This window comes from Carettochelys insculpta, chromosome 9 (genome assembly GCF_033958435.1).
Source record: "Carettochelys insculpta isolate YL-2023 chromosome 9, ASM3395843v1, whole genome shotgun sequence".
Lineage (NCBI taxonomy): Eukaryota > Metazoa > Chordata > Testudines > Carettochelyidae > Carettochelys > Carettochelys insculpta.
The window spans coordinates 60468823-60538792 of record NC_134145.1 but is presented as its reverse complement, the minus strand read 5'-3'; the positions used below and the strand labels follow the sequence as shown (position 1 = coordinate 60538792).

General features: G+C 55.1%; 1 protein-coding gene across 1 annotated transcript; it reads right to left on the bottom strand.

Annotated features, from left to right (window-relative positions):
• Positions 1-14981: 14981 nt before the first annotated feature.
• On the bottom strand, positions 14982-60783 carry BRINP2 (BMP/retinoic acid inducible neural specific 2). Its single transcript, XM_075002929.1, has 8 exons — positions 60602-60783; positions 39872-40218; positions 27752-27942; positions 26234-26424; positions 23465-23570; positions 21244-21480; positions 18232-18454; positions 14982-17095 (listed from the first exon to the last, which is right to left on the bottom strand). The coding sequence occupies exons 2-8, from the start codon at positions 40141-40143 to the stop codon at positions 15979-15981; spliced, it is 2337 nt and encodes a 778-aa protein (XP_074859030.1). The 5' UTR covers positions 40144-40218; positions 60602-60783; the 3' UTR covers positions 14982-15978.
• Between the last annotated feature and the right edge of the window lie 9187 nt (positions 60784-69970).

Below are 69970 nucleotides of genomic sequence, written 5' to 3'. Positions count from 1 at the left end.
TCGAGGAGGATGGCTTTCTGACCTTATTAACCAATGACAGTTGAGCATGACTGAGACATCACATAAAGCAGCCTCATTTTGACAGCCCCTTGTGTCACAGGCGCTGAACTGAACCACGGTCTCTTTTTCAGTGTGGTTGTGTTTTACTTTTGGTGGTAATAATAAAAGAAGAATTTGTGGCTTCCAGTTGGCCGACAAGCAGTCTGCACAAAATGCACCAGGCTAACGATCCAGCCAGCATGTATGAATCATTAGGACTTCCTTGAGAGTGGGAGAAAAGTTGGAACCCTAAAGGCGCCGGTTATGTTTGTTTAATATTTAAGGTATGTATATTTAACACAAATGGGCATTACGGTAATATCTCAGTCCTCCTCTCCCATGACTGACTCCTCTGGTCTCTGCTTGCTGGAGACTTGGAGTTGGTTATGTGCAAAAACTTGTGCCTGGAGTGTCTGTGTTTTACTGGTGGAAGTGATTTGTCTAAGCGCTGGAAAGGGAAGTCTTCCCTTGACCAGATACATTGGGGCAGCCACCTGCTGCACCTCCCCTCTAACCTGCTCTTTGCCCAAGCTTGCAAAAATACCATGGAAATGTAACAGCCTAGACGGGAAATCTGCTCAACTTCCTTTGACCTGCAGGAGCTTGTGAAACCACGTGGGCCCATGGTCTGGGCATCCCTTTGTCCTCCCCGCAACCCAAGTTGCAGTGGTGGGGGCTAGAGCTCCGTTTCCCTTTGAAACACCACACTCCAGGACGTCTTCCTCCTTTGCCCCCACCACGCACCCACCCTTGTTCCTTCCTGTCCCCTGCTTCCCGCTTTGCAAGGGGCCTATGCAGCAATCTCTTACACCTTCCTGGCCTCTCTTGACAGCCTCAGTGTAGGCCAGTCACTGAGTTGGCTTGGCCCTGCAAGCACACCCAACCCTCATGGAGCAAATGTTAATCGGCTGTGAGCTTGCAGGGAACGGTTGTATGAGGTTCCCCGACTCTAGGGAGTGCTGTGTGGGTAGATCAGAGCCCCTGGCTGCTTTCAGAGACAGGAAAGATTAAAAAAAGAAAAACCCACTGCTGGGGGGAAAAAAAAAATTGTCTGCAAATGTGCTGATCTAGCTTACAACAACCTGAACAGCAGAAAGCTCCTGCCTGCCAATTAACAAGGAACCAGGACTAATTTGCCACCTGTGCTGCACTTTGGAGTCTTATCAGGGAAAGAAAAAAAAGGAAACCGCAAAAGCAACCAGAGCCAGGGCTGAGCCATGTGCTTGATGGGGGCAAAGGAAATAAAATCAGCTCTAGACTAAGACCTCCTGCTTTGCTGTCTGAGTGGTCTGGTGCTACAGCTATGCCTGGACTTGACAGCTCCCTTTCCAGCAGAGCAGCAGCTCTGCTCCTTGGCTGCCCAGGTGTGTGTGATTCCTGCAAATCAGAGGAGGGGGCTCAAGGTATATACAAGGGAGCATCAAAGGGATGTTACCAGAGTCCTGTGTATTTCGTCCCAGGCTGTTTCACAGTGGTGCAGCGGGAATTGATACGATGATCTCTCTCTCAGTGTGGCCGCCCTCCCATCGTAGCTGAGTGCTTCACAATACCCAGTGTTTTTAGCCCCATTAAACAGATGAGAAATGGAGGCTCCACTCACACAGGCAGCTTAAGGTGGAGCAGATTGAGCCCAATCTCTGCCAGAGCAGAAACGCAACTGCCCTTTCCAAGGCCTAAGCTTGTGCCTGAGCTGCTCCGTCCTTCCTCTCTCTGATTGATGCTGGGTTGCTGGTATTTGAGGGGGACTGATTACAAACAGCAGCAGCATAATTCAGACCTAATTCTAGAAGCAGCATTCACCCCCCTAAAGGGGGTTGGGTCCAGGGTTCTGCTTAGGCCCCGATTTCATTAAAAGCAGGAGCAGCTGTCCCTAGCTCTGTCTACACGTGCACGCTACTTCGGAGTAGCGGCACTAACTTCGAAATAGCACCCGTCACGGCTACACGTGTTGGGCGCTATTTCGATGTTAACATCGACGTTAGGCGGTGAGACGTTGAAGCCGCTAACCCCATGAGGGGATGGGAATAGCTCCCTACTTCGACGTTGAACGTTGAAGTAGGGACCGTGTAGTCGTTGCGCGTCCTGCAACATCGAAATTGTGGGGTTCTCCATGGCGGCCATCAGCTGGGGGGTTGAGAGACGCTGTCTCTCCAGCCCGTGCGGGGCTCTATGGTCACCGTGGGCAGCAGCCCTTAGCCCAGGGCTTCTGGCTGCTGCTGCGGCAGCTGGGGATTCATGCTGCATGCACAGGGTCTGCAACTCGTTGTCGGCTCTGTGGATCTTGTGCTGTTTAGTGCAAGTGTGTCTGGGAGGGGCCCTTTAAGGGAGCGGCTGGCTGTTGAGTCCGCCCTGTGACCCTGTCTGCAGCTGTGCCTGGCACCCTTATTTCGATGTGTGCTACTTTGGCGTGTAGACGTTCCCTCGCTGCACCTATTTCGATGTGGTGCTGCGCAACGTCGATGTTGAACATCGATGTTGCCAGCCCTAGAGGACGTGTAGATGTTATTCATCGAAATAGCCTATTTCGATGTCTCCACATTGAAATAGGCTACTTCGAAGTAGGCTTCACGTGTAGATGTAGCCCCTGAAATCAAGGTACGGGCCATTAGCGTGTGGCCAGTACAAGGAAGATAATACATTGAAGCATCTTAGTAAAGCTAGTCGTGAACAAGCAGCCCTGGGCCACAAGGAAGAGATCAGAACAGGTTTTTTTCAGAAACTTGTTTGCCATTTATTGAACATTCTCAGCAATAACATTCAAACACTGAGAAACCTGCCAGACAGGAGAATGTCTTCGTTGAGAAAACACCTGACGGGCTGAGGCGCATGCGGGTTCCATATGGTGAGATTTAAACACAGCTGCTCAAAATGTTGGCTGGCAAAGCCTGGAGCCAGGCAGAACGCAGCCCCATTTCAGCCTTGTCATGAACTTGAAATCCAGGCTGGGAAGGCTAAGAGCTTGATAAGGTTCCCCTCTTTGGGCTTACACAGCCCCAGTGCCAAGATTGTCTGGGCCAGTTTGGGGGTTCCCAGGAACTTTGCAGGAGATTTTGTGACTTCACTTAGTAGCAAGACTTCCTTGATTTTTATATTGCTGGTTACCAGGGCCACTGACTTGTTTCATATAGTCAAGGAGTGCTTGACCCTACTCCATGCCCTGCCTGCATACACACCCTGTGTGTTCCTCACCTCCTCCCCGGAGCATGCTCCTATCCTCACGCCTCCCGTTTCCTCTCCTCCCAGAGCATCAAGGCCACGAATTAGCTGTCGCCAATGTTCCCGAAGCACTGGGAGGGCAGGGGGAGGAGTTGGTAAGCATAGGACTGTCAGAATGCGAGAGGCCCCTGGGAGGAGGCCAAGGAAGAGAACTTGGCACTAAAGTTTTCCCTGTGAATGCTCCAGTTCCAGAGCACACTGGAGTTGGGGTCTCTGGGTGTGCTAATACAGAATGAGCCCTGTCCAATAAATATAGCGCAAACCTAGCAACTCTCCAAGAAGATACCTGAAAAGGAGCCAAATGGCTCCAAGCTTCAGTCTATAGCTTCACCTTCTTTGTAGCGAAATATTTGCCTGGGCACAGGAGGAAGGCTGTTGTCTGATATGTGCTTTGAGGACTATGAACATTAACACACTAACCCTATAACCTCCCCTGTTGGGAATCCTGCTTTACAAACAGGGAAACTGAGGCCCAGAAGATGGAAAAATACTCAGGGTAGCGCCAATTAGCAGACACTCCTTTCCAGTCCTGGTTCTCACCCACAGGAGTCTCATGGAGGGTGTCATGATGGCATGAAACCTAGCCGTTCTGGCTCAGTTTCCTTTGCGAGGGGTGTGTGTGTGTGTGTGTGTGTGTGTGTGTGTGTGTGTGTGTGTGTGTGTTTTCCACCTCAGAGCTTGAAGAAAAATACACGGGCTGAATGGAAATGAATGAAGTGCAACCCCTGGGGTGCAAATAGGTTGAGTTTCACACTGCTTCATGTGAAGAATGTGTAAATTGGCCCATCTGCACTGTTTCAGCACTCTCTGGGCCAGGTGGAACCAATGCAATTTTTCTGCTTGGCTTGTGGGTACTCACAAGCCATGTAGACCTGAAGTGTGATGTTTGCCTACAGATTTCAGACCAGGCAAAATTCCAGGATTGAGTTGCTGGGCTGAGCCCCTGCTTAGCTGCAAGGTGCAGCTGGTGAAGCTGGATACGGAGTGGAGGGAATTTAATAGGACAGTGAAGATAGAAGGAAGGTTGATGTTAGGGGAGCTTGTTCACACTGCAAGCCAGGCTCACTTGGTTCAGAAATTAGGTGTGTAGAGAGGGGAACATATTGTCATGGCTCAATAAATAGTAGAGACGAGAGTGAGGATGGAAAGGACATCGGTTCTCCAGAAGTTCAAGGAGTAAATATTTTAGGAATCCTAGAGCACTAGATGTGGAAGGGACATCAAGAGGTCATCGAGTCCAGTCCCCTGCCCTCATGGCAGGACCAAGCACTGTTTCCAGACCATCCCAGATAGATGTCTATCTAACCTGCTCTTAAATATCTCCAGGGATGGAGATTCCACAACAGAATTAACCAAAGCTCCCCTCTAGAACACCCTGGATTAGATAAAACAGTAAAATGAGTTTACTAGCTACAAAGAGAGAAATTTGAAGTGCGTAGACATAATGAGGCATGAAAGTCTGAAATGGTTACAAGAAAACCAAAGCTAAGCTGTTTGCTCATGGCAAACAAACAAAGCATCTCACACCATGCACCAGCCAATTACTGACCAAACTCTTGGGTGTGGACCCCCTCCCTTAGGTGCAGAAAGAGAGGGGGAGGATCCTTTGATGGGTTTTCCCTCCTTTTTATACATTCAGTCCCCCACTCAGTAAACATTTCTAGCCCATCACCGGAAGCTTAAATCAAGGGATCCTCCCCCTCTCTCTGCACCTGGGGGAGGGGGTCCATACCCAAGAGTTTGGTCTTGGTGCACAGAGTGAGAACTTTGCCTGTTTGCCATATGTTCCTGTGTTTTGGAGAGAAGTTTGCTAGCTTCTATTTGGGCAGGGCTATGGGGTTTCTTTCAGCACATTTGTTAACAGTACCATACAGGGACCCTTGTAACGTCACGTACAATGTTGCTGCATGTATTTTAACAGCAAGTTATGCATTTTCAAATGATCCCTTTCTAGGAATACTTTGTACAAAGAGGATTTACAATAGTGTATGGAGGATATAGTCTGTCACACCTCCCTTGGGAGGAATTAAGTACAGAGCAAGGGTTATGCACGTAGGGCTCTGAAGATGAGACCAGTGAGCATTAGTTAGTTCTGGAGAAAGCAGCTGTCGCAGTGGTGCCGGCATTGTGATAGTTGATGTTTTTCCTCAAGCCGCAGGTCCTGCGGTCTGGTGATTCAGGTGAGAATCTCTGCTTTCCTTTAATAAAGTAAAGGTAAGTTGCGAGCTCTCTTGGTTGCAGAGAGAAGCTTGAAAATGTCAAGCCCCAAATCAGGAGGCAAATAAAAAGGAGCCTACTTGTCCTGTTTCAAAAATACCTTGTGAATGTCAAGACAATCTAATGATTTTTTTTTTTGCCTTTGGTGGCCTATCCCTTCATTTTCAATGTGTTGTAGTGACCCAACCTGCTGTCCTTCAGCTGGGTAAAGCCCCTTTCAATGGGTTTCCTAAATATCTAGACTATTGGGCAGATTCTGCTAGCTTTGTGCGATTTGAAAAGTACTTTACTTCATGTGTACTCCCACGGGAATCGTTGTGATCTGTGGTGTAAGGCGCCAGCCAGCACAAGCAAGGAAATACAATCCAACCCTTCGTTATTAATTGCTTTGTTATTCTGATTCGCTCTAATTTGGGCTCGTCAATCACCTAACAAAAATCACCAGCAGAACTGTGTTCCCTGACAAATCTGGGTCTTGAATTTGATTCACTACCAGTCATGTCGGTTGGTGGGACCTAGATAGCAAGATTGGAACTGGTTCTTATTTTATCCAAATCAAGTATCCCAGATGCAGCAACCACTTTTTCTTCTTGCAGAAGCTACCACACTATACTTTGATTGGCAAATCACAGAGGCAGATCCCACAGTCAGCCAGCCCTGTGCATAATGAATGGACAGTGGCTCCAGGTCACGTCCAGGGTTACTGTATCTCTGTTTCTTGAGCAGCCACGATTCTCCCACGCGGTGCCTGTCCTTGAGTGTATTTTACAGACAATACACTGTACCTACTGCAAGGCTGGAAGAGACAGACAATAGCAGTCCAGCTGTGATGGGAAAAGTCCGCTACAGGGGTTCTCAAATGTTTCTGCTGGGCCCCACTTTAAAATATTTCAGGCTGTGATGCTCCCCAAAATTGAGAACCCCTCATACCATGCCACCATCACCTCTGTGCTGCTGCTGGCAGTGGCCCTGCCTTCAGAGCTGGGTGCCTTGCCAGCAGCACCCACTCTTGCAACTAATTTTATGTCCCATCCTTTATATTTATATCCAAATGAATTATTTGCCTGGAGCCTGGCCTATGACAGTCAGAGCGATGAGCATGCTTGTGAGATTTCCAGACTATCCTGCGTCCAGCCAGCCTGTTCCACAAGATCATCCTCCTAAGACCTTTGAGCTCCCACAGCTGGCTGGGGTTTGGGTAGGACATACCAAAAGAACAGCATAGCATTTCGGCACTTCCCATCTTGTTCCTCTCTGGATGCAAGACATGAAACCGTCCCATCCATCGGATGAACCAGGGAGGCGGCCCCGGGCGCTCTGGTTCCCATGCATGTGGACTAGCCAGGCACAGCGGGCTGGGAGGGCACTGTGACTGGGCAGAGCAGTCGGCTAGGCCAGGCAGGCTCCCGCCATCTGTGTGGTGAGTTGGGGGGCGGTAACCCCTGCTGCTGCTGTGCCAGGCCTCCATGATCAGGGAGAGTGGGGCGGGCAGGCAGAGCAGGGCTGGCGCTTGAAGGGTGGAGTGTGGGTAGGGCCTGTGGCGGAGAGGTGCCCCGGGGTCTGTGGCCAGAGCCCTGCGGGGGGGGAAGGCCCCAGGCCCTGTGCCCCCTGCCCCTTGGGATGGCCCTGGCGAGACGTGTGGATGTGGCTGCATATTAAAACAAATCCACCGCTTGTGTTAAGTGTGCCGGGGCTTTGGGAGTTTTAACTTGGTTCTTATTGCCCCGTCTCAACCCCAGGGGATGCTGCCCCCCAGTGTCGCCTCTGCCCCTCTCCGTTTCAGAGTTCAGGGCCACCGTGCAGCTTTGCCCTGCGAGAGCCCACTCCCATCAGGGATCTCAGCACGGGTCACAGGTGCGCATGTCCCCTGAGGAGCTGTGGGGTGCAGCAGCCCCACACTGGGTCAGAAGGGGGTAAGGCGGGTGCAGCCAGTTCTGCCCCTGTACAGCTGGAGGGGGGCGTTACGGGGTGCAACGAATGCCGTAGCGGCTTGGAGAGGGGCTGAGGTTCTGAGCCTGGGAGGAGGCTGGGGCGAAGCCCTGAGACAGGGCAAGGCAGGAAGTGGTCCAAGGGGGCAGAGCGGAAGGACCATGATCTGGGTGCTTGGGCAAAGGGTGTGCTGGGGGCAGTGGCTCTGGGCTCCCAGAAGGGGCGGAGCCAGGGCAGCCAGCCCTCAGCACCACCTGGACCATGGTGACCCCTGCAGCCAACCCTCAGCGATGCCTGGTGCGCCATTTAAATGGCTCTGGGCGCACTGGTCCCTAGAATCGCAGGGCCCCGGGACAACTTCCCCTTCTGTCCCCCTCTCAGCAGGCCTGGCTGTGACTGCTTGTGGTCCCTTCCAGTGCTGGCCGTCTATGGGTCTCTTCCCCTTTCTCACCCTGGCTGTGGCTGCAAAGAGCTGCGGCTTGGGAAGCAGCTGATTCCTCCCACCAGCTGCCTGCAGGGTTCTTGTTCTTTGACTGTCGGTAAATTAAAAGTCAACAACCTTCCCCTCACCCACCTGCACTAGGCTGCTGCGCCGGGGGAGCACCTGTCCGTCTTACTGGCAGCAAACAGCCACTGAAGCTAACTGAGCAGCAGGTGCGTTAAACCTGGGGTTGCGGTGCTACTAGGGGAACCTAGTCAGTAGCTAGAGACCAGAGCCTGGCTGGCTGTTTTCCCTGAGAAGCTTTTCCCAGTGGCTCCAGGGCTTGTGCAGTCAATACAGTTCAGAGTCTGACTTAGCGCCCTGGGGAAAGCCAGGGCATGTTTGCCCTGAAATAACTATCCACAGGCGGTGCTCCCAGTCAAACCACAAGATCCGCTCTGAGCTGTGACTGGCATTCATCTGCACAGAGCTTGTGCTCCATTGGGAACCAACTCATATGACTGATGGACTGGTATCTGATGAATTAGTTTCCTTAAGCTGCTGCGCTAATAAGCCATAACCTGTTGTTTTATTTATGTTGCAATAGAACAAACCGTGAGAGTCCTGATTTGAACACCTGCGCCATCGCACAATAATACCACCTAGGGCTCATGGAGGGCTTTGGGACGGGGTGGTCAGCATCATGAACCCATTTTACAGATGGGGAAACTGAAGCACAGAGGCTGTGGTGTCTTGCTCAAGCTTACCCACAAGCTCAGTGGCAGAGCTAGGATACTGAGCTAAATGGACCATTAGTTTGACCCAATGCTCTGTTTGCTCTTTGCAGGGTGGTGCCCAATACCTTGAATTTCTCCCAGCTCTCTGCCCTGTAGTGTCCAGCCCCCGTTTTGAGCATGGGCAGAAGTGATTACCTTTGCTGCTTCTTTAAAGAGACAGTAAATGAAGCACTGAATAGGGAAAGTAGAACAAATCTATTTAGCACTCACAGGTACGAGTGACACCGGGTTTAAGGAATAAAGAGAAAATGGGTTACAAGCCAACCAAAGGACAAATATGCTCCAAAAACTAAGTCTGATTGAGCAAACTTATTCAAAGACAAATCCCTCACCAAGTCTCTGGCTGACCAGACTCTCCCAGTGAAGGGTGCCAAAATGGCTTTTGTCCTCTCCTGAGGTCTCCCCCAAGTTGACTGACCCCGCTCCAAAAGGCAAGAAGGGGTCCTGGCGAGACCGTCTCCCTTCCCCAGGGAGCCTGATAAATGCTCCCCTTTTCCCATTTGCCGCCTTGAGGGCTTTGTTCACCTGGCCTGGCAAAATGTGCTTCTCTTTGCCTTTGGCCATGCAGGGGAGTGACGCCCCAGCGAGCAGGATCACATGGCATTGGCTGGAACAGGCCTGGCTTAGGCCCTGCTTGCCAAAGGCCTTTTAAAAGCAAATTTCCGCCTCATACGTACATCTCCTTGCAGATACGCCATGCTGCATTTTTCGGGACCTGGGTGCTACTAATTTGTGCCGTGTTGGGCGTAGTGAGGACACCAGCTTGTGGCCACAAGTTGTGGCCCATGCCCCACTCCTGCAGCCCTCCACCCTGGGAGAGGGCCAAGGCTGTGGAGCTAGCAACTCAGGCAGTTAGGCGCCAGCAAGGGCCCAGCTGGGGCTGTATAAATAGAGGCTCCAGGAGAAGAGAGAAGGCTCTTGTACCAGCTGTGAAGCAGGAGGAACCTGGCTACCAGGGAAGCTACAGAGGCTTCCTGAGGCAGAGCAGGGCTGGGGGAGTTCTGGTCAGGCTCCAAGTATCCAGCCTAGGAGCAGTGCACTGTTTGGAACCTGCCATTTGACAGGCTCACGTCTGCCTAGTCGCAAGAACCATCCTTAGGCGTCCACTTGCCTGTTCTGCAGTGGAGGCAATGCCACCAATGGCCGTCTTTGCCAGATGACGCCTGGCAGTGGACCACTGAGGCAAGTTGGGTATTAGGATGTGGGGTTCTCTGGGAGGGGAGGCCGCCTGAGAGAGCGGTAGGGCCGTACCCCGCGGGAAGGGTGCCGTGGTCTGGGAGGACGCAGGTCCTGATGGAAGTTGGTGGAGAACAGAAGGCCGGCGAGCGCTCCGGAGGCTGAAGATTTATTCCCTAGTGACCAGCAGGAGGCCCCATGGCAATGAATCGTGCCCCCTCGCAACCCCCAGTGGGCTCCGTCTGTCCCAGAGCATCTCGCTGATTTTTGTCCCTGACTTTTCATTTCCTTTCTGTGTGTTCAATCATCCCATTTCCTTTTCGGGAGGCGAGGGGCAGGAAGAAACCTGGGCAGAAGGAGGCAGATGACTAGTGAAGAGAAGCCCGAGTGACAGACTGAGGGGCTCTATAAACACAATTGACAGGCGGCGAGATTGGTAGATTAGACAGGGACTATAAATAGGCTGGTTTATCTCCACTGTTTATATTTTCTCTCACTTATCGCGCTAGCGATCTAACACGCAGACAGATAGGGAGAACAGACAGACAATAGAAGCGGGATAGATTACGTGGCGTTACCCTAGCTTTGGCAGCGTTAAAAAGGCCAAATTCCTTTGACGGGCGAGGATTAGGAGGTGGCGTGTGGATTTGTATGGGGATTTCTTTCGTACTCTCCCGTGGGTCCCGGCCTCCAGAAGAGGGATGCTGAGGTTTTCAGGGAACTTCAGGCCCACCCACCCCTTCCTCCCCAGTTGGAGTAATAAATGGGAGGCTTATCTCCTCTGCTGCGAAACTGGGGCAGCTGCCAGCGTGGAGAAGGAGCAATGCGAGAGCTTGGCATGTCTATACATTTTATCCTAAAGCCTTGGAACAGCGCTGCTTTAAATTCCAGTCAGGCGCCGAACTCTACAACAACAACGGGGAAAGGGAGGAAGGGGGAGAACGCTCCAGCGGCTCCTGAAAGCTGTCAGCTGTCAGGCCTCCTTTACTGACAGCACTGTCTCCAGCATGGCTGGAGCCCCTCCTGAGGCGGAGGAGGCTAAGCTGCCTTGCTGATCTTTCCTCCCGCAGCTCTCCGGCCTGTCAGCCAGAGAGCTGAGCTCATCAGCTAGTACATTGCCTCCAAAGTCACTTTTTATTCCTACCCGCCTGGCGACGTGGGACCAGGCTGGAAGAACAGCTTCGGGGGCCCATGCGGCTGCATGCCCAGTAAGCTGGTGCAGAGCTCTGTGCAGCCAGGAATGCAGAGGCAGCAACTTCCCTTCAGGCTGGGAGGGAGCCACAGGGCTGAGCCCCACACCTGATGTTCTTCGTAGAGCTCGGCGAGCGCTGAACAATTGCTCAGAACTGACTTGGCTGCCAAGCGGCAGTTTTAGGAGGTTGCAAAGTGCCTCCTGATGCCAGGAGAAATACCCAGCAGGCTTACTGACACAGACACATCTGTCCTCTCTCAAGCAGGCAGAGGCACTAGGCATGGGTGAACCTCAGGAGGGGCAGATGTTCTATCTGGATTAACATCTGCACGCTCCCAAGTCCAGTTCTGGGTCCCCAGTATAGAAAGGACGTGGATGCATTGGAGAGGGTCCGGCGGAGGGCAAAGACAATGCTTAAGGGGCTGGAGCACATGACCCACAAGGAGAGGCTGAGGGGATTTGGGCCCATTTAGTTTGCAGAAGAGAAGAGTGAGAGACAATTTGATAGCAGCCTTCAACTTCCTGAAGGGGCCTCTAAAGAGGGAGAGAGGCTGTTCTCAGTGGTGACAGATCACAGAACAAGGAGCGATGGTCTGAAGTTACACAGGGAGAGGTCTCGGTTGGATTTTAGGAGGCTGGTGAAGCACTGGAATGCGTTACTGAGAGACATAGAGGAATCTCCATCCCTAGAGGTTTTTAAGTCCCGGCTTGACAAAGCCCTGGCTGGGATGACTTAGTTGGGGTTGACCCTGATTTGGGCAGGGGGCTGCACTCAATGACCTTCTGAAGTCCCTTCCTGCCCTAGGATTCTATGAGTCTCTTGTGTCCGTGAAGTTGGGTGGAAATCACATGGCGCAGGTGCTTTGTGGGAAACTGGCAGTACCATAGGCGCACTTTCTTCATGCTATTCCGACACTCCCATGTCTGACTGGGGCAACTTGTATGCGAGGGGCCTGAACATGCGGGAAATTAACCAGACCCCTTTGAGTTTTGGTCAGAGGGTCAATGGGTCCCTTGTTTTGGTCTATCTGGACCACACATTCACCCCACAGGTTTGTTATGCTCACACGTCAGGATAAGCTGGAATGGAGGGAACAACGAACAAAGCTCCTAACTGGTAAAACAGCTTTTGCCTGTCTCTGTGGGGATCTGAATGTGAGAAGACAACTCAGCTGAGAAGTCTGGACCACGGCTGGTGTGCTGAGATATCCTCATTCGCCAAGCTGACTCCTGCTCTCTTATGCTAAAGGACTATATCACTGATGCAGCACACATAAAATCACATACATAATGTAGCACACGTTGGCTTTTCTGCTGCCCGGTACAGGCAGGACCTCACAGGATTAAAAGTGAAATTCTTCTTCTCTAACTGGAATCCAAGGAAAATCTCCGCTGGAGATGAGCCGGGTAGGATCTAGGACACAGCACGGAGCAGTTCTTGCTGCGGATGACAGCAGGCAATGTTAGTCGTTAGGCTATAGATCTGGAGAGCGTAGTATAAACCAAGCTCCTCATATGCTGTGAATGGAGGGAGACACTTATCTCTGCAGCCTAAGAAGAGACTGAAGTCAAGCTCAGAAATGCCATTGCAACGGTGTCACTGGCCATAGCCCAGAGGCATATCCTAGCCGCCAGCAGCGGCTGTGAGTGGTGGAATTGGCCTCGCCTGGGAAAAAGTACAGGGCCGGGTGTACGAGGCAAAAGCTCGTTTCCCTGGACTCCGAGCTCAGAGTATGGGGTTAAAGGATCTGTGCCTGCGGGTAGGATTTCGTTAGGGCTTAGCACGACTCACGGGCTGGGGCAGCTGGTTGCAGCAGAGATCTGAGGCTCTCGTGCCACCAGTGTGGGAGAGTGAGGGGCAGGCTGTGCTGCACCCCCCAGGCTGTCCATGTGCCAGGCAGGACAGGGAGATGGCACCCTTGCTCCTCTGAGGGGGCCGAGTAGGCGCTTGCTCAGGTGTCTGTTCTGGGGCCAGCATCGGGGTGGGGAGGGGGCTATTTCTGAGGGGCAGCGTTACTAGCAGCTGCCAAGCCCTGGGGCCGGGTGTGACTTGCAGCCACTCTCAGGGCTTCATGGAGACCTGCTGCAGCAGCATGGTTAAGGAGGGAGCGTGCGTGGGGGGTGGTGCTCAGGTGCCCCCTCGGGTGTGGGCTGGGGAGGTAGAGCAGTACAGCACAGCAGGGGGATGGGTTCGGTGGGGCTCTGAGCATGCCCATTATGGGAGGTGGGCGTGTCCATGTTTGGCCCCGCCCCTTACCAAGGAAGCACCAGGCCTTCCTGCAGCAGACACAGAGCCCTGATTTTACACCCATTCCCCAGCAAACCAATCCACTTTGCATCTCCCTCCAGGTTCCCCAGGCTGCACGCTTCCTCAAGCCGAGGACAGCTCCAGTCTTGTTTGTCTGCTGATTAGCGGGGTTGGCCTGCGTCATGCCAGGCAAGCTTCCTGCTCGTCTGGAGGCCTTGGGCATGGCTAGCTGACGGTCTGCTGACTTTGGCCATGGAGCTGGGAGGTCTCTAGCCAAATCAGGCCGGAGCGTGGCATTTACAGATTGCAGCGGCAATGGTTCTGAAAGCCAGCTGCCCTTCAGAGCGCTGTGCGTTGGCACCTCCCGGGATTCGGCCCCCTCCAAGGGAATTTCTTTTAACTTTAAAAACTAAACCTAAGAAATTCCATACCAAAGAGCAGCGAGGTACTGAAAGTGCAGGAAACTGCACCCCGCTTCCCTGCCTTTGACACCCCAGAGGGATGGCCTGACGTGGGGCTTTGTGAGTCAGGCTACAATTCTGGCCCAGGATTTTCATTAAAAGCCACAAGTAAGCCATGGGCTCTCAGCAGTGAATCACACACGGACACGCAGTAATGCTGTTTTCACCACAGAAGCTTTTAAACAGCCTCTTAAACCCATGCTGATCCCTGAGCCCAAGCTGAAGCCCAAGTGGCCAAAGTGCTCGCGGCCATCCTTAAAATCGCGGCTTCTGCCAACGACGGTGCGTCCCAGTGGAATGCACCTGGGCCAGCACTGCAGGTGTGTTACCCCAGGGGCCGGCTAGCCCCTGCGGTAGCGCAGCAGGTGTGTTACAGTTTGGAGGAGGCGGGGAATATATGGCAGAATGGCAGGTGCACTCAGCCAGGGAGTAAGTGGCCTGATCAGAGCAGGGGCATTGCATCAGGCCCTGCTAGGGATACTCAGCGACGGAGGTGCGACATTGTCCCTGGGGCGTACCACCCGAGGGCTGTTTGGACCGAGGGCAGGGGAGTGCTCTTGGAACACACCTGGCGGGGCATACCGCCAAAGCACAGCTGGAGTGTTGAGTCCCCCTTCCCCAGGTGCGCCTGCTCATAGGCTGCAGTCGGTGTGTGCCATCTCGGCTACTGAGCAGGAGGGCGGGTGCAGGGTGCTGGACATAGCTCGATCTTACAGCAACCACTAAAGGGCATGAGACGGGCTGATCCCTGTACGTGGAATCTGGACCCACGCCGGGCTTCCGAGTGGAGGGCGAGTCCATCGTGACCCTCTTGTAATTAGGTGGCTGGTTGGCAGCGAATTAACTAACAAGCCCCTGGCCGGATAAAAGGTTCCCACAACTTAGTTGTGCTCCTAGAGAAGGAGAAAAGTCTGAGGAATAGGAGGCCTTTGTATACACAATGCCACACCTTCTGCTCCACCCCCTCTCATGCCTGTTGGGCGCTATCAGTACCTAGTTATCACCACCCGCCCTTGGCTAGCCAGTCAAACCCACCAGCCCACTGGGCGCCCGTCGCTCTGGCTTCACGATCTCGTGGCATGCACCCAGCTGTTCATATCTCCTCCTCTGGGCCCTGTCTGCAAGCCCCTGTCCCCAGGTATCTGTTCACGCTGACCCTCTGCCTGTCTTGGCTCACGCCCCGGAAGCGCCTCGAGTCAAACAGACAGTGCGAGATGACGTTGTTTTGAACTTTGTTTTGTTTTGCTCCAAAAGGCAATTTTTTAAAAAATATATTAAACCGGGTACATGTGACTCAGTTGGAACACGGCGGGAGAAATCAACCCGAATTGAATCCCCTCCTATCGATGCATTTAAAAAAAAGACCAACCCTGAAAGGAGAAGCAACCCTCAGAGCTCTGCCTCAGGCCGCAGCAACGGGTGTCCGTCCGTGTGCTTCCTCACATGTTGATGCTGGAGCGTCTCGGCTCAGAATTGCAAGGCCCGGCTTGGTGGCGCCGTGGTGCAGAAGGAGGGAAGCGTGTGCCCTCCTTCGGTGGGAGATCAGGCAGGAATGTCTGCTCCATGGACCCCCCACCCCACTGGGCTCAGGCATCTTCTCCCCCACCGGAAAGAGAACACGGCTGGGGGTCTGGCGGGGGTGGAAGGAGATACAATGACTTAGAAAGTGACGCAGAACAGAAGAGTTGGGGAGGCGGGTAGAAATGTCTGCTAAAAAGAATACAAAAGGGCCTGCGCCGGGGAAGGCCGCAGGTGGCCCCTGCCTACGGGGCTGCTGGGAATGAAGCCCTCAGAGCAGTTCTGGACACTGGGTGGCTGAGGTCTTTCTCCCTGTACCTTCACCTCCCAGTTCTGAATGGGACGCTGGCTGAGCTCACAGGCCAGGAGCAAGGTCACGACCACAGGCACCAGCTGATGTGTCCTCCTCAAGACAGACTTATCCCACCAGCTTTCTCCCCCACACCGGCCTGTTCCCAGCTGAAAGAACCTGTTGATTTTCTTGTCTGGTCACAATTGCTATTTGTGACCAGGAAGGGAGAGCAGTACGAGCCATTCCCAGGTGAGCACCCAATCTCCTGAGGCCTGGCCAATCTGCATCTTCTGCCATGCAGTCTCTTGCCGTGGCCCGGGTGTTTCCTCGCATCCTTTGTGCGCCGCCATCCCTGTGGCTGGTCTCGTGGCGTTCCGTGGCTGGCACAAAGGTAAGGCCTTTGGGAGCCTCGGTTCTCCATCCCCGATCCCTTCTCTCGGGCCGCTTGCCAGAGATTCCAGCAGCCCCAAGGCTAGCTGCACAGTTTGCCAGTCTCGTACTCCACGGGGTTTGGCAGCTTGGCACTGAAGGCCTGCAAGGAGGATTGGATCCTTCCCACTTCGTTGTTGGCCAGCTTGAGCCGGTGCCGCAGCAAGCAAGAGAAAAGATCGAGTCGGGTTTTGCCAGGCGGCGAAAGCCGGTTCACCCGATCCCGGATCTCTAGGAGCTGTAAGAGGGCTGAGTCCTGGGAGCCCTGGGTGTAGGGGTAATCCAGCTGAAGGATCAGATCCCGGATGGCGTCTGGATCAAAGGGCAGGCTGAAGCCAAAGACTTGCAAGCTATTGATTTTCATGTAGCCCAGGTTTTTAGAGGGATCCGCCATCTCCAGGGGCTCGTAATAGACCGTCTCATTGGAGCTGTCATCCAGAGACTTAATCCGGCTCCTCAGGTAGACGTGGACCGTCTCAAAGAAGGTCTTCCACTTGTTGCCTAAGGTGAGCGTCCAATTTTGGCACTGGGCCGAGGCGTCCACGTTAGTCCTTTCCCAGTCCGGGAAGCTGCCCTCCTTCACGGGCATGAACCAGCTCTCCGAGTGGCTGCCCCCAAAGGGGTTGACGTAGATGGCCATGACAGGCTCCAAGGTGCTGTTCTTGGTGAGGCAGATCTGCAGGGAGAGGGCCAGCATGATGTGCACCAGGCTGGGCTTGTACTTGTTGCTCTTCAGAGTCAGAAGCATGCGCTTCCTCCAGGAGGGGTCGAACCAGCTGCCCAGGCGCATGTCGTTGCTGATGAAGATGGAGTGCACCTCGAGGCGGCTGTCCCGCTTCTGGAGGAGGTACTTCAGCTCCAGGTCCTGCAGGTCCGTCTCCAGGCCGAGGTAACGTTCCAGGGACTCGGCCACCTCCGGGCGGCACGAGCCCTGGCTCAGCACGTAGCTTGGGTTGCAGATCCCACAGCGCGTGCTGTTCTCCTCGGCGCAGGCGGCGCAGGCCGGCCCTTCGCCCAAGGCACATGGGATGGACCCCTGGCAGGAGACTAGCTCGGAGGGGCAGGTGCAGCTGTGGCTGTCTTCCAGGAAAGTCCCTGGCGGCGTGGTCTCGCCACAGTACAGGAAGGACTGAATGCGGTTCCACCAGTAGGGTAGAGCTCTACAGGAGAAGGAGGCAAGGGAGAAAAAGGACTTCTTAGTGGCAGCAGGCACACAGCTACTGCTCTTTCCCCAAGAGCTATGGCCTGTCCCCTTGGCTGATGGCTTGTTCTGGGGGAGAGGGACCAGCCCTAGAGACAGGGTTCTTCAGGTTAGCCACGGCACCGGCAAAGACCCCCATGGCACCGCCACCAACGTGCCTCTACCCTGGAAGAGCCAGCACTCAGGGGGCACAGGAGTTGCCCAGGGCTGGCTTCTCCACTCAGCTCAGTCAGAAGGAGCAATCAGCTTTATACATACAGCGACTCCCTAGCAAGGAGTACTGCGGAAAGGGATCTAGGGGTCACAGCGGACCATAAGGTAATATGAGCCACCAGTGTGACACCGGGGCAAAACAAGCAGACATGATTCTGGCGTGTTGTGATTCTTAACAGGCGTGTTGTGAGCAAGACACGAGAAGTCATTCTTCCGCTCTACTCCGTGCTGATTAGGCCTCAGCTGGAGTATTTGTGTCCAGTTCTGGGCACCACATTTCAAGAGGGATGTGGAGAAACTGGAGACGGTCCAGAGAAGAGCAACAAGAATGATTCAAGGTCTAGAGAACATGAGCTCTGAGGGAAGACTGAAAGAACTGGGCTTGTTGAGTTTACAAAAGAGAAGACTGAGAGGGGGAGTGACAGCGGTTTTCAAGTATCCACAAGAGGTTTACAAGGAGGAGGGAGAAAAATTGTTCTCCTTGGCCTCTGAGGATAGCACAAGGAGCAATGGGCTTAAACTGCAGCAAGGGAGGTTTAGGTTGGACATTGGGAAAAACTTCCCACCTGCCAGAGTGGTTAGACACTGAAATAAATTCCCTAGGGAGGTTGTGGAATCTCCATCACTGGAGATAGTCAAGAACAGATTTGATAGACATCTGTCCTGGATGGTCTGCATGGTGCTTGGACCTGCCATGAAGGCAGGGGGCTGGACTTGATGACCTCTTGAGGTCCCTTCCAGTTCTAGTGTTCTGTGCTTCTATGATACACAGCGCACCAGGGACGTGCCCATAGAGGAGAGGGGTGGAGGTCACCCTCCTGGTCCCAGTGTGGACAGAAGAACGCAGGGCCCCCCTCAAGCTGGGGCAGCAGGACTCTGTACCTCTCCTTCGGCAGCCGGAAACGAGGCTGCCGGTGGCAGCGTTTGCAGAGGTTGAAGAGCCGCTGGACGAGCCGCCGGGTTTTCTTGAGGAGCAGCTTCAGGCTGGTGCCCAGCTGCTGGTAGCGATGCTGCACGTCGAGGTCCGTGGCCCAGTACTGGGAGATGGTCGTCATGTTCACGAAGCGGTCTGCCGGGAGTCTCCTCACCAGGGCCTGCAGCTCCTCTGTGGGGAGAGACGGTCAAGTCAGCCAGGCAGGGACGCAAAGCAGCGAGGCGGGACGGGTGGGCTGGAAATGCCGAAGGCACCTTCGGGTGGAGCCTATCAGCCAGGTTAGAGTCTTTCCCCTGGCTTCGCTCCCAGCCCAAACGCATGGCCCCACATCAATTAACTTAGCCCAGGGATTCTCTGCAAAGTCTAGTGGGACAGCACCCCCCATGCCCTCACTGCACCAGCCCTTCCCACCCCTCAGCCCCTCCACTCTGAACAAGGCCCCTGAGAGCAGCCAGGGTGCTAGAGCACACAAAAGTAATTCTTAGCATGCTGCAAATCACCCTTCCCATGCTGGGGGAACTGAGGCAGGGGCTGGCAATGACTCGTCCCAGGTTGCAGAGGCAGGATTAGAACTCAGAGCATGTCCTAGCTGGAGTCATTTCCCTCAGGGGAGGACACACGCTGGCTGTAAAGTCTGTGGGGCAGGGCCCCTCTATTTGTTATGCACCAGGCCAGTGCATAACACAAGGGAGTTCTCCGCAATGCGTAGGACCGTGAGCGCTCTTGCAGTACAAAGGAGAACATTGTGGTAGTTTTATCCCTGGCTCCTGTCTAGCAATTTGCATCACTACAGCGCTGTATCATTACCGCCCCCCCTCGCCCAAGTCTACAGATGGGGAAACTGAGGCACTAATCAGGCGCATGACAGACCCAAGGTCACCTCGCAGGCCTGTGGCAGGGCTGGGACTAGACCCCAAGCCCCAGGCCAGGCCTTGATCCATTAGGACACACCACCTGCCTGGACTGGTAGTAAGGATTCATTCATATCTATAATGGAAACGACTGACTCTCCCTGTTCATGTCACTCGTTTATCCAGTGCAGTTGTAGTTAATCTTTGTCTTTCCAGTGCACCCGCCCTGAGAGCTGACAGGCAAGCTCAGGGGTGGTGATAATTTTTGCCGGGGGGGAACCACTCCAAGAATTTGGGTAGGTGGTCACAGGCTGAGCTAGTCTATTAATGGAAAGGGCGTGGGAAGAGTTTGGTGCAGGAGGGGTTCTGACCTGGGGCAGGGGTGTGAGCTCCAGAGAGCGTCTCTCCGTGGAGGCGAGCAGGCGCTGTGAGGACAGCGTCGGGGGTGAAGGCAGCACATGACACCCCCGTGGCTCCCTGCCCCCAAGGGGCGCACAGAGACACACTTCCTAGCAGCAGCCTGCTGCCTCGGGGAGCAGTGTGGCCGGGACTGTGGCAGGCCTGACCCCCCCAACCCTGCTGTGCCCCGGCACGTTCAGCTGCCAGGAGGACAATGTTTGATAAGCCAAATCCCGCCCATGTTCTGCCCTGCCCCGGCCTAACTAGATCAGACAGACGCCAGCTACGAGAACTACGGTCTCCTTCGTCCCTGTCTGGTGTCTGATTCACTAGGCCACCCCGAGTTGCTGTTTAAGCGGAGCTGGGTGTCATGAGTGCACACGAGGGTGTGTGCCAGCTGCGATGCAGCCCTCCCCATGCGGTGTCCGCCTGACCCCAGGCCTCACGGTAGTTCTTTGCACAAGTTCTTTGCACGGTAGTTCTTTCCCCCTTTGGCACCCAAACAGCAAGAGCAAAGCAGGTGCAGTTTGGTTCTCCCCTCGCCTCCATCAGCCTTGACCAAAGCGGGGCTGGTTCCCTGCGACATGCTGCTGGGCTGCCTTAAGGGTCCTGAATTCCTAGGGCCAGTTCCCCAATGCGCTGGGTGTGTCTCGTGTGAGCCCTCTGCTCCCACTAGAGTTGGGGCAGCTCGACCCCAGGGGGAGCTCGACCTTTAATCTGCTCGCTCAGGGCTGGTCATCACTTACCCGGAGAGCAACGCTCCAGGATCCATCTCCCAGGGATCAATTGAGCAGGTCTAGCAGGGACCCACTAAATCAACCGCTGATGGAGTCCCCATGGAGCGTGGGACTCCCCCAGGTCAGAGGAGTGAGGGAAGTGAATGGGAGAGTTCCTCCTGTGGGGACGTCACCGAAATTCAACGTAAGATTCGTTGACTCCAGCCTGCGCTCGTCTGCTAGCTGGAGTTGCCTATCTGAGGTCGACTTTCTCGGTAATGGAGGCCGAAATACTGCCCTTGGCAAGGGTGGCCTCGGTGGAGCCAGAGGCAGAGATTTCAGAAGCCATCTTCCCTGCACCGACAGCCGCTCCCGGCCCTGGGGCAGGGTGGAAGGGGAGCCTGGTGCCCTGCCTCCGGAAGGGGCGTAACCAAGGGCAGAAGAGGTGGAGCCAAGGGCAGATGGGGCGGGGCTTAGGGCAGCTCTGCCTCCCCCATGCTCCCTTAGAGCAGCACACGGAGCAGTGGCCCAGCGTCCACTATACCCTCCCTAGGTTCGGCTCCCAGTGAGAGCGGTGTTAGTGGCGAGGCTGGTAGCCCTGCTCAGAGCCAGGCATGCAGCTGTCAAGCTCCTCCCAGGCAGCCTGGCCCATGACCTCCCTCCTGACTGGTGCCTTCAGCTCTGGGGACCCGAACAGCCCTGCCAATGCATCATCCGTACAGCTCCTCGCACCAGCGGTGTCAGGCCTGGATCCCCGGAGCTTCGCCAGTGTCCCGCGCTCCCACCGCTGTCAGCACCCTCAGCTACATCACGCTGGAGATCGCCTCTGGGGCCCACAGCCCTGTGACGAATGGCATTTTACTCCCCAGGTCCTATGAGCTAACGCTTGCAGGCAGGCTGGGCCCGGGGAGAGCTAGGACGGCAGGCTAACAGCCCAGCCTGGCAGGTCCGGTCAGAGAGATGGGGCTCTGAGCTTGGCCCCTTCCGGCCTCACCTGACTCTTCGAACTGCCGGTTGTGAGTGTCCCAGGCCTCGTGGATCTGCAGCAGGCTGTCTTCCAGGGCCTGGACGTCGGCTTCGGGGCAGTTGCAATGCAGAGAGCCGGCCCTGCATCGGCACCAGCAGTCATTTTGCTGGCAGATGAGCTCGCCCTCTGAGCTGCAGGTGATGTAGCTGAGCGCGGCTGCCACGAAGCTTTCCCGCAGGTGCTCGGGCAGCAGCACCTGAAGCCCTGCGCAAAGGGGGAGTCCCCGGAGAGGTGAGACCAGCAGACGCCAAACCCGCGCCCCCCCAGACTCAGCGCTCTGTTTTTCCTCTCTGCAGGGACCCCGGCCAAACTGAGCATCACAACAGCAGTGGGGCCGCGTCCGCTGACACCAAGGCTGACGTTGCAACGCTCAAGTGTGTCTGCCGGGGGGTTCTGGGCACGCAAAATGGGCTGGGATGCTCCGGGGGCCAGGCCCGTCCTGGCGTTTCAGAGGCACGGATGGCTGAGCCGCTCGGGTTAAACGGAACAACTGGCACCTTCATCCCGTCCCTGCCTGGGGGAGAGCCGAATTCGCTTTCGCCCGCCTCCGCTGGGTCACTCCAGGTAGCCGCAGAGGCGGCACAGAGGACGACACCAGCAGAGGCTGCCCCCCTCAGCGCAGGGGGCTGTAGCTCGGTGGCTCCTGACCTTCTGCGGCTCCTTGTAAATGTTTGCGGCTGAGCTTTTCACCCAGGGCAGCTGCCCCTCGCCTTGCCCTGCTCTGGTTATGGCCTTGCCCCGGAGCGGTTCTGCTCAGATACTGCCCCGGGGGGCGGGAGATGGCTCGTGCTAGGCACTCACCCCCAGAGGCAGCACCTGTAGCTCCTGTGCCGTGGGACTGGCTGGCCTTGGCCCTCTGTGCTGCTCAGGTCAGGCCCTGCCCGCTGCCTGGACCAGATCTGCGTGAGTGAGGTTGGGACCTGACCCATGCGGTCCCAATGCCACTCGCCCGGACTCCCAGCACCACGGCAGCCGGGCCCCACCTGCGTGGCGCTGGGCCCCCCCGGGTGCAGTGCCAGGAGGCGAGCCCAGCGCCCCCGTGCAGCGAACCTCTGGCCCCTGGGCTGCACCCCCAGCATGGCTGCAGGTGGAAGCCCTCAGCCATTTGTGCTGGGTTATTGCTGTTGCCGCATCCACGACGGGCATCCTCGCTGGGTCCACTTCTGCCACCCGCCCAGGCTGGCCACAGCCTGCCAGCCCAGCTGTCGCATCCAGGCATCACCTCAAGCCTTCCAGCGTCACGCTGCTTCCTGCCACGGCATTGCTAACGACTCGCACGCCGGCGTTAATTCCTGACACTTCCCTGGCTGCCCTCCCCCTCGCCCTTCCCTTTGGGCTCCCTACGGTGGGCGGTGAGACGCGTACCCACAGCCTGTCACAGGAGGGAAGGGGTGAATTCCCCAAAGGGGCTGTCTGGGGCCACCCGCCTGACAGCGGTGTAGTACCCAGAGGCACTGAGACCTCATATGGGGGTGAGCGAAGTCTCTGCTCTGCAGCCTTGGCTGAGTGCCAGCTGACCTTTAGCTTGTGCGGTAGAGCGCAGGGCTTTCGCCCCCCTGGTCGCAGGTTCGATCCTGGGTGCCGGCCGCCCCGGTCTGTCGGCGTTACACGGGGCAGGGCCAGGGCGGGGGTAGTGGACAGACAGGGCCTTTGCCCTCCTCAGGCAGCAAAGTGCCCCTCTGGGGACACAGCCCCCCCCGCCCACTGCTCTTCTCTCACCGCGTTTAAACCCATCAAATGGCAGGACAAATCCCCCTGCTTCCCGCTGCCCCAGGCGGGAGCAGGCAGCTCTGGCAGGAGGGCAGGGGTGTTCCTTCTCTAGCACCCGCCTCCCAGAGACCTCTGCTGCCCCCCACCCACCGAAGCACCAACCCTGTCGGAGTCGAAGGGGCCGGCGGGGCAGCCCACGGTTGGGCCCTGGGGGGCGTCGGTGCGTAGTGGAGACACGTCCCCTCGTCTACGGGGATCACCCGTGAGATGGGGCGTGGCCACAACATCAGGATGTTCTGGGTAAATGGGGGCCTTTGACCCAGCTCCTAGACACTCACCCCCTCCCTCCAGGTAGGTCCCGGGCTCTACCCCTCGCCGTGCTTTGGTATCCCTGCTCTTTCCTCCTCCTCGAGCAGCGGGACCGGCCATCGCTAGGCGCGAGGGACTGAGCGGAGCGGAGACAGGCTGCCCTCCTCACCTAGCAGCTGCACTTTGTTCTCCGGGCTCTGGACAAGAACCGAGCTGACCGAATCCAAGTTATCGTAGTTGCTGCAGCCGAGGGGGCCCGTCCGGGTTTCGGTGACCTGCGAGAACAGGGGGTGGTCAGAGAGCGACTGAGGCAGCACCTGGCCTGGGCCTCACACCTCGGTTTCAGGCTGCAGCTGAAAACATGCAGGGCGCTGCCCAGGCGCCTCGGGACTGAACCATGCTCCTTCCTACACCGCGGCTGGGCTCTGCACCCCGCTACCCAGGCACTGTCGGCTTGGCTGTGCCAGTCCTGGGCTCACACCCAATGCTGGCTCCCTGGCTGACGATGTTGCATGTGTGAGGGGAGCAAGGGCTGCCCTGCTGGGTTCCTAGGGAGAACGTGGGCTGATGGGCAGTCCCAACCCAGAGGAGTAGTTAGGGAAGGGAGAAGACCAGTTATGCCCCAGTGCCGAGCCCGGCACGGGCAGGGTGAACTCTGCTCGGGGAGGCCCCACTGAGCATTGCCAGCAGGAGGGGGAGGGACAGAACTGGTGGGCAGGGAAGGAGTAATACAGCAGTGGGGCGAATATGAAATAGAAGGCGCAAGGGAAGAGGCCAGCCAGGAGGTGGGTCCCCCTGTGAAATCCCAGCCCCCGGGGTCTCAGGTGGCCGGGCGACCTGGGAAAGCAGATGCAATTCAGGGGCTGCAGAGCCCCTTTCTGGCCAGGGAGGCGCAGGACGGCCTGGCGGAGCCGTCCCCAGCCAGGGTGTGTGCGGCAGCACGAGAGAGGGGTGGCCCAGCAGCACCGGGAGTGAGGGGAAATAATTGCACGCTAATTGGCCTGTTGACAGAGCAGCTCTGCCGCCAGCCTGGTGCAGCTCGGCCTCATTAGCAGGGCCCATTTCCCATAACTAACAGGAAGGCGCTAACCTCACTCCGCTCCCCGCGGGAGATGGGATTCTAATTGCCAGGCGTGGGAGGGGACTGGGCTTCAGCCAGCCACCCACCGCATGCCCAGCACCGAGCCTGGCAGAGCCCCATTCCCTTCCCCCAAACGACTGGGGCACACCTGCTCCAGGGTCACTCTCGCTGGGGCTCTGATGAGCAGGGAGGGGGAGGTCTGAGTCACCAGGCGATGCTCGGGGGAGACCAGCTGGTGCTGGCAAATCACTGCCCAGCGATCTCAGAGCGTGGCACTTTGCCCCCAGCAACTCAGGGGTGCGGCCTGGCCAAGGAGACACATCTCTGGATCACCCAGGCTGCTTATGCTGCACTGCCAGCCGCCACCGGGGGAGAGGAAATACACCCACGTTGGGCTCTGCGGGCTGGGGAAGGAGGCAGTACAAAGCTGGCCTCCCACCTTCAGGGAAAGAGGCCTGGCTGGAGGCTGAGCTCTCTCCTAGAGAACCCACCACGCGAGCTCTGCGCAATGGCCGGAGTGTCGCTTTCAGCAGAATGGGCGAGGACGTAGCAGAGCATGTGCCTGACGTGGGGCAGCAATGCCTCGGCCCAGGCGAGCTCACCCCACCTGGGGCGTAGCGCTTGGGGCTCAGGCAGGGCCTCTGGCCAGCGTCGCTGTGTGACTCCTGACCCCAGCCACGTGGACAGAACGCCAGCCGGGGCACAAGACCGCTGCCTGGGTCTGCACAGCCAACAGATGGGGTGTTCGAACGGTCCATGCCTGGAGTGTGACAAAGCCGGGTGGGCGAGGGTTTGATTCCCTTGGTTCAATGCCGTGTGTTTCTGACTGTCCTGCAGTAACCCAAGGTGGGTGCCTCAGTTTCCCTAGACACAGCACCAGTGCGTAGTTGGTGATGGGAGTTTTGGTGTGATGACCTCTTGTACATACTCAGTGGCCCTCATGTGCTGTGTAACCGGGGCAACCAGGTGACACCTTTCTTCCTTGGGAAACAGGACCCAGGTGGGCAGAGGGGGCCTGGCTGGTTTGAATTGAAACTGGGCTGTTAAGTGGGGCCGTCTGGTCTGGCTGGAGAGGGAGGATGGAGGACCAGGGCCCTGGCTTGGGGACCCCCGCTGGGCCCCCTTATCCCCCAGGATGGATTGTACTGACGGCTTCTGGTTTCTGTGCTGACGCGTCTGTTCTATGCTGTGTTCCTGTCACCTAATAACCTGTTCTCTCTGCTGAGTGAGAGTCACGTCTGCCTGCAGATGGGTGCAGGGCCTGGGGACCCCACACTGCATGACAGAGGGATGGGGGACCAAGTGGTGGGCTTCACTGCTGGCCCTTCGGAGGAAAGGTTTTACTTATGGCTGGATCGTTCCCTGCCATATAAGACACCCAGCAGCTACGCCACGCAAGTCCGCATGGACGTCAACATAGTGAGCAAGGTGGCAGCAAGCCATCAGCTAGTCAAGGGGCAGGGCAAGACATGTGGGGCGGAGGGGCTGGTGAAGGTTTCCCTGCCCAGATACTTTACGACACAAGTGGATTAATTGCACCGGCTGCTGTCCGAAGACAGAGCAAGGGAGGGCTGAGAACAGCCCGGGATGAGCCAGACTCAGGAAGTGTCTTTTCAGCTCTGCGGCTGGGAGGGGCAGTGAGGTGACTTGCTTCAGGTTCTCTGGGGCAGGGACGGTCCCTTCCTCTCCGGTGGGGTTGCACCCGGGCTGTCCAGCTGCAAGCCCGTTCCTCCTGCGGAGGGAGCGTACCCCTTTCGCCTTCACTCTGGAAAGTTAATGCCGGAGGTGCTGAGTCCCAGGCCCCACCCCCGCTTACCGTCCCCTCCCCCCACGCTCTGCACACAGCGGTGGCGGTACCTTGATGGCGGCCGTGGCTATCTGGATGTGGTGGAGCCGGCGCAGCGTGCTTTCCCGGTCAATGAAGTACGAGGCAGCCAATTGGTGCAGGGTTTCCAGGGAGATGCTGGAGCTGTTCCCGCCCCCGGCGGCCGCTTCTGCTTTCTGGCTCAGCTTGCGCTTGTCCACGAAGATGGTCAAGGACTCTTCCCCTGCGTCGGCAGGCAAGCCGCTCAGCGGGCTCCGGGCTCCACGGGATGCCGCGTCGCGGTCGGTCGCCCATGGTCGGGAAGGGAGCCGGAGCTCCCTGCCAGGCTGGCTACCCCCACCCCAGCAATACCAGTCTGCAAGCCTCACGCAGGCACATGAGCTGCCCCAGTCGAGGGGGAACATCCTCCTGCAGCCCTGTGCTTTAAAGAGACCCTGGCGACTGAGCCCCATGTCTCCCAAGCAGAACCTCAGCCTCCTGCCCTTGAGCAGCCACACTGGAGCTCTGCTACTCCTGGCCAGCAAGGAGGCTCGGTCACCCTGAGCCCTCCAGGAGCCCCAGCTGGTTCTTATGACAGGGCCCCATCAGAGGCCCTCTCTATCCCACTCACCCTTCCTCTCCCTGGGGACACGTCCCCGTGGCTGCACCTGTAGGACTGGCCTCCCTTATTCAAGGGCCATTGCCTCTCATCTTGTTCCTGCCAGGGCCCGCACGTCGCAGCCCCCTTACAGGACAGAACTCAAGAGCCTAGCCCACAATTGTGACTCTGTCCCCCTCTTGCACCACTGTCAGAGCCCTGCCACGGACCTGCGCCTGGACCTGCCACGGAGGCTAAGCAACTCAGCGCTTGAGGCTTGTGGAGATTCAGGGGCATTCCCAATGGGGGGCCAGCGATGCTCAGCCAGAGGGCTGCGGTTGAGTCCCAAGAAACTCTCCTGCTCCATGCTGAAGGTGTGAGCCCAGGCTACAAGGAAACGTCTGCTCCCACCCCATGGCTGCTCAGGACTGATCAGAGTCCTAGTATTTAGGGCTTGCTCTGCTGCTGCTGGTACCCCATGCACTGAGCTGCTGCCAGACATTGAAAACATCCGAGTAGCTCTTTTAAAACCCACCCACCCCCTCTGTGTAAACGCTAGCTGCTGTTTGACACCCTCCCCCAGAGCAACAGCGGCCAAGATCTTCCAAAGGGAGGAGCGGCTGGGGGAACCCAGCTTGAAATACCGGAGAGGAACCCACAGCACATCTGCCCTCCGGAGCAGACGGCTCATTCTTGGGGGGTCCCCAAAATCACTGGCCACTCTGGATGATCTTGGCAGGTTGTCACTCCCACTGCTGAGGCTGCAACATTGGTTCTGTGAGCCTGCAGCCTCTCCCGACCCTGCAAATGGCTCGCCACTGCTAGGTGTGTAAGACAGGAAAGGTAAGAGCCAACCTGCCTGGGTCAGCTGCTCAGTGGGTGGAAACTGAGCTAGCAGTACTGACACCAGTGTCCTTTTACACCAGCTGAGGATGTGGCCTGGCAGCATAACTTTGGCCCAGGGGTCACTTACCTCCCAGAGTGGCGGAGAGTAGGAAATGCGTCCCATATTTTTTAATCAGGTTTTCTGTAATCTGTTGCAGGCTGGGCCTGCGTCCCAGGAGACGGATGTTCCGGATGAATTCAGGGGCCAAGGGCAGTGGCAGGCTAAAGAAATCTCTCCTTTCCAAGGCCAAGTTGTTCACCTTCCAGCGGGCAAACTCTCTGCAGAAAAAGGCCAAGGAAAAGCAGCCATGTACTCCAGGTTCACCTAAATACCCATGGTGTTCAGAAAGACTGCACAAAGCTCACTGGATGGACTGGTCATTGGACCTCCTTCCCTTACTGCTGATGTGATGGTAGCACTGAGTGGACCGAACCAAAATCAGGGCCTGTTGGGCCAGGCATTGTTACAGACACTAAATGAGGGACAGGCTCTGCACGCAAGAGTCATGCTCTAAATAGACCAGATAAGATTCTCATTCCCATTTGTGATGGGCTGGACTAGAGTCGTACCACAAATGTCCTAGGAAAGAGTAGTAGAAGAGTCCTCCAAGCTGCCCAGATAGGCTGCATGGGATACAGCCAATCTAGGGGGGGCTGGATGGGGCTAGCCAATCAGAGAGCTGCACACTAATATAAAAGGAGCTGCACTACAGGCTAAAGTCATTTGGCGCTTGGAGCCGGAGGAGCGCAAGGGGGACTGCGGCACCATGGACAGCTCAGTGCCGGCAGGAAGCCTAGTGCGAGAAAGAGCTGGTGGCTGAACAAAGAGCCCAGAGGTCAAGGTGAAGGACCCTGGAGAAGTGGCTCAGCTCAGTTAAAGGGACATGGCTGCTATTCTCAGGGTCTCTGGAAAGGGGGCCTTCCCCATAAGTCACTAGGCAAGTGATCTACAACTGGACAGCAATTAAACCCCCAGCAGTGGGGCAGATGGCCACTGCAGGCTTGCGGGCAAGGTGGGAGGGGAGCCTGGCTCCTTGCCCCCAGCAGGGTGGGGCCAAAGGTGGAAGGGGCGGGGCTTAGGGCAGTCAGCCCTGCCCCCCCCCCACGCTTCCGCAGAGCCAGGCATGGAGCAGCAATGCAGCACTGCTGTGGTATTTCAAAGGGACCCTCCCCACCCCCTGCAACCAGGGATCGGATCTGAACTGTTAAGAGTCCCAGCTGGGCCAGAGCAGAGCAGAGCGGGAGCAGACTCTCCAGGGAGCAGCCCTGGGGCATGGCCCCTTCCAGGGCCGGGTGCAGCTTAAGGAGTTGTTGGACTAACTTCCCGGAAGGGATCTGTTTGTCTCCCGTTCCCAGGGTGTGGACTCGGCCAGAGTGTGCACCACAGACGGAAGGGGGTGTGGATCCACACCCTGCCAAGGGGCCCACGTGAGCAGTGGGTGTCTCCCCATTACACACTGTACAGAGGGGCAGTGAGTCGTGGAGCTTCGGGTCACAAAGGGGGTCAGTGGCAGAGCTGGGAATGGGAGCCAGAGGTGCTGTATTCCTGCCCAGGGCCATAACCCCAAGGCCGGCTTCCCTCTCCTTCAGCGACCACATCTCCGTTGCTTTCCCTTCAAACGTGGAGCCACAAACCCCCCCAGTCCTCTGTGCTATCCCGCAGCTTTGCTGGCTGTCTTTGCTGTGGCATGCACGAGCCGCTGCCGGCGTGCGGTGCGATGCCAACCCATGTATCCACGACACGCGTCCCACAGGTATGCTGGAAATAGCTCACCTGGGCTACGTCTACACGTGAAGCCTACATCGAAGTAGCTTATTTCGATGTAGCAATATCGAAATAGGCTATTTCGATGAATAACGTCTACACGTCCTCCAGGGCTGGCAACGTCGATGTTCAACTTCGACGTTGCGCGGCACCACATCGAAATAGGCGCTGCGAGGGAACGTCTACACGCCAAAGTAGCACACATCGAAATAAGGGTGCCAGGCACAGCTGCAGACAGGGTCACAGGGCAGACTCAATAGCAAGCCGCTCCCTTAAAGGGCCCCTCCCAGACACACTTGCACTAAACAGCACAAGATACACAGAGCCGACAACGAGTTGCAGACCCTGTGCCTGCAGCATGGATCCCCAGCTGCCGCAGCAGCAGCCAGAAGCCCTGGGCTAAGGGCTGCTGCCCACGGTGACCATAGAGCCCCGCAGGGGCTGGAGAGAGAGCGTCTCTCAACCCCTCGGCTGATGGTCGCCGTGGCGGACCCCGCTATTTCGAAGTTGCGGGACGCGCAACGACTACACGGTCCCTACTTCGACGTTGAACGTCGAAGTAGGGCGCTATTCCGATCCCCTCATGAGGTTAGCGACTTCGACGTCTCGCCGCCTAACGTCGAAGTTAACTTCGAAATAGCGCCCGGCGCGTGTAGCCGTGACGGGCGCTATTTCGAAGTTAGTGCCGCTACTTCGAAGTAGCGTGCACGTGTAGACACGGCTCTGGAGGGGAGCTGGGGAGGGATATGGCACAATCACCTGGTTAAGCACGCCCTCAGAGAATGCAATAGCTTACAGATTTATCCCCAGTCTCTCGGAGCTGGTGGTAACAGACTCCAGCTAACGGTTCTAAATCCCTCCGACGCGCCCCTTGTGTGATCGACAGCTCCGTGCTGGCAGCGCAGGAGACAGTGGAATGGAAACAGCTCCCTCGGATCAAAGGGGGTGGGGCTGACAGAGAACAGATGGAGGCTGTACACACAATGGCTATGCCAAAGAAGCTGAAATGCAACCAGATCAGCCTGGGAGTGAGGTACAGCGACAATGACAGGAGAAGCTTCCCAAGGGATGATCTGGCACCGTGCGTCTTTTGCATGAGCTTGTGGGGCTCTCTGCCGACAGGCCATCCCCTAGTTCTGCCAGAAGACAAGGACCTGAACTGGGGGGTCATGCTCCACTGCCTGAGCGATGCAGAAGGTAGATCGTTGTGAGCCCTTCTGGTGTATGAATCTGCCCATCCCCTACTGCTGAGACCTCCAAACTCATTTCATGTGGGAGCCATTGGTAAAAAGGCCAGATCATACTGGAAGCGACCCTTGACTCCCAGCTAGGTAGCCACCTCAGCTTGGGTGGGATATTTTCTTGCTGCCATCATGGCATGGGTAATCTACACAGAGAAGATGACAATTTGCAGGAGGCATTTCCCACACTTTGACCTAAACTGATTAACCTGCAGGATGTCATCCAGGCCGCCCAGGGAACGGTGGGGACATATCCCCAGTCTGAGGGGCGGAATGAAGTGTACGTGAGCATGTTTGTTACCAGCGCCAGCCAATGGCGCAACAAGGGGATGGGTAAAAACAAGTCATCCTGTGGCACGTAAAAGACAAACGGATTTCTTTGGGCATAGCCTTTGGTGGGCAAAAGCCCACTTCATCAGCCGCATGGAGTGGAAATTACAGAGGCAGATGTAATTAAAGTGCTGCTAAAGACTAACATGGCTCTGAAAGTTGTCACAAGTAGGGGGCAGTGTGGCCAGGCTAAAAGTGTGGTGGTGAGCCCAGCTGCCAGCACAAGGATCCCACGGGGAAATCCTGCAGCAAAAATCATGCTCAGCTCTGTCCTTGTTTGTACCACTGTTCCTGGGGGGCACTGCACAGCAAATGCTTCCAAGCTTAGATGTACAAACTGGTACTCGGAGCTAAGGCAGAGATGCCCGGGCAGAGGCCTGCATCTTCTGCAGGAATTTTTCCCTAAGTGGAGACATGAAAAATACAGGCACGCAGCTATGCTGGTTCTTTCCCTTGGCCTCTCCTGGGATGGACAAGTGTGGACCACTGGCTGGTGGAGTCCACCCCCCAAGACAAACTAGGAGCTGATCACATTGCACACCCTGCACTTGAGCATTAGGACACTACAGGCCCCAGTGTGAAAAGCACTGCATGAGCCTAGGGAGAAAGTGTGTCCTTAGAGCCGATCATTTAAATAGATGAGCTCTGGAAAGGATCTGAGACGGGAAGCATCCTGCCCCACATCTCCAGGCAGGTCAATGGCACAGCCAGGAAGCATGACCCGGACCTACCCACTAGCCCACACTGCTTGCAAAATTACCTTGCAGAACAATTAAGGTTATAAACAATCTGGGTCATTGCCGAGCCGGTAGTTGTAACAGCAAGCCATTCCGTATTAATATTGGTCATTAATTAAGCCTAGTTGGTCTTAATTAGTTGTAATTGCTACGGCTCCATTCAGTGAGCTAGGAAGAGGTCTTATCGCACGTGCTTTTCCTCTGGTGCACAGTGTCCTGAGTCACGCAGCTGGCGATGGAGGGAGACTCCAGCCTGGTATGCTAATATCCTCGTGTGTAAATATCCTCTTAGTGGGAGAATGACTCAGCCAAAAGGGTGGGGAAGGCTGGGGCTCTTGCCTGTTAAAATCATTAGCTCCAGCACTGGGTCCCTTCCTGTCCAGGATACTGAACAAAGGGCTGTAGGCCACGGCCATTCTCTGGGCGTTCCTGAGTTAAAGGGGCAGGAGCTTGAAATGTTTTTGGCTGGTAAATACGGCATTAACACTAACAGAGCAACAAACTCGGTGCCTGATGCTGCTCCGATTGAAATAACTGGCCAGATTCGCACTGACCTGTCTGGGCCTGCTCGTGAAAGGAAGGAAGGCGCAAGCCAGCAGCTTTCTTGGACATATCCTCTGCAGGGCACAGGTCCCCAAAGCCCAGGGCTCTCCAAGCAGTGGGAGGCAGCCAGCTTTCATGCTATGCTCAGACAGGGCCATTGCACAAACGGGGGCGGGGGGTGTAGCAAGGAAGACCCCACTGGATGCTGTCCCACCCAGCATGAGGTTATGCTGACCACGGTTCCCTCTACGGTTTTCCATTCGTGCACAGAATAAATTGTGTTACGTGCACCAAGAAGCGAATGTGCACCCCCAGTAGAAACACACGCTGCTGGCTGTGGGCGCTCTGCTCATCAGCTGGGCGGCACCAGCATCTTTCCTGGACGGCCACCCAAACGCTCAGCTTACTGCACACTCGGTCTCTGGACCCTGGATCATCCTTCCTACTCAGCTCATACCCTGTCAAAAGCCCTGCTGGTCCACAGGGGTTTGTACCCGTGATTTGCCAAGCACCGGCATGGAAGGCTGCCCCGGGGGGCGGGGAGCAGTTGACAGCACGTGCTGGCATTTGGTAATCTGGTATCTGCCGCCTGCAAAGGGTGCCATATGGTGCGTGCCAAGCCCCAGATTGCAGCACTCCCACATCCCTGGCACCGTCTGCACTCTCTTGCAAGCCCGGCTCGGAGGCAGTTTAACAGCCTGCTGCGTTCCCAAACTGCCACCCCGTAAACAGTGATTGGCCAATTTCGTGCTAAGCTTTGCAACTTGGCGCTAATTAAAATCAGGCCGGGGCTTTCTCAGACGGTTTAATTAAGGGTGATTGGGAGAGAGGGAGGGGGAAGGGTCAGGCGGCGTGTCTGACACGGCTCCGAGATGGCACCCTGCGTGGCTTTCTATTAAGTTAAATGGGCAGCACAACAGCGCTAGCAGAAGCAGATAAGCACTCCGTGGGCAGCTGTGAGGCAGCAAAGCCCTGAGCAGCCAGGCATGCCTGAGCTCGCTCGCTGCACACGGCCTGGCCCAGGCTTTACCACCGCCTCCAGCCTGGGGCTGCCCCTTGGCTTCCCTTCTCCAGGGGCAGAACAGAGGCCCAGGTCTAGTGCTTTCACGTCTCTTCTTCCTGCCCGGTATCGCTTTGGGCAGCGGGCCCGGCTCTTCTGAGGGGCGAGACGGTGGCCGTCTGTCCGGGGGGGTGAGGTGTGTCGGGGAAGGAGGAAGATGTCGGTAGGAATGGAAGATTGTCTCTCTGAGAGGAGGTGAGAGGCTGAGGAGAGCCCGTCTGGGGGCTGAGTGAAGACCAAGGAGGGTTGGTGTGTGTGGCATGTGCAGGCTGGGAGAAAGAGCAAGGGGACGGATTTGGAGGCACAGCCCCCATTTAGCCCCCTCGCCGCTGCTTCTACAGCTGTGATCCAGCCTCTTCCAGCCACAGAGTTGGGGGCACATGTCTGGGCAGAGGCCGCATGGCCGTCGCCTGAGGTACATATCCCTGTGCAGTCCTGGCTTCCCCACAGACAAAGCCCCCCTTGCTCTGGCTGAGGGGTCAGAGAGCTGGACCCACCAGCCATCAGGGGCCGTGGGCTCAGCCTGGCCCTTTGTTGGCTGGTTAGTGGTACGGCCTGGGCCCCTGTTGGGTTGCGACCTGGAGGTCTTGCTCCTCTCTCAGTCTGCCTGAGGGCTGAGGTTGAAGCTGCCAGATCTGATACACGCCATGTGCAGATGTCTGTCTCTTGCAGGGCCACGCAGCTCTGCCACCCTGTGCCAGCCTGAGCGTCGGCCTGCTCCCCCCAGCGGGTGTCAGCCCTGACCTCCAGCAGTGGGGCTTGGAATGGGAGTCCTGCGATCCAAAGGAGGGGTTTGGAACGGCTGTTACGTGAGGAGAGCTTAAACCGAGTGGGGCTTTTCAGCTTAGAAGAGAGGAGACTAAGGGGGGGTTTGCCCAGGGAAGTACTGGAGTCTCCATCCCTGGAGGTGTGTGAGTCTCGCCTCGACAAAGCCCTGGCTGGGCTGATCTGATGGGTCTGGTCCTGCTTAGGGCAGGGGGCTGGACTCGATGGCTTTTTTAGGTCTCTGTGGTGCTGAGACAGTGAATAAGGAAAAGTTATCTAGTTCCCCTAACGTAAGAACTAGGGGTCACCAAGTGAAATTAATTTCATGCAGGGCACAGTCAAACCTGTGGAACTCCTGGCCAGAGGGTGTGGTGAAGACCAGGACTTTCCCAGGGTTCAGAAAAGAACTAGAGAAATACATGGAGGTTAGGTCCATCAATGGCTTTTATCCAGGATGGGTAGGAATGGTGTCTCTAGCCTGTTTGGTCACTGTTGGGAGACAGGACGCTGAGCTAGCTGGACCTTTGGTCTCACCCAGTGTGTCCGTTCTTATGTTCAGTACCTGCTCTTCTTCCAGCTCCTGGCTCCCCGTGTGATTTAATTGGCCCGCTCTGCAATTCCAGCACCTGCCTGGCGCTCACGGCCATGTGCCTGCTGAGCCAAAACTTGAGTCGCGGGGGCCAGACAGCAGAACAGAGTGCTGGGTGCCACCTGGCAAACAGCACACGAGCCTCTGCTGCGACGCACCCCTTTCACGCCCAGACCGGGAGACTCTGGCAGGCGGAGGTGGATCTGTTTGCCCCAAGTTCAGCTGTTGTGCTAGCAAAACAAAGCCAAGGGGTTGCTAGCAGATTACATGCCTCAGAGTTTCCTTAATCCACGTGGGGCTCTTTCTTCCTGTCTCACCTCCGTCACCGGCATTGTCTCCAAAGACCTCCTGGTCCCACAGCAGCCGCCTGGAGGCCAGGGTGGGGGTGGTGAAGGCACCAGGGTTCATAAAAACAAGCCCATCACAGCCCTGGCAGCAGCTGCTTTGTTTGTTGTCAAAAAGGGCCTTGTAGAATCTCTCCGCCTTTCAAAACCCACCTCCCTGGCTGTTAGGGTTTTGTACAAAACCCTTTCTATTCTTTTAGGGACAATTAGGTGCATTGGGCTGCTCATTAAAGTGAGAAACTGACAGCTCTGATTAGAGGAAGGCAGAGCGGTAGGCAAGATTCCCACGCACGCAGCTCTGCCAAAGTGCTTCTATCATGACCTGCGGAGCCCCCTGTTATTTCAGCCCTAAGTTTTCTGCTGGCTAGAAACATCTGATGCATCTAATTGTGAGTGGGTGGATGGGAGAAGGCAGAGACTAGCGAGCAAAGGAGTGGGGAGAGGCAGTGATGAGCCTATCTGAACAGCCTCCTGAGGCTAAAGGCCAGGCTGTTATTAATCAGCAAAATCAACTGGTGTCAGTACCCCGATCTAACTGAAATGGGGATTGTTTCCAGTACCGGCCTCCCCAGCTGAGGATGACCTTCAATCAATAGATCCCCGGGCGGCTCTGTTTATTCCTGGCTAATGCAAGAGCTGGTTGAAAAAAGTAAAAGGTTTTTCTTTCTTCCCTCATGTCTTCAAAAAATCCTAAACAAGTTTTCTTCTGATGGGTTTCCAAGAGCTTTTCTCTTCTGCAGAATCTTTTGGGGAAAGTCTGTACAAATATTACTGGGCTTTCAACATTTTCCACTTTTTCCTCCAGGTTTTAAGGACTGGGGGTGGTTTGTTTTCCATTTTTGCGCCCCCCCCCGCCTCTCTTTTCCATTGGCCACTAAAAAGGGACGTGGGGGAGGGGAGAAAACATGGCACTATTGGGGGTTGTTCTGAGAAATGGAAAACTTCAAAAAAAAAAAAAAAAGAAGGCAAAACCTTGGGCATGTGATAGTTATCCATATAACCTTGACACTCAGAGACCACTAGGGAGAAGGACATCTACTCTGCAGCATTAGTTAAGAGCTGGTTGGCTCTTAGCTGTTGCAGTAGAGATAGACTCATGGTTTTAGCCCCCAGCGTCCTAGGTTCAGTCTCCCCTGCTGATGACCTGGGTCTGTTGGTATTCCACCTGCATATACAATGTTACCTGTAATGTATCTTCCCTAGAACAACAGAGTTCTGATCTGCTGCAACAGAAACAATCACAACACCAGAAAAATCTACATTAAAAGTCTATCATTAAGATTGCAAAGTCAAGTGCTCAAAAGTTAGGAAATGGCAGCGTTAAGGATGCCCACTTCACCTTAATTTGGCCCCCTTGTACATATGCATTATGGTACAGTTTTTAATGAAATGATCACTTACTATTCTCCCCACCTTGCCCCTGGAGGCCTGTCTACTTTAGTGCAAAGGATGAACTACACACACTGGCCATTATTTCAGTTCCTTCTCATTGTTCAAGAAGTGGTCCCAGGCTTTATGTAGTGCATGCTATGCCAACCCTCTCTTAAGACAGACTTATTCATTGCCTCACGGGCTTCTTTGGGGTGCGTGGCACTAGAATATAGGGCGCTTCACAAATATTAGTTCCTGTTCACAATAACCCTGTGAGAGAAAGGAGTATGAGTCCCCATGTTCCCAACCAGGAGCACACAGAGATGAAAGTAAAAAGTAATCACGGCTTTTTGAGCCCAGTTTTTCAGAGAACGGAGCGTAATATATAGCTCCCGGAGCGTTTCAAGTGCAGTGCCCCATGACTTCAATTGCAGAGGTGCGTACGCAGCGCTTCTCCAAATCAGACCCCAGGATCTCAGTTTGGGCCCTCTATGAAAAGTTGGGGTTAGGCGACATTCCCGGCATCACACAAGCTTTGTGGTGGAGGCAGTGACAGACACTCGGACACTAAGGCAGACACTCAGCTGCCTTAACCAGAGACCAGCCTTTCATGGCTTGCAGTCCCCCCACCGCCTCCTTCACTACACACATTCCCAATTCCACACCAAATGAGGCAAAGTCCTACAGGCAACCAGCAGGGCCGACAGCCACCGCGGGCCTGAGCAGGCTCTGTGGCCTCAGAAGGGGTGGGGCCAATGGCAGAAGAGGAGGGGCCTAAAGCAGCCAGCCTCAGCCCCACCCAGGCTGCAGTGCGGGGGACTCTCTTCCCTCACAGCCACGTGGAGTGGCAGAGCCGAGCCACTGCAGCACTTCAAAGGGGCCAGGCCCCAGGGCAACCACCCCTTTTGTCCCCTGTGTCGGCGGCCCTGCAGACAGCAATTTCTTTCCCTACGCAGCCTGATTCGTTAGTTGCTTGGTGCATGGCATGGATCTTCTTTGGCAACTAATCATTGCGTGTGAGCCTATAATTACTGACCGTGTCCTCACGCACACGCCACAAAGGTGCCAAATTAAGATTGCACACCAGACTTAATTCTGGAATGGCCTAACGTTGGCGTGCTTGACTTTGCAACCTCTGTCATCTTTTGTGAGTGTGATTTCTTGGCTCTTTAAAACAAGGAGTCTGAACAAAATCCGTCATGTGGCATGATCTTGGCACCCCGTATGACTTAGGTTGGTCTGATACCACTCCTGTGTAAAGTAATGAAGCTGTTGATACAGGACTCAAGTAAGAAAGAAGTAAAGCAGGTTAATCTAATGCCAGTCACCATGGGTTTGCAGAAAACAGGTCCTTGCAAACTAACCTGGGTATCTTTTTGGATGGGATTACATATTGAGTTGATAAAGGTAATATAGAGGTTTATCCTCCTAATCTGGCACTCTTGGGTCCTGACCAGTTCCAGATGAGAGAACTTGCCAGCCCAGGGTAAGTCAATATTTTCTAGCAGTATTACCAACTCTTCCATTGCTTACAGGGATCTCAGAAGACTTTAGGGTTAAATTATGGCTAAATAACAGCACAGACCACTGAGAGCCAGGACTGGTGGCTGGAAACAAACTTTATGGGACCACAGGAAGCTTGTTCACACCCACGACCAGTGATCATCCAGGTAACTAAAATCATGCCAGGTTACGGATGTTGCTGGATGAGAGAGTTCCGGATTAGAGAAGTTCAACCCATACTTGGACATTTGTAAGGTGTTTGACTTGATACCACACAACATTTTGATTACAAAACTGGACTAGTACCAGACAAACGTGGCACACTTTGAACGGATTAAAAGCTGCCAGACTGATAGATCTCAAATGTAACTGTATACAACAAATCATCTTTGAGAGGATGTGAGGGGTTCAGCTCTTGGCTCCAACATTTTTATCAATGACCTGGAAGATTTGGGAGTTATGGTGCATGAGAACATGAGCTCCCAGTGCAAGGCTAATGGGATCTTTGAATGCATGAACAGGGAATAGAGAGTAGGAGCAGAGATGTTGTTTGGTGCTGGTGTGGCCACTCTTGTAATGCTGTGCCCAGGTCTCTTTTGCACAGCTCAAGAAGGACGTTGATAAATTGGCGTGGGTTCCAAGAGTGAGCCTTGAGAAGGGTTCCAGGGTGAGAAACCCTGCCTTGCAGTGCTAGACTCAAAGAGCCCAAGCTATGTAGGTTCGCAAAGAGGATAAGAAGACGACTTGATCACAGTCTCTAAGTACCTGCACAAGGGACAAATATTTTGTAATGGACACTTCTGTCTTGCAGAGACGAGTATAACAAGATGCGCTGACTAGCAGCTGAAGCTCGACATATCCAGATTGCAGACAAGGTGTATTTTTAATAGTGGGAGGAATTAATCACTGAAATGATTTGTGAAGGCAACGGTGGATCGTATGGTGGCATCACTGACCGTCTTTAGATCAAGACTGGGTGTTTTTGTAAAAGCTCAGCTTTAGGACGACGTATCCTGGGGAACTTCTCTGGACATGTTACACGGGGTATCAGACCACACCTGTGGTGTCCAACCGGTGCTGAAGCAGTAGCCACTACACTGACCACTACCGCACTACACTTACTGCTATAGCAAACTAACCACATTCTGAAAATATGTTTATCATTCAAACCAGCAAGCCACACTCAACTGGCCACACAACCCCATGTGGCTACCGTGTTGGGACTAGGAGATCAGGGTGTTCCCTTCTGGCCTTGGAATATAGGAATCCGTAGGGTTGGACATATGACGAAGTGGGTGGCTCAGAGGATTTTATTCCCCTCTTTAGGTTGTGTTTCCTACTGCCCTGTAGTAACACCAGGTGGGAGCCTCAGTTTCCTTAGGCACAGCCTCAGTGAGCAGTTGATGATGGGCATTTCCCCGTGATGACTTCTCACATGTACACTATGGGTCTCCATGGCCTTTGTAACCGAGGCAACCAGGTGACACCTTTATTCTCTGGGGAAACCGGACAGAGGCAGGAGGAGGGGCCTGGCCGGTTTGAATGGGAACTGGGCTGTTGAGTGGGGCTGTCTCGGCTGGCTGGAGAGGGAGGAAGGAGGCTTCGGGAGCCCCTCTCACTATGCTGATAGGTGCGTGTCACCGGCAACGGCAGCGTGTGGCTTGCGTTATCCTCAGGGGTAAGGCGCAAATGGGCAGAGTTGGGACGGCGGCTTCGGAGGGTCAGGGCACCGTGCCAGGGGGTCTGCTGGGGAGCGGGCCATAACTGGTGAACGGCGCCCCAGCTGATCTGGCCTCTTCCTCTACAGGGCGGCAGAGCACACACGGGGGCACGCACCTGTGCAGCAAGGCATCATATTTACCTTACCCCCTGGTCTTTTTCCTCCCCCACCCCCAGCACGCTCCCCTGGCCCACGCGGAGAGACGCCCGCTGGGGAAGGAACACCCGCTCCCCCTCTCACCTGTAGATCCTGTACCTGGTGGTGAAACCCTGCCGGAAGCGCTCGGCAAAGTCCGTGTACTCGGGAGCTCGGTGAAAGGGCCCCCGGTCTGTGAGCAGCCAGTCCAGCGGTGCCTGGCTGCGGGGGGAGGAGGAGGCATGCTGGTCAGGTGCTGGGCCAGCGGCTGCTGCAGCGGCCGACCCCCGGCGGCATAGACTCAGGACCAAGAGCGCCAATGCCCACGGGACTGTCAGCCGGAGCCCCTCACGCTGAGCGCCGCGCTTCCACCTCATGCTTCTCCTGCGCGGCCTGCTTCTTCATTCTCTCGCCACGCTCCTCCGCTCAGCGCTCCCTCGGGGCCTGCAGCGCTGCAACGGCACGAGGGGAAGGGAGGTGAGGAGGCAGGAAGGAGGGAGTAACCCAGGGCGGGACAGACCCCCAATGCCTTGATGGCTCTGGTTTATGCCCTGTTTGGCACCTGTCGGGGCGTCTGCAGCTGGGCTGCCAGGCAGGCTCCCAGGTCCTCCCATTATCCGAGCAGCTGCCAGGTGGGCCATACCCGGGCAGGCTTGCAGTGCTCAGGTCTGCTCTGGGGGTTGCAGTTCCCATGAAGAGCAGGGATGCTCTCCCCCCGGCCTCTTCGGGCCTGGAGCAGCAGCTGCTGACCAGAGCGCCCTGGGTCTCGGCTGCGGAGAATACCGGAAGGGGAGGAGGGTTTGGGGACAAAACTGCAAAGTGCAATGCCATGTTCACAGACTCCAGAGAGCGCGGGGCATCCCCACCCCCACCCCCACCAGTTCCCTTGGCCCCGTCTTGCTGTGGACTTGACTTCTTGGGACAGTTCCTGTGGCAATTTCAACTGGCTTCCGAGGGGTGCTGGAAGCCTGGGCTGGAGTGGTTTCCATTACCTACAGGGTTGACAGTTGACTTCAGTGGTTCTCAGCACCCCCACGAGAAACGTTATCCCAGCCCCCTTGCTCGTATGGGTTTAGGAGTGCAGACCTGGCGTCGAACCTCAGGGTGTGCTGTCCAGCCCCAATGAGCCATAGCTCCTTGTGGGGGAACCAGTTCTTTTCAGCACCACCTTATCCCAAACCCATCCGGCTGCTACCTGGCTCCTTAATTTTGTGGTTCCCTTCCCAACCCTCCTGCTTTTGCCGGAAGGAAGCTCCTTCCCACTCACTGGGCCTGCCATAAACCTACTGCACGTGTTCTTTGCAAGGGGTGGGTACCAGCAGGGCAGTCCAGGCAGGCAAAGAAAGCCTCTTTCACAGTGTGATGAAGTGGGGGGTGTCTCCTACAGTACTGTAATAAGCCGTGGTGGGTGCCTCAGTTTCCCTAGGCACAGCATCAATGGGTGATGGGAGTTTTGGTGTGATGACTTCTCACATGTAGGTGATGGTCCTCCAGGCTCTTTGTAACCTAGGCAACCAGGTGACACCTCTCTTCCCTGGGAAACAGGACAGAGGCGGGAGGAGGGGCCTAGCTGGTTTGAATTGGAACTGGGCTGTTGAGTGGGGCAGTCTGGTCTGGCTGAACAGGGAGGATGGAGGGCCAGGGACCTGGCTTGGGGACCCCCACTGGGCCCCTCACCCCCAGATGGATTGTACGGACGGCTCCTGGTTTGCGCTGACGAGTCAGTTCTACGCTGTGTCCCTAATAAACCATCCGTTCTCCCTGCTGAGTGAGAGTCGCCACTGACTGCAGATGGGGTGCTGGGCCTGGGGACCCCACACTCCAGGACACACAGCCATTTCCCAAGCACAGTTGTATACAGAGCAGAGCAGGTAAAGCGAGCTCAAGGGGCCCCTTCATGCCTCAGTGTAACGGGGCACCTGTCCCTTTAAGGCTCAGCTGGCCTTGTCCAGTTAGACCTGTCTGTACCATAATTAGCTGCCTCTCCAGCTCAGGGTGGGACCAGCTGTTAGTACGGCCAACACCTGGGCTTTATAAGATAGGGCCTGAGAGAGCCCAGGTGTGGGGAGCTGTGGTGGAAAGCAGGTGTCCCTGGGAAGGGAAGGTAGTGCTGTGGTGGTGAGTACACCCTGTTATGGCTAGTGGGAGTTTTATTTACACAGTCTTGCCTCTGCCAAGAAGGGCTGTGACACTGGAGCAACCTTAGGGTGACAGCAGAATCTCCTAGCCAGCTGCTTGGCCTTACTGGATCAGCACTTTGGTCCTAACCAGAGCTGACCCTCCTGGTTCCTGGAGAGAGAGAGAGAGAGGGAGGGAGTCCATAGGGGGCTGTCTATGGTGAACTCTGTAGGAGCTCTGGTGACCTTGTCTCAGATCAATGTCTTGTTAGATGCCTACAGGTGGGATCTGAGCACCTGAGGTGGGAATGGAGGCTGGGTAGGGGCTTTGCTTTGTGAGTCTGGGTTTCTTGCTCATTTTACAAGGCTGACTGAGTTTCAAGGCTCGAGCATTTTCTGCCTTATGAGGGGTGCCCCTCAGGCAGCAAGGACTAAAAATGCCTTCTGAGCAAGGACAAGTTCCAAGTCAGACCTGGCATGTTTGACTTGGGCTCCTTTTTCAGCTGGTCTAAATACTGGGGTGTAAAAGAACATAGCTGGGCCATTAAGGGAGCACTTGCTGGCCAGGTCTGTCTCCAGGGTAGAGGTCTGTGAAGCTGCTCGTGTCCCAGGGATGGAGACTCTGTCAGGAAGAGGGGTTTGCCCCATAGGACAACCTTCCAGAGGAACCCAGACTGTGACTGTCTCCGGGAAATGCTGCAAGGCTCTGATCTTTGAGAGAGCCTTTCTGCCGTAAGCGATATCCCCAGTGCAAACCCTTTTTCATCCCAATTCCCCCTCAAAAGGATCCTAAACCAAGCAGCTTTCTGACCAAGTAAAGGGAGAATGCTGAAGACTCCATGACATCTGCTTGGAGCTTTGCTATTGACTTCTATGTGGAAACGGCTAAGATAGAGCTTTCAAGGCCATCTTGGCTTGCTGGGGTTCATGCATGGCCTCTTCTTTTCTGGTGCCAGCAGACTGACCAATTAAGCTCAAAAAACCAAGATCCTATCTGTGTGGCTGCTCCAGGTCTGCGTTTGGGCATTTCCGGTAGATGACCTCAACTGGCAGATGTAACAAATACACAAGAGGAGTAAGCAATCCAGTGGTCTAGGCGGATCAGTGCCTAGGTGTGATGAATTGGGGGCGGCATGAGGATTGGATTCCCCTGGTTGGGGTTGCATGTGTTTCCTACTATCCTGTAGTAACTGGAGGTGTGTGCCTCAGTTTCCCCGGGCACAGCATCAGTGCATAGTTGGTGATGGAAGTTTTGGTGTGATGATTTTTCACCTAGGTGATAGTCCCCTAGGCTCTTCACAACCTGGGCAACCAGGTGGCACCTTTCTTCCCCAGGAAATAGGACAAAGGAGGGAGGAGGGGCCTGGCTGATTTGAATTGAATTGGGCTGTTGAATGGGGCAGTCTCATGTGGAGGAGGGGCAGGGCCCCACCTAGGGGATCCCCTTTAGGCCCCTCCCCCAAGATGGCTTGTACTGCCTGCTTCTGGCTTATGCCTGGTGAGCCTGTTCTACGCTGTATCCCTGTCTCCTAATAACCCATCTGCTCTCCCTGCTGAATGAGAGCTGCATCTGACTGGGGATGGGGTGCAGGGCCTGGTGATTTCCCCCATCCACTGTGACACTAGGGACCAGCAATGGGCTGGGAACTTGGCTTTCAGCCCTGGCTCTGCCTCTCGGCCATACCCCTTTCCTTTTCTCTTCCCCTGCTTCCTTGCATTTTGTGACTAAACATACCTCCTTTCCCCTGGACTATCTGCACTTATGCAGGACTTTTCCATATGAGAGCTGTTCTTACGGGCGTGGGAAGAGACAGAGATCCTGGAGCCCAACGGGGTGGTGTCCCACTCCCTGGGAAAGGATGCAGATAAAGACCGAAGCCATCAGATTCCAGAGAGTTTACTTACAACCTGCCACCTTAATACTGTCCTAATGACTTTTTTCCCCTGTCTCTGAGCATGTGGTATTGGGGTTGGAGTCTGGGAAGGAGAAGCATCGCTGGGGGAATTGCTTGCCCTCCCCTTATGTGGTGTGGGCCACTTCTCGAGGGGTTTGACCCAGGATTCTAGCAAAATATGTTCCCCGTCAAGACCATCTGGGTGACGTGAGAGCGAGGATTTATTTCCATACGTTTAGCAAACTTCCTTGTGAGTCACCAGCAATGTTTGCAGCAGGCAGCTGCTCTCAAGCTTGCTGGCTCTGCTGGTGCCTCTCACTCCTGAGGTGAAACCCCACTGATACACCAGTCATAGGCCCCATGTGAGTCTCATGATATTTCTCCATTATTACTACCTTCAGCGGCCATGCCATGGCCAGGCCAGGCCCTCTGGCAGTGTTGCTAATGCATGTCAAACCAGACCCACAGCACACCCCTGTGATGCATCCAGCTCTGGTAATGCACACCAATTGTAGCTTTCAACATCCTCAGCTACCCCAATTCGAGGTCCATTCATAGCTCCTCTCATGCCTTCAGGATGGCCTATTTCTGCCTCCGCCCCAGCTTTATCACTCACTGCACTTCTGCCCTGCCCAGCTTTCTAACCTCCAGTGTTACCCACAGCTTGGCCCATTCTCCCCAACCCTGACTGCTGGTTCAGTCTTGGGCTTGGTGGAAGCTTTCACGAAATACAAGGCTTCCCTCTGCCACCCCAGCCCTGGTGCAAGCACAGGTATAAAGTGGATACCCAGGGGAAAAGTGGTGGAGGGTGACCAGTCTTCGTACCATCTGCCATAGCGGTGGCTGTTTGTCTGACGCCTTGATACTTGTTTGGGAAGTCATGGAAAATGGGAGAGATTCCAGAAGACCAGAAAGGGGCAAATATATGACAGACCAGTCCTGTACCCAGAAAAGTAAAGGAGCAAATAACTAAGCAATGGATTTCTAAATATCTCAGAGATAGTGCTTGATCCTGCTGTGAGGGCAGGGGGCTGGACTTGATGACCTCTTGAGGTTCCTTCCAGGTCCAGTGTTCCATGATGATAAGATAAGTGCAAGTCAGCATGGATTTGTCAAGAACAAATTGTGCCAACCAAACCTCCTAGCTTTCTTTGAGAGGCTAACAAGCCTTGTGGGAAGCAGTGGACAGGGTTTATCTTGACTTCAGTAATGCTTTTGATGTTCTCTTGCATGACCTTCTCATACATAAATCAGGGAAATGCAACCTAGACAAAGCTACTAGAAGATGGTTTGAAAACTGTTCACAGAGAATAGTTATCACAGTCTATATCCTAGGTTCACAATCATGCTAGAAGGGTTCTGTTCTGTTCAATAGCTTCATCAATGATTTAGCTAATGGCATAAAGAATATACTTAACGTCTGAAGATGATACCAATCTAGGAGGGGTGCAAGTGGTTTGGAGACTAGAATCATAATTCAAAATGCAACTGAACAAACTGGAAACGTGGCCTGAAGAAAACAGGATGAGATTCAATAAGGACAAATGTAAAGTGTTCCTTCCTAAATGGAGTAATCAGTTGCACATACAGCGAGGGAAATGATGGAGTACTATGGAAAGGGACTTGGGAGTCATAGGGGACCGCAAGCTAAGTATGAATCAATAGTGTCACATTACTGTGGGGGGGAGGGAAGCAAACGTGAGCAAGACATGAGAACACAAGAAGTTCTGTGGCACCTTATAGACTAACGGATATTTTGCAGCATAAGCTTTTGTAGGCAAAGACCCGCTTCATCAGATGACAAAGTGAGTCTTTGGTCAGGAACGCTTATGCTCCAAAATATCTCTTAGCCTATATGGTGCCACAGGACTTCTTGTCTGTATCTTCAAAAACCACAAACTCTGCTACCCTTCCAATACTTGAAGGCATGAGAAGGAATTCTTCTGCTCCACTCTGTGCTGATTAGGCTTCAGCTGGAGTATTGTGCCCAGAGCTGGGTGACACATGTCAAGAGAGATGGAGAAATTGGAGAGGGTCTAGAGAAGAGCAATCGAAATAACTAAAGGTCAAGAGAAGGTGACTGGAAGAATTGGGGTTTCTTTAGTTTGGAAAAGAGAAGACTGAGTGGGGGTGGGTGGCGTGACAACACCCTTTTAGGTACTTGAAAACTGTTACAAGGAAGAGGGAGGAAAAACTTGTTCTCCTTAACTTCTGATGAGACAAGGAATGGGCTTAAATTTATCTTCCTGTGACTCCATGACCGAAAAGCCATGCAAGGGAGGTTTAGGTTGGACAGGGAAAAAGTTCCTAACTGTCAGGCTGGCTAATCAGCGGAATAAATTGCCCAGGGAAGTTGTGGAATCTCCATCACTGGGGATTTTTAAGAGCAGGTTAGCCAATCCCCCAGCCAAGGATGCTTTTGGTATAATGCCATGAGGGCAGGGGACTGGACGAGAGGACCTCCTGAGGTCCTCTCCAGTCCTATGACTCTGTTAATGGTGGGGTAGGGCACCTAGACAGCTGAATCTCTGGCCTCCCACCAGCTTCGCTGGCATTTTCAGCAGAATAAGCTCCTAGCCCTGCTGGTGGAGCAGACCCATGTCCAAGAACTGGGCTGACAGAGACTCTGTGTTCCCTTCCTGTAACAAGTCCCAAACCCTGTTGGCGGAGGAGAAAACCTGGCACTTGTGGTCCACGTACTCCCCAGAGGTATGAAGAAAGGGAGCCTCCTACTTCACGATTTATTTTTCAGTCTCCTGACTAAGTCAGATTCAGGGGATGAGATAAACCTAGGCTGCTCTTGTGGCTGATCTTCCTAGGGGAAAGAGCTACAGGGACGTAGATGGGCCTCTGACGCTTCTTTTGGGAGGCTCCCCCAGCTCAAAGCACTGTTGAAAGGCCTGCCTAGAGAAACCCTGTGTTAGCCCCCAGGGATCATAAGAACAGCCACACTGGGTCAGACCAAAGATCTGTCCTGTCCAATGTCCTGTTGGCTGACAGTGGCCAATGCCAGATGAATGAACAGGACAGGTCATGGTCGTGTTCCCTCCCCTGTCACTCATTCCCAGCCTCTGCCAAACAGAGGGAGGGACACCCTGCCTGGCCACCTTGGCTAAAACTATGGATGGCCCCTATCCGTGATGAACTTATCTAGCTCAGTTTGAACCCTGTTCAAGTCCCGGCCTTCACAATGTCTTCTAGCAAGTTCCACAGGCTGACTGCATTGTTAAACCTGCTACCCATTAATTCCATTAGGTGACCTCCAGTTCTTGTGCTATGGAAATAAGCTGGTAATGTTTTTTTTTTCCAGACCAGTTATGATTTTAGAGGCCTCAGCATACACCGCCCCCTCTGAGCCTCCTCCCTGCTGAGTGGGGAAAGTCCCAGTCTTTTTAACCTCTCCATCGGCCCCTGTTCCAAACCTTTAATATTTTTGTTGCCCTGTTCAGAACCTTCTCCAATGCCAAGCGATCTTGTTTTTTGAGATGAAGTGACCGCAACTGCACATGCTATTCAAGATGTGGGTGTAGGATGGGTTTACATAGAGGCAATAAGTTGTCTTCTCTGTCCCTCCCTCTAATCTAGGGGATGGAGGGAAGTGAGTACAGCGGGTGCGTCTTTATTTCTGTGGTTCTTGGGACTGGTTACCCCTCTGCAGGTGTGGGAAGTGGTGGAGAGCCTGTGCTGGCCTTGTGAACTGGAATCAGAGGTGTGTTGACAGTGCAACTGCTCCGATTGATGAAAGGGGGTGACGTGCTCTAGCTGCTGTCAGCTGGGGCCCCGGGGGGTCTGTTGCCCTCAGGCCAGAGAGTGCTGCAGGGGAGGAAGGGGGAGGAGAGCTCCCTCCAGGCTTCACCCTGCTGTGGGAGCTGTTATCCCCTCCTCTGGGCCCTGTGTTGAGCTCCCCTGGCACTGCTGAGCCAGCTGAATGGAAAATGTAACAAGCAATTCACTGCTGTGATCATCTCTCCCTGGGGCCCAGTAGCAGAGAGGAGGGGGAAGCCTGCATCCAAGCAACTGGTGCTGGTAGATGATGCCGGGGCCCAGCTGGCCACATGACTTTTCACTGTTAACCTGCTGCAAGGGAACGCTCAGAACTGGCTCCTGCATGAGAGTCGGGGACCTAAATGCCTTCAAGGGTCTGGGCCCAAGAGACTGGGGGCTTAATCCTGTGAGGAGCTGAGGGCCCCTCAACTCCTACTGACTTCAGTGGTGACTGAGGACTGCTGGCAGCAGGAGGGAGCCCTTGCTGAGTGAAGAGTGAGCTGAGACTAGAGCTGGGCAGGCGACTGCCCTCCAAGGCAGAGGGATGTTTTTTGGGGACTTAGCTACAAATCCTCTCTTGTCCCTGTACCTGGCTTCCTCTCCTCTGCCCGGGTTTGTCCTAGGGCTGCCAGGGCACCAAGCAGCGCCTGGACCAGGATGGCACAAAGCAACCCTGGCCCTGAGCTGCAGCAGAGGGCTGGGGTGTCTGATGCAGAATCAGGGCCACGTGTTTTGCAGAAGGACTTGTGCTTTCCCTGAGCTGAGGTGACCTGGAGGCTGCTAGACTCCCAGGGGGTTGGGCTCTGTTCTCCATTCATTCCCCAGGGAGGATCCCCAGGATACGGGTGTGAGCCTATGAGGGAGGAGAACCAGGCGCTGGGATTTTGCTCTGGACACAGTGGGGAACTCAGGCTGTACCTGGCCATCTCTGAATCAGAGGGGCAGAATATTTTCACAGAGAAGATGCCCAAGTCTAGCCTTGCCATCCTAGACAGGATGGGTGGTGTAATGGTTTGGGCACTAGCTGGGGAGCTGGGTTCAAGCCCCCCCGCCACAGTCTGCTTGTGTGCCCCTGGGCAAGTCACTTAGCTTCCCTGTGCCTCAGAGCCCCATCTGTCCCAAAGAGATCAGAGTAGGACCTCAATTGCCTAGCTCTCTGCTGCAGAAAGGGCCAGCTACAGCCACCAGTGACCTGGCTGTACTGACACACCCTGCCTGCTAAGCACTCCCAGGCAGCCCTTGCCATTCATAAAAACGCGTTGTGGCTCCTGGGAGCTGGGGGAGGCATGTGCACAGAGCCACGGGTGACAGATCTCTAGGGCATTCTGACGTTCCCAGGGATCTGATAGATCTGACTGACAGGAGACATTTCCTGTGCTTAATTCCACCCTGTGACTTCTGCTTTTGCAGTGTGTCCATCCACCCGTACCGCAGGCTGGAGCCCTGATATCCCAGATAATTCCACTGACCTCAAGGGAGCTATGCTGGGTTACAGCAGCTGAGGATCTGCCCTGCCCTACCTAACTCTGTGTGTGTGTGTGTGTGTGTGTGTGAGAGAGAGAGAGAGAGAGAGAGAGAGAATATTCCTGTATTTGAGCCGTCTCCAGCTGCCTGCACATCCTTGCCACAGTGAGATGCCCCTGGATTAATTTTGTTTTCATGTGGCTCCTTTGTTGCTAAAAATCCAGGTCCCTGCATGGTGTGGGGAGACCCAGGAGGTCTGAAGCTTGGCGCTCGGGTCGGGGGTGACCAGATAGGAATAGTCCTGGTATTTGGGGCTTTGCCTTATGTAGGCACCTGATAGACCTTATATGGCCCACTGCGGGGGCTGCAGTGCCCATTCTTCCAGTGCCTCCCCAGAAAAGCAGGGGGATTGGGGCCATGTTCTCTCTTTTTTTTTCATCCATGGCTGGAATAAATCTTGTTACAAGCACTGTGGAATATGCAGAGGTGCACCACAATAGAAACACAGGCTGTTGGTTCTGGGTGCTCTGCTAGTCAGCTGGGGGGCACCTGAATCTCTCCTGGGTGGGCCCTCCCCCAAGTGCTCAGCGTGGAGGGAACACTGTTTGTCACCCAGTCACAGGGGTTGGGAGTCCTGGGGCCACCGTGTAGCACAAGGGGAGATACACGCACATCATCCACGAGCTCCGAACAGGAGCTAGCAGGCAGATGGATTCAGGTTCAACAGAGGGGACCCTCCCTCCAGACGCTGGGCTCACAGCAGCAGGAGGGAAAACGATGCAGAAAATACAGAGCTGTGCTGCTTCCCTCTCTAGCAGGGGCTGACAGATGGTACCTCGGCCCCGGTGCACGCACTCTGAGCATTTTCTTGTGGGGGCTGGACGTGAGGCAGAGCAGCCAGGCACGCCGACTGCAGGCGCCCAGCACCACAGCTGCTTCCAAAGGCACAGGGGAGGGTGATGTGGCACGGCTGGGCCCAGACCGGAGCAGAACTGGCTCTGTGCATACGCGGGGGAGAGGCTGGCAGGCCATTTGCCGGCAGCACTGTAGCTGGGGCGATCTGTCAGTCCGCATGAAGAAGCAGGGGCCCAAATGCTATCCGGCTAATCCCCCTGCAAGCTCTGCTCCCGGCTTCATTGTGAGTTCGTCTGAGAAGCAGCCTCTGGAGATCAAGGTTTACATGGCACGTTGCCCCAGGGGCCTTGTGTGTGTAACCACCGACAGGTGGAACCGAACCTGGGACCTCTGGAGCTTCGTGCAGGAGCCTGTATCGTGTGAGCTAAAAGCTGGTCGGCTCTCAGCTAAGCCTGCAGCAGAGACTCCGCTCTCTCCACAAGTGGGCTGGGTTCCACGCCGTGGGCCAGGCAACCACGCCCAGTCAGGGTCTGGGGGACGGGTGTGGGAGTGTGAATTTGTCCATTCCTACGCCCGCCCTGCGTGGGGCGGCGCTGGGTTGTGGGGACATTCACGTGCGGTTTGTGTGGGTGTGTCTCGTTGCATGTGCCACGTGGGGGGGGGGCTAGTTCCTAGCAGAGTCGCATGCGTGGGCACCTTAGAGCCGCGTCTACGTTACCATGCCGCTTGTGAAAGGAAGGGGCTAGTGAGTGAAGGTGGAAGATGCTAATGAGGCTCTGCCATGAATATGCAGTGCCTCATTAGCATAATGGCGGCCCCAGCGATTTGAAAGTGCTGCTTTCAAATTGCAGGCAGCCTGTGCAGCCGGGGGCCTTTTGAACGGACCCTCCCCCAGTCTTCGAAAGCCCCTTATTCCTATTTGGCTTCAGGAATAAGGGGCTTTCGAAGACTGGGTGGTCCTTTCGAAAGGCCCCTGTCTACACGGGTGGTGCGTGATTCAAAAGCGGCACTTTCAAATCACTGTGGCTGTCGTTATGCTAATGAGACTCTGCATATTCATGGTAGAACCTCATTAGCATCTTCCAACCCTGCTTATTACCATGCCTCTTTCGAAAGGAAGAGGCTAGTGGAGGTGTAGCCTACGTTTCCCTGCAGAAGCCTGGTTCTGGGGTTGAGGCTGAGCAGAGGCTGTTTTTGTTTTAAATAGGGACAGTCCTGATAATGGGGCTTTTGTTTTTTCCCCCACCCCCATTGTTCTTTCTCACACTTGCTCACCCTGAGTCACCTCTGTGCTCAGGAACTATTGCTGAACCGGTAGCCGAGCTTGCCACCATTTCTGGTTCCACAGATTCCTTCTTCTGAAGCAATGGACGTCTCTGTGGGAAATAGCTGAGTCTGAGGGTGGATTTTCCGTGCAGAGCCCCGGAAATATTCAGGCTTCTGATGCCTAGTTGTTCTCCCCCTGGGCCGAAGAAAACTGGCACCAGAACCGAGCCAGCGTTTTGTCAACTTTTGCCACGGGAACAGAGCTTGTTTCCTGGGCAGTTCTACCAACCCCTGTGTTCGCCCCTCCTAGCCATCCTCTGCCCCCCACCTTCCCTGCCCTGGGTGACTTGACATCCCCTCTCCCCCACCGCCTTGCACAAGCTGACTGTCCAGATGGAGCTTGCACTAAGATAAAACCAGGGGGCTGAAATAAATGACCAGCCACTGGCTGGGCAGTCAGGAAAGCTCCCCGCCCAATAGGAGATACTGAGATGGTAACCTCCCTCGCTCTGGGGCACCTATTCCCAGGGGTAAGGGGCTGGAGGTACAACCAGCAGCTAGGTGGATAACGAAGGAACCTGGCTGACTGGGGTTGATGGAAGGTGAGAAATAACAGGATTAGACAGCAAGTTAAATTGAGTCCTGCAGACGTGCCTCACAAAGAGCATCCAAGCAGCCGAGCCTCCTTCCCTGCAGTTGCTAATTCATCTCCACTGCAGGGAAAGGAAAGACAGCTGGGGCTGGGGAGGCAGGATGTGGGGGTGGGGGCAAATCAACTCCCAGGCTTTTGCAGCAGATCTCTGCATCTGATGTAGCTCCTCACCCTCGGAGGTGCTCTTAAGGAAGTGCGGGTTTCCCGTGTAGGAACAGGAGAGGCCTCTGTTGTGAGCAGGGACTGGGCACTGTGTGCACACATGGTGAGAGACAGCCGCTTGCTCTGAAGAGCTCGCACTCTGGACAGGAGCAGGGAAATGATGGGAAGAGATTTGGTTTGCCCAGGGTCATGGAGTTAATCTGCAGCCCAAGCAGCTGCCTTCCTGTGATCTCCTGCCTTCTAAGCCAGCATCTGAACCTCAAGATCTATCCTCCTTATGCCTCTGGTGGGACAATCTCCAGGAGAGGAGGGCATCTGGTTAACCCACATCCTGAGACGAGGTACTTGGTTATCTGCCAAGTACTGCATCCTAACAGCCCTGCGGTGTGACCCTGCTCCCTTGCAAGTCAATGGGAAACCCGTCCCCAGAGATGTACGGTTACGCCGTACCTCGGGTGCAGTGCGATTATTAAGACATTAGCTAATTGTCAGGGACATTAACACTGATCTTTCGTCAGGCTATGTACATTTTCCAGATCACTTTCTGCAGTAGATCAAATATAATTTAAAGCGAAGCCAAGACGCCTTTTGGAACTCACCAGGGCCAGATCCCCAGTGAGAATGAAGTGCCCTAGCTCCAGTGATTCAACCCCAATTTGTCCCCGCTGTGGATCTGGCCTCTTGGTTTCTATTCACTGTCCTACAGGCCGGGTCGTCCTAGGGCCGGCTCTGACTCAGGACCACTGCTCCCCAGCCAAGGCCACCTGCTCTGGGTGTTGTAGTGATTTACTGTGGGTCCCCAGCCATGTGAGTTACCCCATTTCTGCCCCACCCCCCCAGTGTATTTTCCATGTTGCCAAAAGCCAGCATAAGCCCCTGGTGACTGGAGCCCAGCATATGTGAAACGTACATTCTGGATAATCTACTTATCCAGTGCAGAGCAACTCGGAGCAGTTGCCTAGACAGCTGCCCCGACTGCGGGAGGACGCAGTCGATGTTTGCAGAGCCTTGTTATGCGGCGCTTTGGGGCGTACGTGAAACTGGTCTCCAGCTGCAAATTGCAGAGGGAGGCCGAAGGAGATGAAATTGCTGGGGGGAGAGGGGGAATTCAGCCTGGGGCTCTGTTCTGGGACGAAGGAGCCCCCCCCCCGATTCAGGCATCACCTTCATTGCCTGCAGCATTTAGCTTAGAGTGTGAGGGTCGCCCTCTCTATGCTGGTGAGAGGTGCCACCAGGTGGTCCCTTTTCAGCTGGGGGTGTGGGGATCTCATTAAAGCCCCCTTGGCATGTGGGGCAGAGGCGCCAGCCTGGGGCAGGGAAGCTGGTGGTTCAGGAAGACAGGGTGAGCAGGTCTCTCTGGCTGTGGGAATCGCCATGCTGGGCTGCCGACCTGTAGCCTGAATGACCGTCTAGTCCTGGGCGTTCATACAGGAGCTGGACGGCCACCGTGTCTTCTAGACTCCACCCTACCACAAGTAATAACAAGGCAGATGGCTAGGCCCCCTGTTCCTCCAATAGAGTTCTTCAGGCAGGAGGCTCCCTCAGGCCAGTCCAACACTACACCCTCACCCCCCGTTCTTGGGTCATTGTTGAGCTCCAGAGCCCAGCACTTCACTCATCACTAGCGGCCTCTTCCCTCCAGGGGGTGCTGCAAGGCAGGCTGTGGGGAGGCAGCAGGAGTGACAGATACTGGCTTAAGCAAGGTGCGGGGAAAACGGAAAGGCAGAGGCGGTCTTTGCCCTGGAGGCCGACCCTCCAACCCCCTGGTGTCCAACAGCTCTGAAGCTGAGGCTACTGCTGGCATGAACTAGCCCCGTTACACTGGAAGTGTAAATACTTCTGTGAGAGCGTCTGAACTTTTTTTTTTTAACTCTACAAAGTTGTGGTTTTTGACTTTTTTTTTTTAAAAAAAAAAAAAGGTTTGAATGCAACAATTTTGTTGTTGTTGAAGCCAACTAGCTGGCCTCACCCATGTGAGTGAGCTCATGTTTTGGACACCACAGGTCTAACCAGACCAGCTGGAGGCGGCATGGAGAGGGGAAGTGGCTGACCCAACAGCTCTGGGACAAAGTCCAGAGCAGAACTTAAGTTTCCTGATGATGGGGGGGGGGGGGGGCCCCCCCGCAGGCCCTATCCACTGGCCCCTGCTGTAGCTCAGACACTTGCTGGTGTAGCTCCCAATGGCACAGGTGCACAGGGATGAGCGGCTCAGTGGGGCCAGCAGGAGGTGAGAGGTGGAGAAAGGCCGAGCGTGGGTGCTCATGCACCCCCTGGGTGCGCCAGCCCCACATCACCCATGGAGTCAGCCCCTGTGCTCCAGTACTCTGCTGGACAAGGGCTGTGGGCCTGCAGAGTTGCCACCTGTTCAGGGATCCCTTGTCATTGCCCCTTGTCTTAGGCAGCTGACCCGGGAAATCTGTTGCCTTCCCAGGACATGAGACATCCAAGTGTTTGCCGGTCATGCCCCCACAGGCTGCCACGGTGTCAGAGCCGAGGGCATGGGGCAGGCAGTGCAGGGGATGAATACAGCTGGTGCCACATACCAGTGAGTTCAGTGCCTGGGGCAGCTCCCCGGGGCTAGTGCTCTCTGCTGGGAGTGGGACAGTGCCCTGGGTATGCAGCTGGGTGTGGTGTGGGAGGCAGGCAGATGGCCTGGGGTTTGTAGCTCAGCAACAGCAGCCTTACACGGGGGATCCAGATGCAAACAGCACTGCCCTGCTAGAACTCACGAGGGCCCATCACAGAGCGGGGCCGGTCCCGCTGGTTGTGTCCCAGATGGAGGGGAACAGCTCCTGGACCCATGTCCAGGCTGAACTCCAGTGCTGCCTGGAGATATGTCAAGCCTGTGTTCAGGGAGCCACTCGAGTGTTCCCTGTAAAATGAGCAGTTGGGCAGCAGCCCAGCTGACTAGCAGAGCGCCCACAGCCGGCAGCTTGTGCTTCTACTGGCGGTGCACAGCCTCCCATGCCTTGGAGTTTGGAACAAAATTTATTCCACCCATGCACAGAAAAAAAAAGAGGGAACCCTGCTGCTCCTCATGCTTGTCTCCTTTAGGAGGCCCAAGGGTTCCTGCCCCACTTGTGCCCTTTGCTTTTACAGATTATACCCCTCTGGAGCTCCCCACAATGAATGGCTAGCCAGCACGGCTTCATTGCTCTGTAGATAATCTCTCCAAGAAGTAAAACAAGCCAGCAGTCGGGTAGCACTTTAAAGACTAAAAAAATAATTTATTAGGTGATAAGCGTGTGTGAGGCAGACCCACTGCTGCAGATCTGAAGAAGTGGGTCTGCCCCACGACAGCTCATCACCTAATAAATTATTTTGTTGATTTTTAAAATGCTACATGACAGCTGGTTTGTTCTCTTGCAGTACAGACTACCACAGCTACCTCTCAAGGAAACGTCGAAGAATCCTCCATCTCGCTATAGGTTGAAGCTCTCTAATCCGGCACCCTCAGGACCTGACTGGTGCTGTAACAAGAGAATTTGCTGGACCACAGAAGGTCTGTATTGTTTAGCCCATTCCAACGCTTCCACTGCTGACTGGGCTCTGAGAAGACATTGAGGGGTAAATTACAGCTAAAAACAGGACAGAACACTGGAGCCAGGACTGGTGGCTGGAAACAAACTTTATGGGACCACAGGGAAACTTGGCCACACCCATGACAAATAGTTGCCTGGTAACTCAAATCCTGCCGGATTAGGGATGTTGCCAGACTATTGGGAATTTGCTGGGCCGGTGAGGGTTTGAGAAGCACAGGTAGCGGCGTGTGCAGTTATCTTGACAGTCGCATGCTGGCACCGTGCTTCAGGAACTCGGCCTTCTGCTGTGAAGCCCCCAGCAATGCCATACCTTATCTGCCCGTTGCGCGCGCCCGCCCTCCCAATATGGTTTGCCAGCTTAAAGTGGCAATAGTGCTGCACCAACAGCTGTAGCCTTCTGATCTTCTCATCTATGAATCTGCGTGTGATGGGGGCAGGTGCTTTAATTTGGATTGCAGAGAAAAGGGGTGTTCTTTGTCTCTTTGGTTTGTTTGCTTTCTGTATTTCCCAAGCCTGCTGGGGAAGGCAGTGTCTCAGCCATCAGTCAAACTGTCTCCTGGCCCTTACCAAGAGAGTGGCTTAAAAAGAGAGGGGTGTGTGTGGGTTTTTTTTAAGGGAACTATTTGGCATCTACTTTGAGCCTTTAGGGTTCATGCTGTCAGGCTTTTGTTTGCTGCCACGAGAGCTGAAAACATGGGGCAGCTTTACAATAAACAGGCTTTCATTTAAACCAATGAGATTGACATAATCCCAGGAGTCTGGGAGCTGGGGATTTAAGAATGCTGTAGAATCTGCTTCCCCTGTTGCTTGTGCAGGTTTTTCTTAGAGCCACAGGGAAGCCAAATGGGACTGTAAAACCACAGTCACTGGCAGGGGGCTCAGAGGCAGCAATATACCTGAAACTGCTTTTAAACCTGTGCTGTCTGGGTTTCCGGTTGGTTAGTGTCCTGATGATGTATAGGTGCAGACTCGCCTGAGCTGGGGAATTCCAATTCCCTGCGCTGATGTTGCTTAGTACCAAGAGGGTGGTTCAGAGGACAGCTGGCAGACCTGTGGCTCACCCTGTGGGAGGCCAGTGTTTAGTCCTATGGTGGCTGTGTGGATGCCCAGCTGGCAGAGGCTGCTAAGACACGTGATGGATGCCCTTGCTCGACAGGGCCCCTCCCTTTTGGGCAGTTGCTGTTTTGGGGGTCACCGCTGGTCGCCCATAGTCGGTCCAGGCACCGGGGCGCTGCGCCACCACAGCTTTCTCCCTTGGTGTATTTTGCACCCTCCGCAACTCCCGTCGGGTGTGACGCTGGCGGAAACTGACACAGGCTGCGGGCAGGCCCCTCGCAGGGAGGGGCAGGGTGCAGCTGGCCAGCCGGGCAGCCAGGGAAGAATACAGCCCTCACAAAGGAAGCAGCAGGAGGGCTGGGGCGTGTGGCTCTGCCCTGAGATCAGGGCCCTCTGTCTCCTTTCCCACGCTTGGCTGGGCTCAGCACCGAGCGAGAGGGAAGAGTGACACCTGCTGGTTCCTCAGCCCCTCCGCTGGCACCACCCTGGATTTTCCGAGGACTACGCTCACCCGAATGCTGGCCCAGCCTGGCCCCTGTGGCTTGCGGGGGCTGGTAGGTTCATAGCACAAGGCCCCGTGTGGCTGCAGGCAGCACCCTGCTCCCTAGAAGGGGGCAAAGTGCCTTTCCCACTGCCGGTGGCATGTGTCATTGAGGAAAAAGAGGTGAGAGTAGAGGCAGGTGACCCAGGGCGCTCAGGAGTGTGGGATCAGAATTGCCATGGAATGAGGCAGCAGGGCACTGGGAGTCTGACTGCTGAAGTCAAGGAAAGAGCAGCTGGGATCTGTGGGGAAATCAGCTGAAGCTGAACTCAGGTGCCAGTGAATTGGCCACTCTCGGCTCCAAGGGGGAGAGAGCAGAGGTGCCATGAACGCTTCCTCTCTGGGCCGGGGGTGGGGTGGGCTGGCAAATATTAACCCATGGGCCGTTCTTTTCAGGTTGGCAAGTGTCAGCCAGTGCCCATCGGCCAGGACCTGGGCAGCCTGGGTTTGCCTGTCAGAGATCTCCAGCTGAAGGAACAGAGCGCCCCTTGTTGCATTGCAGTGTGAATGGCTGGCTAAATACAGAAGCAGCTTCCCCTCCCCTGGTGTTCACACCTCCAGATCAACTGTGGGTAGTAAGCCTCACCCTTGCTGACTGAGCTAACCTTGTTATCCCCACCCTTGCTCTGGCTTATTTATACCTGGCCCTGCAGATTTCCAAGACCAGCATCTGATGAAGTGGGTCTGTGCTCACGAAAGCTCATGCTCAAAGCTTTTCTGTTAGTCTATAAGGTGCCACAGGACCCTTCATCCTTGTTGCATTAGGGTTTCGTTAACAGACCTGTGCTGTGCTGTGATGCTTCCTACACCTTCCTGCCCCAGAATTCTGCATAAAGCCCAGTGCTACTGTAATCTTCCAGTCTATCCCTCTCTGTCTTCAACAGGCCATCAAACAGCCAAGTACATTTCCTAGACCCAGGATCAGTCCTGCACCCCAATTTCCCAGGCCACTGTACCCTACTCATCTCGCATTTCTCTTGGATCCCAGCATTTTCCTATGTATAAGTACCTGAGAATCACCAGCCATCTCCATATCTTCCCTATGTTCTTTTCAACATCCCACCACCCTTCCCCCGGGGCTAGTGCCCTATACCTGCCCTACACGCCAATGGACTTCTCTGACTGCAGTACTCTTCCTTTACCCCCACTACCCAAATACCCTTCCCACTTCCTTTTGCTGTTGCTTTACTTCTCCGCTCTATGGAGGGTGCCCCTCATTCACATGGCCTATGATTGCCCAACAAGCAGCAAGGAATGACTCTTCCCAATGATGCAGGGCAATGTAATTGCCCTCATGGACTAGAGAAAGCAGCAGAGGCAGAGAGAGACCCAGATCCTGGAAGATATTTATGTTCCTAACTTCTTCCAAGTCCAGTAGACATTCGGAGCCTAAATATCTTGGAGGACCTGGGCCTAGGGGAGTCGCCCGGTGTCAAAGGGAGACTGGCAAAGTGAGGAACTAATCTCACAGCCCCAGCCATGCCTGAGTTTGCTGGGCTCCTCCCAGCAGGCCCCTGTGGGTCAATTGCTACCGGACCCAGCTCCCTTTCTGCAGGCCCAGCAGTGACGGGAAACAACCATGCCAGTGCTACGAGGCATGAAGTTGTGCTGCTGGTGTGGATGTTTCCCGTGCTTGGTTCTCCCTTTACAACAACAATATGAGACCATTCCAGGCCGGCTTTCTGCCCGTCACTCACGCTGCTGCCTTTTGTCCCAGCAGGGCTTAAAGGGTAAGCTCAAGCAATGCACCGGCACAGACCTGCTGTTTAACAACACTGCTTGTGGGGAGAAAAAAGCACTGAATCTCCAAAATGTTTGAGACAGGCAAGGGGCGGGGGCAGCATGCAGTCAGCAGAAAACGCCCAGGCAGCTGTCTCCCCTCTCCCTGGGGGCTCTGCTATGCAGGCTGGTGAGCCACAGGCCCCTACAGCATCTCCTGAGCCCCGCCTGCTGAGTCTGCCGCACCTGGGGAGAGGAAGGAGTTGGGACGCAGGGACAGCGCCCCATAAACAACTTGCTTTGAAGCCAGGAGGAGGTGGTAGGCGCAGGATGGGCTTAAAGGTAGGGCCAGAGGATGGCGGCTGGCTTTAACACAAGAGGCTGAGCAAGGGGAATAGGATCGCCCAGGTATGCCCTGTCTTCCCCTGCCAAAGTACCGGGCTATGAAGAACAAGCTGCAGTCCAGCAGAACAGAACAGGGGGCCAGTGACTGCTCAGCCCCTAATGCTGCCTGACAGCTGTGTGTGTGTGTCACACACACACACACACACACACTCTTCCTCACATGCACCCCTGCTGCCTGCACAGCACACAGGACTTCTGTATGCCATTGGCAGCGTTTGGGGGACATGGTCCCTCACGGCTAAGATTCTGGGCTGGGCACGCAGAATGGTCAAGAGAGCAGATTTTTTTTTAAAAAAAGGACAAAGGTGGCAACAGTGCAGGACAAGGGAACCCTGCTGCAGGCTTCAGTCGTGCTCTGCCTTCCTGAGCCAGGGCAGCTCCAGAACCGGCCTGGATGCAGTGCACTTGAATTAGGTGTCTGCTTATCTGTCTCTCAGAGAGGCTGCCAGACATGTTAAGGTATCAGACAGAATACGCACCACAGACACAGGTACACACCCCACCCTGTCTCACTGTAAGGCTCCCATATCTTCATCTCCAACGAGCATTGATAGGGCAGCGACCGCTGTAGCATCTAGGCATTGTTTATAACAGTGGCACAACAGCCAAATCCCTGCCAGCACCTCCCCTCTGTGCACTGCTCCAGGCACAGGGTGTACAGCTACCATCAGATCACAGAACTCTTTGGGCAGGAGGTTAAGCCGCTGTCCAGCATCTGTTGGGACTGCAGGTGGGGTAGGGGGTCTCAGCCTGTCCCAACAGAGCCCTCTCTCCCAGCTGCCTGGGGACCAGCCAGGGCTGTGCTGGCAATCAGCCCCGTGGAAAAGGTCATGACCGCTGGGCTGGGCCCCCTGTTACAGGGGTGTTAGCAGTGGAAACAGAATTAGAGGACGGGAGCAGGAGCCCCCAAGTTTGCGTATTTGCGGCGGGGCGGGGGGGGGGCATCACTTTTTAGTGGCTGGGAAAAAGCAAATCTAACCCCCGGCCAGGCTCATAGGAGGTGGCCCAGGGACGGTGAATACAGGCCTGGTCCTATACACGGTGGGACAGGAGGGGGAAAATTAGTTCAGCCTGCCCCAGCTGCTTCAGGGCTGAGTGGCGGCGCAGGTTCTAATGCCAGGGCCAGTCCCCCTTGCAACAACCCGAGCCAGAGCTGCCCCTTCCGAGGAGGCTGCCCCGTCCCATCCCACCCCACCCCATCGCGGCCAGCTCCCAGCAGCAGCAGGCTTGCCCAGAAGCAGGCAGGGTGGGTGGATCTCTGTGCCTGGGGGTGGCCCCCACAGCCGCATCCCCCCTCGTTCTGCATGCAGGGGAAGGAGCCCGGGGTGCCCCGCGAGGGCCGAGGGTGCTGCGGCCCCGGCTTGCAGGGGTGCCCACCAGCTGCGGGTTGACTTACCCCAGGCAGGAGGAGTGGGAGCCCGCCAGGCACGGCAGGGAGGCGAGTCCGAGTCGGTGGAGCTCCAGGGGGCGGGCCCCGCCGCCTCAGTGGCCCCGGGGGCAGCTCTCCGGGCACGGCTCCCTCGCGAGCGGCGGCCCCGCAGCGCTCCGGGCGGCAGCCGGCCCTGCCGGGAGGGGGCTGCCCGCCATGCCGGGGGCTACGCTCCAAAGGCTGGCGGCGGGGCGGCTCGCTCGGGGACCAACCCCACCCCTTAGCGCCGGACGCCGCTCGGCCCGGCCCGCCGCTGGGTGCCCACCATCGCCCGCGGGGGGCCGGGTCCCGCGCCGCTGCGCACCGGCGGAGCCCAGCCCCTAGCGCGCCCGCCCAGCGCCCGGCCGGCAGCGGGCACTGCCGGGGTGGCGTTCGCCGCGGGCCATGCCGGCCGCTCGGGGCGGGGTGCGGGTGGGGGCGGGGGGCTGCGCTGCGCTGCGCGCCCCTTGCGCGGCCGGGCGGGCGCAACCCTGCGCGGCTCCTGCTGCTGCTGCTGCTGCTGCTGCTGCCGCCGCCGCTGTCACCTGCGCGCGGCCCCGGCGCTGGCGGGGCCCGAGATAACCGCGCGGCCCGCCCCGCCCCGCAGGCGGGCGGGCAGCCAATGGCAGGCTCGGCCAGCGGGCGCGCCGCCCCGGATTGGCCCGGCCGCGTGGCGGGGGCGGGGCCGGGGGTGGGGGTTGTGGGGCGCGGGGGGGGAGCGGACGGGGCGATCCCCGCTGGGCTGCGGCGCGTGCCAGGTGCGGGGCTCGGCTCGGCTCGGAGGGGGCGAGGTCGCCCGGCCGGGGGAGGTGGGGGGGCGGCGGGCTCGGCTGCTGCTGCCCCCAGCCCCAGGGATCGGGGGGAGCCGGGATGCAGCGGGGGTTGGGGAGGTCAGATCAGGGGCCCGATCCCGGGCACGAGACAGGCGGGGGCAACCCCGCGCCCCGCGCTCAGGCTGAGCTGGGGGAAGGAGCCAGGCGCAGCCCCCGCAACACTGGCCGCTCCGTCGCTGGGAAGGACGGCGGGTGGGGGTGGGGTGGGGGCTGCAATTTGCCGGGGTACCCATCCTATCCTGGGCTCAGCATTGGGCTCAAGACCCCCCCCCACAAACCCCCCGTTAACTCCTCCACCACCACCCCCAGCAGATCCTGAGCGTGGTACCCTCCCTCCCCCCACCACCTGGTGCCCCAAAGCCACCCTCTGGCTCAGCACTTGTCAGGATCAGGCCCCTCGGTGGCTGATCCCGTGTGGAGGAGGGGCCGCTGGGGGTGGTGGGAGAGGCGGCCGGGTGGGCAGTGAACAGCGGAAGACGAAGGCGGGGAAGGCAGGACTTGGGCCCTAGGGAGTTTCTTTCTCCGGTGGTACCGTGGGCAGCCTCAGCATAGCAGGGGATCAAGTGGGGCAGAGCTAAGGGGATTGGGGATAGGCCTGGCCCCTTGCATGAAGGACAGGGCTGTGCTCTGCTTCTACATCCTTCCCTCCCCACTGCCAGCCTAGCCCAGGGCTGAGTGGGACGGGGCGGCGCGTGGCCCATTTCGCCAGCAGGCTGTGGGAGATTATGCAGCGAAGTGGCTGGAAACAGGAAGGATTCGGAGATTTAGGGAATGTCGGGGAATTAGATACTGGGATTAGCCAGAGGGTTCGTGGAAAGCAGATGTTCGAATGGAACCAAGTTTGCAGTTCTGCCTGCCCCGGAGCAGGCACTGGGACAGATCCTGTTGCCTTCAAAGCGGCCCAGACTCTGTGTTCCTCGCTCTCTCGTCGAATATCAGGTGAAGTTCCAGGGCTTTGCCCTTCTTTTGAGGGCACTCAGTGGCCCAGGCCCAGCGTATAGAAACAATTACCTGGCACACCAGGAAGAGGATGGTGGCCAATGATGCTTCTTCTCGAGTCCAGTTTAACTCACTGCATATTGCTCTTCTGTGGAGAGAATGGGGCCTTCCTGGCGTGCTCTGGAGCTGGGGATGAATTTCCCAGGAGCTCAGGGCCATCACAAATCTCTCAGCCTCTGGCTCAACGTGGGGCTTCTTTGGGCAGCTTTCTGCAACCCTGGAACTTTTCCTTGCGACAAGCCCCGTTGCCAGCTTTGCCCACATATCCATTCGGGGCATACGACGACTGGACCTAACCATGCAGAGAGCTTGTTAAAACCCCACTCCACCCCATGCAGAGTGCCCCACCCTGGGAAGGGATGAGAAAGAGAGTGAATCACGCATGAGGGGTGTTCATCCTTGCAGAAGGCGTAACTGGAAGGTGCTCTGGTGATGAGGGTAATATGTGAACCTACCCCACCTGCAATGGAAGCTGACTGGTCATATTCCTACTGGGCCAATGTGCTTTGTCTGCCCCTTCTAGGGCTGCTTAGGGAAGGCTGAGCAAATGGAGTCCATGAGCCACTGCTCACTGGAGTTGCCAGACCAGAATCAGATCCATGGGCCCTCTAGTCCGGCGTCCTCTCGCCAACAGTGGGCAGCACCAGCTGCTTCAGAAGAAACCAGTTATGGGATATGCTACCCCCAGGGAAAGTTTCCTTCCCATTCCCAACAGCTAGAAGTTGGCTGCTTATGCTGTGGGGCAGGTGGGTTTCTGTCCTTCACAAGGGTCATGAGTTGCTGTAATTCTCAGTATTATAAATCTGTCACACCCATACACACCCGGTCCTTTTAGAGTCCTGCTTCTTTTTTGGCCTCAGTGATATCTTGCGGCAATGGGTGCCCCAGGATAGTTTTGTGTGATGAAGTATTTCCTGTTACTGGTGTAAACTGTGCTGCCTTTTCATTGAATTGAATGTCTCCTTGTTCTTCCTGTAAGGGAAAAGTCAACTTCTCTTGCTACAATAGCCAATGGAGCTACACGTGTCTAACATTTCTGGGCAGCATGGTAGATCACCCCGATCCCTCATCATGGTTGTCTGTGTGGAAGTCCTGGGTTATTTGTATTGTCTAGCTAAGATGCCCTGGTGAGGGGAGACCTTGCCAAATCCCTACGTGAATGCATCCCCTTTCCCAGGATCCCTCAGACAAAGCTGCTGTCTGAATTGGGATCGGATGAAATCTCTTCTTACTAGCATGCCCAAGGCTACACCAGCTTCCTCCGGGCAAAACTGTAGCCCGTAACTGACAAAGCTTGCAACATATTCTTAGAGCAAATGCAGCCAAGCCAGTCCTCCCCCAAGTGAAAGCACGTGCAAGTCACTCTGAGCATGAACAACATCCATTTATATGGGAGAAACTGAGTTATGCATGAATCTGGAAAAGGACGGCTGCGTCATGCATTTGGCCGGCTCCTTTATTGTGAGGAAAGCCACCCTTTAACAAAGGATGATGGCACAGCTGTTGCATAGCACTGACTCCAGAGAGGTGTTTCTCCTGGTGTGGCCACTAAATAAAGCACGTGGCAGAGATGACAGGTTGCAGAAGTTTGGTGGCTGCTCACTCATGGAGCACCTTCCGTTTAGTGCATCTTCCAGAGAACGACTGGCTGTTAGCCCAAAGGAGGCAGATCTATTGTCTCCCTTAATGTTAATGGGAACGGGTCTCCTCCATTGCCCCTGGAAATGCCAGGCTGTGAGCACTCAGGGACAGAGGCACTGCCCATTGTCCTGGTAAGTGTTTGGCTACATGGTGCATAGTGCTGGGAGCGCCCATGGCATTCTGCAAGTAATGAGTCCTGGGCTAATGTCAGGTCCCACTGGCCACCCTCTTCATCATGCCAAGACTCCGGGAGACTGACGCAGGGACACAAGGAAAATAATACAGGCGGAAGTTTAAAAACCTGTGGCACGAGTGGGCATCCTGCTTTTGGGTGTCCCTCGGCTGGGCCGGGCTTCACATTTCCTTTCATAACATGCCTTATAGGACGAGCACTCTGCATCCCATCTCCCTTCCTCCACCGACTTCCTGAGTGGAGCCCCTGCCTGGATTGCATGGTTGGTGGGATCTTTGTGCTGCTAGGAGAGACCTCATGTCCCAGTGGGAAGGGCATTGGCCTGGAACTCAGTGGAGCTGATCTCTATTTCTGGCAGTACCATGGGCCTCTGATGTGAACATGGGTAAATTATGCCCCTGCTCTGTGCCTCAGTTTCCCCATCTGGTAAAGCTGCTCTCCTTCCCCAGTAAAGACTCTTGGATCTCTCAGCACAACATGCAGCATGATGGTGTAAGATCATCTTCCATGGGAGTTGTGGATCCTCAGGTGTCTGATAAGGCCTAGCCTTGAACCACAAGGTCTATTACAGCATGGACGGATGTCTTCAGGTGCAGCAGGAGGCTGTTGACAATGACTGGAAGCCAGTCCCTCTGTCCTCCTATGCTCCTGCTCTTCTGCAGCTTGTTGGCAGGCCTGTTCGAAATGCAGGGGCCCATCGCACAGGACTTCTCCACTTCGAGCGATCTTGGACAAGCGTCTCTCAAATGTCATCGTCAATGTTGCACTTCTTTAAGTTATCCGTCAGCAAGTCCTCATAATGCTTCCATTGGCCTCGTACGTTATGGTTCCCTTCTTTCAGCTGAGAGAACGGGGCCTGTTTGGGGATGCAATGGGCTGGCATTCAGACAACATGACTCGTCGAGGGGGGTCCCCGATGGATGATCATTGCTTTGCTCCTGGTGGTCTTTGCCCCGTCCAGAACTCTAATGCTGCTGCGTCTGTCTTCCCTTTTGGGATGCAGCATAAGAATTAATCGGCATTTCTGTGTGCAGAGATCTCCCAGCTGGAATGACCAGAGGTCACATGGTGCTCATGCTGGCCTGAGACTGGTTTAGTTTCTGGAGGAGAAGCTCCTTGGATATATTTCACCTGGGGCCCGTGATCTTGGTGGCAGGTGGTGTTTTAGAAGCTCCCTGGAGAAGACGTTGTGCCCTATGAGTTGTGAAACTACGGTAATGGAGAAAGATGGGCCCACCAAGGGACTGGTCCGGCCTTCAATCTCAAAGGCTCATTGACCTTCAGGCCAGAAGGGACCATGACCCTCTGCACATCTCAGGCCACAGAAGCTCCCACACCCACTCCTGTAATAGACTGAGAACCTCTGGCTGAGTTACCGACGTCCTCATCTCATGACTCCAAGACCTCAAGTTACAGACAATCCGCCGTTCGCTGTAGTTTAAACCAGCCCAGGGCCTGTGCCCAGTGCTGCAGTGCAAGGTGAAAATGCCCCCTGCTCTCTGCCTGTCTGACTAGGGGGAAAACTCCTTCCTGTCACCGCATCTGGCAATCAGACCCTGACTCTGTGGGCCAGACCCAGCAGGCAAATGCCTGAGGAAAACTTTGCCATACGGGTTGAAACTCTCTGGTCCAGCAACATCCATGGTCTCAATGTGGCTGGACCAGAGAACGTCTAGACCAGAGACCCACACCTACCTAGAGCTCACAGGCTGGGAGTGGAGCCCTGCTGGGGTCCACGAGCCCCATGGCGGTGGGGGGCTGGGCTGGGTCTGGGGAGCCTGCCAGCAACCCCATGGCAGGGAGCCCCACTACCAGTGGAGCCTCTCCTGCAGCCTCAGGCAGGGAACGGGCAGTGGCCAGGAGGGAACGCAGCCAGCCGGCTGGTGGTGCTCCCTGGGTGAGCCCGGAGGCTTGACCTCCCCTGGTCTGGCAAATACCCTCATTTGGGACCACTCTGGATCAGGGAGGTACGACCTGGAGTCACTCAGAGCCCCTGGCAGTTTGTGCCCCACCTCTGGCTGCCGGAGATACTTGCTACCAGCAGTCCCTGATGGGCCAGGCCATCGTAGGCAGCCTGGGCTTCCCACCCCCTCCATAAATGTATCCAGCTCATCCTTGAAGCCGGTTAGGTGTTTTTCCCCATTGCCTCTCTTCAAAAGCTCCTCCAGAGCTTCACACCTCTCATGATTAGAACCCGTCAAATTTCCACCTCGACTTGTTGCTGGCTGGCGGCATTTAACTTGCACAACTCCCCTCCCTCCCTGGGGCGTATCCCTCTGAGGAATTTCCAGCGAGCAACCACATTTCCCCATAGACTTCCTTCGGTACGGCTAAAGCAGCCAAGCTCTTTGAGTCCCCTCTCACAAGACAGGCTTTCTCCACTCCTCTTGTCACCCCGTAGCCTTTCTCTGCTCCGGCCCAGTTCAAATGCATCTTTCTTCGAGGTGGGGCAGAGCAGAACTGGCCACAGCATTTTCCTGCGGCAATGGGCAAACAGAACTTGCTTGCCCCTGTCTGTACGTCAGCATAATTGCTATGGATCTCCTGGGGCAGATCCTCGGGGGTGGGGGAGGGAATTGTTGTAGATCCAGCAGGTGTAAATGGCTCCCTGGGGAGTCTGAGCAATTTACACCAGCCAAGGCTCTGGCTCCTTCTATGTCACAGGGCTGCACTATATGCGCTTTTACACCTGAGTCACCCGTACTAACTTCCTAGCCCCTGCATAAATAAATAGGCCACATCCAACAACAGCAATCAACAAAATCCCTGGAAGTAAAGTGTAACCTTTTAACCAGGAGGCTAATGAACCATCGGAACCATCTACCAAGACCTATGGGAGTGGATTCTCCATCACTGACAATTTTAAAATCATGATTGGATGCATTTCTAAAAGACCTGCCCTAAGGATGTTCTCTGTGTTATTACAGGAGGCCATTCGAGACAGTAACAATGGTCCCAGCGTGCTTTGGAAGCTATGGAAGACAATAAGCTACCTTTTCCCAAACAATTCGTCAACCCCACCCAGTTCTGGTTGTCTTAGCGTCGCATGCACAAAAGTTACCCTGGCAAAGGCTTGTTATGCTTACTGTTTAAAAAATTAATCCTTCTTAAAATACGCCGTTGATTTCACTTAAATGATTAATGAGGTTGGCAAGGCAGATACCAAATGTCTAAAGTTTCCAGCAGTCAGCACTGGGAATTACATGGGCATAACAGATGCAGGATTTGCTGGTTCTGTTCGCTCTTTTATTCATTTGTATTTATTATTCATGTCATTATACAAAAGATGCTGGTCTATTCTTTAGCTGTGGTCTGTATTAAAGGGGCACCACCAACTTGAAATTGAATCCCTTTTAAAAAGAAGAGCTCAATGCAATTCAGAGGCTACCTGTCCGTTTAAGCCCTCTGCCAAGTTTTTAGGTTTTAGAATTGCATTCCCCTATTTCAAAAAACAGTCCTTTTGTGCCCTCTGGCTGTGTAAAAGAATGACACAAACAGAGATCTTGGGCCTTGATAGTCTCATATGGTTAGGCCTTGTCTAGAAAATTGTACCATTTTAACTCTTCCAGAACAGTTAAAGAGAGAGGAATCCGTTGGCATGGATGAAATTACTTTGGTATAAACTGACTTTATACCGGGATATTAGTCCTATGTGGGAACAGGAATACACCTGGGGACGTAGGATGCCTTTATACCAGAATAAATGCCCCCCTTCTAGAACTTGTACGATTTTGCTACCAAAAATAAATAAATAATAATAAAAAAAATCAAACCACAGCCTGAGTTAACTCTCAAGTGTAAACCAAGTTTTACTTCATTCACATTGCTGTCAATGGGATGGGACCACTCGCCTGGTTCATGTTTTGCACATGTGCAAGAGTTTGCCGAATCGAGGTGGAATGGAATATCGAGGGGAAGCAGGGAAGGTAACTGTGCAGTCAGACGTGCCATCAGAAATTGTAAAATAAACCCCCACCCTGCCTCCAATCTCATACCATATACTCAGTGCAGATGTTATTTCTACTAGAGCTACTTCCAGAAAAGAGGAGAAAAATCACAACTCATTTTTTTTCCAAGATGTTTCTTTTTTTTCTAATTTCATAATTTTGAAAAATAAAAAAAAAATTGGCAAGTTGTATAGCTCCAGGTTGAACCTCTCTCATCCGGCACCCTTGGGAACTGACGGTGCCGGATGAGAGAATTTGCCGGACCATGGGAGGTCAATATTTTCTAGGACATTACTAGGCTGATCATATCTCCCTGTTCCAAATACAGAACAGGGAGATATGGAGTGGGGAGGGGCGGCTCCTCCCAGCTCCATCAAGCCCCGGGGAGCTGGGAAAAAGGCAGCAGCCGCCGGCCCTCCCCCATAGCCCCGGTGAAGTGGCGGTGACACGGTAGCTGGCCATGCTCCCTGTGCTTCCCGGAGGTTTGGGGAAGTGACCTAACTGCTTTCCAGCCAGCAGCTGCACAGTGGAAAAGGTCAGCAGGGGAGGGCCCAAATACTGGGAAAATTAGTCCCTTTTAAAAAATAAATAGGGCTGCCTTTTTGGCATCCCAAATATGGGACCGTTCTGCCAAATACAGGACAGATGCTCACCTTACGCCTTACCAACACTTCCACTGCTTACTGGGCTCTTAGAAGACATTGAGGGGTAAATTATGGCTAAATAACAGCACAGAACACTGAGAGCCATGACTAGTGGCTGGAAACAAACTTTACGGGACCGTGGGAAACTTGGCCACACCCATGAGAAGTGGTTGTCCGGCTAACTAAAACCATGCCAGATTACAATTGTTGCCGGATGAGAGAGCTCTGGATTAGAGAGGTTCAACCCGTAGTTGAAAAACAACGGATTGGAGAGATAAAGGGAATGTTACAACTATTTCTTCAACCATGTTCCTGTTCATTTTGTAGTATTATTTTGAAATGCCATCAAAGTTCAAACCAAACCAGGTGACTGGCTCCAGATCTAATATTAGGTCAGTTTCAGACCACCACACTAGTCTCACTGAAGGCAGTTCTAGAGTTGCGTTTGAGCCCAGGTTTTTAAGTGGATGGTGCCTGTCATGACTTCTCTTTCTGGAAATCTTTTCCCAGGTGCTGCACCGTTCTGGGAAAGATGATTATAAATAACAAAAGAGATCAGAGAAGAACATGACAGTCAGCTGGGTTGCTTTGCATCAGGTGCACAAGGTTGGTGTTTTCTGGGATTCTCTTCGGAACGTTACCCACCTTCGCCACCACAAATTTCGCTCCGTTACCTTAGTTAAGATGAGCCATCGGTGGCTGCCACTGTTCTAAGCGCCTTGCTGGGTAGGCCGGCACTGCACAGGATCAGATGGGAAAGACTGTAAAACACAAGAAAACTTTGGAATCCAACCTACGTGAAGGCTGCCACCTCCAGGGCTTTTTCTTGTCTCTGACTGTCCTCATCACCAGTGCTTAACGTTTGCCAGGCTCAGGGCCAGCACCTCTGGGCTTGCTGCCGCAGTATTAAAGCAATAAACTTGCCTGAGCCCCGCCTCAGCTCCCTTTCCATTACAAATTAAGCACTGTTCACCAGCATGACTTCTGAGCGCCTTCCAGCTGGGCATGAAGCACCCTGATTAACATCTGGCATGTGTAGTAGTGGTGGTCTGCCACTTCCGCTCCTACAGCTTGGAGTATAGGCTAATGACAACCAGGAT

Excerpts from the sequence above, each read along its gene's own strand:
- BRINP2 (XM_075002929.1), bottom strand. The coding sequence starts at position 40,143 with ATGAGGTGGAAGCGCGGCGCTCAGCGTGAGGGGCTCCGGCTGACAGTC. Across the intron at positions 23,571-26,233 it reads TAGCCACGGCCGCCATCAAG|GTCACCGAAACCCGGACGGG; the intron begins GTACCGCCACCG and ends CTGTTCTCGCAG. Across the intron at positions 21,481-23,464 it reads GAACAAAGTGCAGCTGCTAG|GGCTTCAGGTGCTGCTGCCC; the intron begins GTGAGGAGGGCA and ends CCCTTTGCGCAG.